Source organism: Saimiri boliviensis, chromosome X (assembly GCF_048565385.1).
Source record: "Saimiri boliviensis isolate mSaiBol1 chromosome X, mSaiBol1.pri, whole genome shotgun sequence".
Taxonomy (NCBI): Eukaryota; Metazoa; Chordata; class Mammalia; order Primates; family Cebidae; genus Saimiri; species Saimiri boliviensis.
Window position 1 is genome coordinate 93,360,827 of NC_133470.1, and position 72,089 is coordinate 93,432,915.

Sequence of the window (72,089 nt, forward strand, 5' to 3'; positions counted from 1 at the left end):
GGTTAATTACATAAAATCATTTTCACTTATTATTTTCTTTTAACTTGTTCCTGTTCTAGACCTATGGTTTTAATTAATAAACTTTATTTCTTGAACAATCATAAATTTACAGTAAATTTGAGTAGAAAGTACAGTTCTTATGTATTCCTCTCCCTGCTCTCATTTCTGTTGTTATTAACATCTTACATTATTACAATAAATTTGCTAAAATGGAGGAGCCAATACTAATACATTATTATTATGTTATTATTAGTTTACTATTACAGTGATATTGTATTAGTATTAATGTTGATACATTGTCATTATTACATTAATACTTTATTAAAAACTAAATGTCCTAGTTTGCATTAGGCTTCATTCTGTGTGTTATATATCCTATTGGTTTAGAAAAATGCAAGCCTTGCAACCAAGAGCCAAGATGGTCTGTGTCTCCCAGCAAATTTGAATATCAGTCTAGGCAATAAGGACTGTGACACTTAGGTGAGTCCTAGTGCTGAATTGGGCTCAAAGACAGTAAATTGAGAGGGATGTGACATATGAAACATCAGCAGGCATTGCCCCATCCCTAATGTCAGGCTACACAGCTCATGGCTCAAAAAGAGACCCCATTCTTCTGCTTAAGGAGAAGGTAGAGATGAGTAGAAATGATTTTACCTTGCATCTTGGATGCCAGGTCAGCCACAGCAGGATAGGGAAGAGGTCAGAGTGGTGAGACCCACATTCCAGGACCTAGCTCCAAGATGACCCCCATTTCTAGACACACTATGGAAAGAACAGAACCCACTGCCTTGAAGGGAAGAACACAGTCATGACGGTATTAATCATCTGCTAACTGAAGAGTCCCTGGTTCCTGAATAACCAGCAGCAATAACCAGGTACTATATCAAGGGCTTTGGGTCAGCCTCTGAGAATTGCTGTCATTTGCACCTGCATGGCCACAGGGAGGAAGAGCACAAAACAGGCTTTTGGGACCACTGAGTCTAGGACTTGATTCTTGAACAGCATTTCTGGGCCTGTCCTAGGCCAGAAGGGAGCCTACAGCCTTGAAGGATGAGTCCCAGGCCAGGCAGCATTCACCATATGCTAACTTAAGAGAGTCAGGGCCTTAAGCGAACAACAGTGGTATTCTAGAAGTACTCTTATAGTGGTCTGTGGTGGTGATGGCTATGGAGTGAGGCTTTTTTGCCTTCAGAAAGAGAAGAAAGAGTGAGAAGAACTGTCTCTTATGGTCTGCAGGACAGCTCAGCCACAGTACAATGAAACACCAGATAGATTGTAAGGATTATAACTCTAATACATGGCTCCTGGATGACAACCCTGAAGCCAGCACCTGAAAGACCTTTCTTCCCTGAAGGGAAGGATGCAGGCCAGGCTGGCTTTGCCAGTGGCTGATTGTAGAACCCCAGGTACTTAAGTGAACATAGGCAGTAGTCAAGGAGTGGTTATAACAGGTCTTGGATGAGACCCAATGCTGGGTTGGCTTCAGGTCTGATCCAACACAGTTATGCTGGTAGAGGCATAGGGGTGCTTGTGGCACTCCACCCTGGTTTAGTTGGCTCATAACAGAGAGACAGAGGTTGTTTGCTTGGGAGAAACTAAGAAAACAGAACATGGGTCTTTGACTTGTAATCCAGAGAATTGTGAATCTTATCCATCTAAATGGTACTTCTATAAGAATACAGAAACTATAGCATTGCTGAACATTGTGTGCTGTGATGGTTAATTCTAAATATCAACTTGATTGGATTGAAGAATGCAAAATAATGATTTTGGGTGTGTTTTTGAGGGTGTTGCCAAAAGAAATTAACATTTGAGTCACTGGACTGGGCTTAATCTGGGTGGACACAATCTATTCAGTTGCCAGGACTGCTAGAATATATATAAGCAGGCAGAAAAATATGAAGAGAGATTGGCCTAGCTTCCCCAACATCTATCTCCATTGCTGGTTGCTTCCTTCCCTTCAAATATTGGACTCCATCTTCTTCAGTTTTAGAATTCGGACTGGCTCTCCTTAATCCTCAGTCTACAGATGGCTTATTATAAAACCTTATGATCATGTGAGTTAATACTTAATTTTATATATATATATATATATATATATATATATATATATATATAATTTTTTTTCATTATTTATGTCCCTATAGAGAAGCCTAATACAGATTTTGGTACCAGGAGTGGTTCTAGAAGAACAGAGTATTATGGATGGAGTCCTTTCATTGATTTTGGGGTTTCTCGAGTTGGCTGCTTAATATGACTAGACCCCAAAATGCCAAGGACTCTACTTCTAATAGTATGGAGACCACTGATAGTCCTTGTCATGAACTGTTTAGAGAGTTACACAAAGCAAATGCATTTGGCACTCCTGATTTATCACTCATGAGGGGCAAAGAGTTTAGTGACTCGATGCATGATACCTATGACTATATGTAGAGAACCAAGGAACATAATGAAGCTGGTTGGTTGCTCCTAAATTCAGTGGACAAAGTGATGAAAGAAAATGATCAACTCAGAGATTTTATCTCCCAGCTTCAGAAGCAGACACTGAGCTCCAAATCTCCTAAGATTGCCTGACTGAGAGTCTTATCTCCTGTAAATAGACAGCTGAAATTGTGTAAAAACAGACATAGGATCTTATGTGAGTGGCTGACCTGCAACAAAAGGTGCATGCACAGTCTTACCAGGTGTCTAGTGATAAAGTGAGGGCATTGATTGGAAAAGAATGAGACCCTGCAACTTGGAATGGGGACATGAGGGAGGACTACAATAAAGCTGGGGACATTGAGTTTGTAAACTCTGATTAAGTTTTTTTGACAGAAACAACAGCTTTCTTAAGCCCAGTAGTGGCAACATCCCCTCCCATATCCATGATACCATCAGCCTTTCTACCTTTGTCTTAGGAGGTAAACACTTTGTGGCCTGAGGCAACAGTGATTTCCTCCTTTGAGGCAGTTGCCAGGCAAGATAATATTGATTCTCCTCAGGAGCCACCACACACACCCCTATTCCCTTCTAGACCTAAAACTAAAATCCCAGTGGGCCCCTATAGGTGATGTTGAGTATGCGAATCATGAAGAGGTATGCTACACTTGGAAAAAAACTGCGTGAGTTTTCTTATGTATATGAACAGAAATCTAGAGAACAGGCATGGGAATGGATACTAAGGGTGTGAGATGATGGTGGAAGAAACAGAGTTGATCAGGCTGAACTTATTAATTTGGGCCCAGTAAGTAGGGACTCTGCATTTAATGTTGCAGCCTGGGAATTAAAAAGGATTCTAATAGTTCATTTGTTTAGTTAGTTGAAATAGGATTAAAAGATAGTCCACTGTGAGAGAGCTGGAAATGCCTGATCCCCTTTGGCTTAACATAGATGAAGGGATCCAAATGCTTAGGGATAATGGGATGGTGGAGTGGATTAGTCACTTTAGATCTATTCATCCCAGATGAGAGGGTCCAGAAGATATATGCTTGACCAATGTCTTGTAAAATACATTATGGTGGGAAAGGCTAAATGAAGCCATTAGAGCTGCCTCTATGTTACAAAAATAGTAAATCAAAACAATATTGCATCTCTGGAGCAATTGCAGAAATTAGTGCCACCATCAAGGACTTGAGAGATGCAGGGATGGTGATTCCCACCACCTTCCAGTTCAACTCTCCCACTTGGCCTGGACAGAAGACAGATAGATCTTGGAAAATGACAGTGGATTATTGTAAGCTTAATGAAGTGGTGACTCTAATTGCAGCTTTAAGTGCTTGAGCAATTAACACATCTCTTTATACCTGGTATGTAGCTATTGACTTGGAAAATGACTTTTTCTCTATTCTTGTCCAAGAGGCCCACCAGAATCAATTTGCCTTCAGCTGGCAAGGCCAGCAATATACGTTTATTATCCCTCTTCCGGGGTATATCATCTCTCTGGCTTTGTGTCATAATCTTATTCGGAGAGATCCTGATTGCTGCTTGCTTCTGAAATATATGACACTGGTCCATTATGTCAGTGAAATTATGCTGATAGGTTCCAGTGAGCATGAAGTAATAAACAAATTGGACCTATTTATCAGACATTTCCATGCAAGAAAATAAAAAATAAATTCAACTAAAATTTAGAGATCATCTACTTCAGTAAAATTTCTAGGGATTCACTGGTGTGGGGCCTGCCAAGATATGCCTTCTAATATGAAGAATAAATTACTGCATGTGGCTGCTCCTACAACCAAGAAAAAGGCACAACACCAAGTGGGCTCATTTGGATTTTGGAGGTAACACATTCTTCATTTGGGTGTGTTACTCTGGCCCATTTATTGAGTGCATTTATTGAGTGATCCAAAAGGCTGCCAGTTTTGAGTGGGGTCCAGAGCAGGAGAACGTTGTACAACAAGTCCAGGCTGCTGTGCAAGCTGCTCGGCTATTTGGGTCATGTCACCCAGCAGATCCAACAGTGTTTGAGGTGTCAGTGGCAGATAGGGATGCTTTTTGGAGCCTTTGTCAGTCCCCCATAGGTGAATCACAGTGCAGGCCTCTAGGATTTTGGAACAAGTTCCTGCCAACTTCTTCAGATACCTACTCTCCTTTTGAGAGACAGCTCTTGGCCTGTTCCTGGGCTTTGGTGAGCATTTGAGTATGGGTTATCAAGTCACCATGTGACCTGAACTGCCTATCAAGAACTGGTTGCTTTCTGACCCATCTAGACATAAAATGGGTCATGCACAGCAACTTTCCGTCATCAAATGGAAGTGGTATATGTGTGACCCTGCTTGAGTAGGTATGAAGGCAAGAATAAGTTACATGAGGAAGTGGATCAAATACCCATGGTCTCCACTCCTGTCACCTTACCTTCTCTCTGCTAGCCTGCACCAATTGGCTCATGAAGAGTTCCCTATGATCGATTGACAGAGGAAGAGAAGACTAGGATCTGATTCTGCATATGCAGGCATCACCTGAAAGTGGACAGTTGCAGCATTACAGCCTCTCTCTAGGACATCCCTTAAGGACAGCAGTGAAGGGAAATCTTCTCAGTAGCAGAATTTTGAGCAGTGTACCTGGTTGTGCAGTTTGCATGGAAGGAGAAATGACCAGAAGTGCAATTACATACTGATTCATAGGCTATAACCAATGGTTTGGCTCGATGATGAAGGTCTTGGAAGAAGCATGATTGGAAAATTGGTGACATAAAAATTTAGGGAGGAGGTATGTGATCGGACATCTCTTAGTGGTCAAAAACTGTAAATATATTTGTATTTCATGTGAGTTCCCACCAAAGGGTGACCTCAGCAGAAGAGGTTTTAAATAATCAATTGGATAGGATTACCCATTTTATCGGCACCATTCAGCCTATTTTTCCAGCCACCCACATCATCACCCAATGGGCCCATGAAGAAAGTGACTGTGGTGGCAAGGATCAAGGTTATATATGGGCTCAGCAATGTGGACTTCCACTTACTAGGGCTTATCTGGCTACAGCCATCATTGAGTGCCCAATTACTAGCAGCAGAGACCAACACTGAGCTCTTAATATGGCACCATTCCTCAGGGTGATCAGCTGACCACCTAGTGGCAGGCTGATTATATTGTACTTCTTCCATCATGGAAAGGGCAGATATTTGTCGTCACTGGTATAGACACTTACTCCAGATACAAGTTTGCCTATACTGCATACAATGCTTCTTCCAAGACTACCATCCATGGACTCATGGAATGCCTTATCTACCATTATAGTATTCTACATAGCATTGCCTCTGACCAAGGCACTCAATTTACAGCTAATGCAGTGCAGCAGTGGGCTCCTGCTCATGGAATTCACTGGTCTTACCATGTTCCCCATTATCCTTAAGCAGCGGTATTGAGAGAATGGTGGAATGGCTTTTTGAAGTCACAATTACAGTGCCAACTAGGTGACAATACTTTGCAAGTCTGGGGCAGTGTTATCTAGAAGGCCATGTATGTTCTGAATTAGCATCCAATATATGCTATCATTTTTTTCATAGACAGGAGTTGTGGTCCTAGAAATCAAAGTATGGAAGTGGAAGTAGCACCACTCACCATCACCCCTAGTGATTTACCAGTAATATGTTTGCTTCCTATTCCCAAGAAATTAAGTTCTGTGGGCCTAATGGTGTTAGTTCCAGAAGGAAGAATGCTGCCACCAGGAGGCAAAACAATTCCATCAAACTGGAAGTTAAAATTGCCACCTGGACACTGTGGACTTCTCCTGCCTTTAAGTCAACAGGTTAATAGGGTGTTACAGTGTTGGTTGGGGTTGACCCAGACTTACAAGATGAAATCAGTCCACTACTCCATAACAGAGGTAAAGAAGAGTATGTGTGGAATACAGAAGATCCATTAGGGCATCTCTTAGTATTACCATGCCCTGTGATTAAGGTCAACAGGAAATTACAACAGCACAATCCAGGCAGGACTACAAATGACTCAGACTCTTTAAGAATAAAGGTTTGTGTCACTCTGCCAGGGAAAAACAAAACAAAACAAAACAAACAAACAAACAAAAAAAACAAAAAACAGGACCTGCCAAAATGCTTGCTGAAGGCCAAAGGGAATACAGAATGAAGAAGGTAGAAGAAGGGAGTCATTAATACCAGCTACAACTGCATGATGAGCTGCAGAAATGAGGACTGTAATTGTCATGAGTATTTCCTTCTTCTTTTGTTAAAACATTTTTGTGCATGTATACACTTGTGCTAAAACATCTTCATTTTATTTCCTTTCTTCTTTATCATGTGACATAAGATTTATTGACTTCACATCAGCATTTAAGTATTGTTAACTTTGTATAATTGTATTTGCACTGGGGATTGGTGTGTTTCTGGTTGTGCAAAGGATAGTTGTATTATGTTAGGCATAATTATGACATTATTTTTGTCTTTGAAGATTATTATCTCAGGAGATGTGTATGTGTTCAAGCTGACAAGGGGTGGATTTGTGATGGTTAATACTGAATGTCAAGTTCATTGGCTTGAAGGATCCAAAATATTGATACTGGGTGTGTCTGTGAAGGTGTTGCCAAAGGAGATTAACATCAGAGTCACTGAGTTATGAATGACAGACCCACACTTAATCTAGGTGGGCACAATCTAATAAGCTGCCAGCATGGCCAGAATATAAGCAGGCAGAAAAATGTGAAAAGGGAGATTGGCCTAGCCTCCCAGCCTAAATCTTTTTTCCATGCTGAATGCTTTCTTCCCTCAAACATCAGACTCCGAGTTCTTCAGCATTGAAACTCAGACTGGCTCTCCTTGCTCCTAAGCTGCCATCAGCATATTGTGAAACCCTGTGATTGTGTGAATTAATACTTCATAAACTATCATGTATATATGAAATCTTTTCATATAGAGAAACTTCTTTCCCTCTAGAGAACTGTGACTAATACAGGTGCCCCGTAAAGCACTCAAGCTTAGTGCACAACATCAAAGTTATTTCAAATATCTGGAAAGACTTCTCAAAAAGGACGGGTGTAAATGATCCCAGAAAATTATGACTACAATAACTCTTCAATGCCCAGACAATGAAGAACAACTGCTAGTATCAACATGATCCAGGAAAACATGACCTCACCAAATGTAAAAAAAAGTCACCAGTGACCAACCTTTAAGAAACAGATATTTGACCTAGTGGATAGAGAATTCAAAATAGCTATGTAGAAAATACTAGCCGGGCGTGGTGGTTCAAGCCTGTAATCCCAGCACTTTGGGAGGCCGAGGCGGGTGGATCACAAGGTCGATAGATCGAGACCAACCTGGTCAACATGGTAAAACCCCGTCTCTACTAAAAATACAAAAAATTAGCTAGGCATGGTGGCACGTGCCTGTAATCCCAGCTACTCAGGAGGCTGAGGCAGGAGAATTGCCTGAACCCAGGAGGCGGAGGTTGTGGTGAGCCGAGATCATGCCATTGCACTCCAGCCTGGGTATCAAGAGCGAAACTCCGTCTCACAAAAAAAAAAAAAAAAAAAAAAAAAAAAAAAAAGAAAATACTCAAAGAAATTTAAGATAGGACACAGAAGGAAATCGTAATTATATTAGATAAATTTATCAAAGAGATTGCAATAATTAAACAGAATGAAGAGGACACCTGTGGAAGAACACACCAACAGGCCATTGATCAGCAGAATGACATGGAGTTTGGCTGGGGCAGAGCGAGGAAAGCCTGAGTCACTGAGTAGCCTGACTCCAAAGGAAATCCACCGCCCCACTCCATCTCCTTTCTGATTCCCCCATCTACTGTGAGCTACTTCCATTCAATAAAGCCTTGCACTCATTCTCCAAGCCCATGTGTCCTCTGATTCTCCTGGTACACCAAGGCAACAAACCCCAGGATACAGAAAAAACCCTCTGTCCTTGCAATAAGGGAAAGGATCTCATTAAGCTGACTAACACAAACCACCTATGGATGGCTAAATTAAAAGATCACCCTTGTAACACACACCCACTGGGGCTTCAGGACCTATAGCCATTAACCCCTAGATGCTGCTGTGCGGTCGGAGCCACACAACCTGCTGGTCTGCATGCTTCCCCTGGAGGTTTCATCAGCAGGGCACTGAAGAAGCAAGCCATACCTCCATCACTCCTTCTTTAAAGGGGGGACAAGGGAACTTTGCCTGTTTCACTTTCATGCCCACATAAAAACATCATGTTTCCCCTTTGTCTGAAACAGGCTTGCATATACCTGAACCTGTGTTTTTCCCAGATTTAGGAAGTTAGAAATACAGTTGGAAGCTGTAAAAGTTGAGACAATCAATATGTGGTCAAACTCTTTTAGGGAGGAATTAATAGACCTTGAGATATTGCTGGAATGAGCTGGATGAGGTGTCTCAGTAAGTGCAAGGCCATGCCTACGTGTGACTCAGCTTTTCCTAACTATTTGAAGCCAATGGTTTATTACTTTCCCAGTATTTCAGTATTGAAACTCAGACTGGCTCTCCTTGCTCCTAAGCTGCCATCAGCGTATAGTGAAACCCTGTGATTGTGTGAATTAATACTTCATAAACTATCATGTATATATGGAATCTTTTCATATAGAGAAACTTCTTTCCCTCTAGAGAACTGAGAAATGATTTCTGACTTCCTCTTAGACATCAAGCCTTAGAATTTTATCATTATGGGTTAAGTTTTGTGAAAAGTATAAGGTATATATCTAGATTCATTTTTCATTTGGCATGAGTATGTGAATGTCCAATTGCACTGGCACCATTCATTGAAAAAAAAAAAACAAACAAACAATCCATTCTCCATTGAACTGTAGTTTTCTCTTTTGGTAAAAATCAGTTGACTGTTTTTAGATCAAATTTTATATTATAAGGAAATTTATTATTCATCACAAAACTGAAAGTATTGAAAAAAATTCCAAGAATCATAGAGGCAGTCTTGTATGCTAGCACTTGGCCATCATCTCAATGTTCCTTTTTATTTAAAAAAAAATGTTTAAATAACTCTCTTTACCCTATGATTCAAGATACTTTACAATATAATATTCAAGTCTATCCTTCTAGCTTTATGCTGACTATTCCCATCACATGGGCTACTCTTTTCACTCTAAATATACCCTGTATTTTCTCACATGTATAATATAGCTTATATTATTACATTTGGTAGAATTCTCTGTTATCCCAAAATTCCACTTAAAGGATTCTACACACTATTGAATCCAATTTTTTTTTTTTTTAGGTGGAGTTTTGCTCTTGTTGCCCAGGCTGGAGTGCCATAGCATGATCTTGGCTCACTGCAACCTCCGCCTCCTGGGTTTAAGTGATTCTCCTGCCTCAGTCTCCCAAGTAGCTGGGATTACAGGCATGTGCCATAATGCTCAGCTAATGTTTGCATTTTTAGTAGAGACACGGTTTTGTCATGTTGGTCAGGCTGGTCTCAAACTGCTGACCTCAGGTGATCCACCCGCCTTGGCCTCCCAAAGTGCTGGGATTACAGGTGTGAGCCATCCCGCCTATTTCTTCTGTAATATTTCTTCTATAAGTAGGATTCACCAAATACTAATTCTATAAAACAGTTCCTGACTACCATGATATGTCTGCTTTTGCCTTTGAACTTTCTGAAAGTGATGTTTTTACCTTTTCCAAATGTATAGTTACCTCATATATACATAAATGATTTCAATTTAATTTTATAATTTTTTGCTTTTAATGTCTTTCATATATCCCTTTCTTTTTTCTGTAAACTTCATGAATTATTTATTTCTTCATAGCCAAGGATCTCCAAATCTTCTATTTCAGTAGTTTGTCCTGCTTTGTCTAATAATTGAATTATTATGCCCAATTTTTATCTATAATGTTAGTTGCTCTGATTTAAATCTAACATAAGATTATCACTTCTCCTATTATGTGGCTATGTATATACTGTTAAGTGAGAGAAAACTAACCATTACAATAACCATACAATCAGAAGCAAGGGACAGGGAGGCAAATGGGTTAAGCTAAGAATTCTAATGTAGACACCACTTAAACAAATTATATAGGAAAACCAATGATCTTCCATTCTTCCAAAGAATCTAGGTGATTATATTTTGTATTCCATAATATTTTCTTTTATATCATAAGAATAATATCTTCTCTACCATCTGAGCAATTTCAAGCTCATTTTAGGTGTTTAGATGTTTAGCAAAACATTTTATTGTTATAGTAAAACAACGTTTTATAATTCTGAACATAAGTTCATGGATTTATTATCTTTAATATTGTCTATATGAACCAAATAGCCTTGGTATGTTTTGTTTGTTATTTTGATTCTAAAGTATACTTAACACTTTAGTAGCCATTAAATAAACATTTATAGAATGATTGAAAGAATCAGACCTGAAACATTAGTATTTTATTGAGTGTTAGTAAAGATTTAAAAACTGAATTCCACCTGTGTATCTGAAGTTAAACATTTGGAATTGACTTTTTTTAGATTTGATAATTGGAGCATGTATTATCATTTTTATGTTAATGAAAGTATAGATATAATCTAAAGAGAAGAAAAGTAACAGAAATATTATGTCAGGACATGACCAGAAAGCTATGTATCAATTTACAGTCTCTCAAAGGGGTATTCCTTCAAATAAATACAAACAGTGAACAAATTATTTTTAATTAGGGTTCAGGTGATACACTTAATTCTAATAATCACACTGGTCCCAAGTGCAGGTCTGATGGAGAGTGCCTCCTAAAGATTGGAGTTTGATTTCTGAATCAAAATAAGGAGAAAGAGATAGACTTCAGGGACCTTGATATACATATATGTGAATTGGGTATGTGGGTCTTTGAATTGTCATATCTTCCAGAGACACTGTTACCTGTTCGTTGTTACTGAATTTTTTTTTGGAAACTTGGGGTCAGAATGGCTACAAGCACCTGAATGTCTCTAAAGGAGCAGTTTCTATATCGTGTGTGGGAGCTAAGGACAAACTGATTTCAATGACCCCTCTAAATCTTACCTAAGCTCCTTATGGAATGAGCGCCTTTGCTAGTAATTACATAGAAAAGAGAGAAAGATTAGTATAGCAATGCTTGTGTTTTGCAGAATGAATCATGACAAACCTTATTTCGAACCTGTTAAGTAAGATTTATGGAAATAATGCAACTTCAATCCTCAACTCAGAATTATCATTAACACTATTAGTTATTTGATATGTTTCACATTATTTCAAACAAAAACTAAGGCAACTGGACCTAAATATGTAGATTGCTATAGCTTCTATAACTTTATTATTCTTTACTGTGAGATATTTGGAACAGCAGTATTCTGTAGATTTTCTTAGTTTATCTATATTCATCTAATAACAAAAGCAAGAAATGTAAACCAAACTTTAAGATAAATGATAATCAGTATCTTATCCTGTTTAAGTGAGGCCTAATCAATTCTAGATTTTTCTACCTGCTGGCCAATTAAAGAGAGAAAAGCAATTTTAATGGACTTTTCTCATAACACTTCTAAAAAAATAATCTCTCCAGCTATTGTTTACACAACCTTCTCTATTTTCTCTGCATATAAAACTTTTACGGGCTGTCACCAAAGACAAAACCATCTTATTTTATGATCCCCGAACCACAGTCACTCAGAGACCCAAAATAGAAAGCAATTTTAGTGAGCTCATCCAAGCTTTAGCCTACGCAGTTCCTTTTTTTGCACAGAATGGCTTGGCTAACATTCCAACCAAGGACCATAAACCAGCAGCTTGCATAGACATTGAGAATAAAGATATATTTAGATAGATTGCATAGATTAAAGAGGCCTAAACCATCTGTCTTTAACACAGGAGAATGTCATTTTCTTTAGTCAAGGGCCTGGGTTTTCCAGCAATATTCAGACATTTAAGGATTCAAAGAGGTGCATTAACAATTCGATGTGCATATCATTCACAGCGAAGTTGTATACATCTGTTTCTCTTATCATTACAGACTGTTATAAACTCAGAACATCTTAGTTATGGTTTCAGAAACAATTTGTTACGGGCTTTTTTTTTCTTCCATGTTTCCCCAGAAACTGTTACTGCTACTATTCTAAGCACACTGTTTTGTAAGAATTCGTTTACAGGTTTACCTCCTTCTCTGAAGAGTGAGCTTCTCCAGGATGAAGTGTGGGCTTTATTTACCCTGTGACCCCAGTGTCCAGTACTTATGAAGTGATCTATGAGTTTATGTAGATGTGTATTGAAAAAATTGCTTATTATAAAATCTATGGTGGATAGGGATTGTGTGCCTCAGCGGAGTGGTGTAAAGAACAATTCAGATGGTTTGGCAGCGTCTTATGAGCTAGGATAAAATTCTTTAACAGATGCCCCATCTCATGGCAATAGTGTTGCCATATAAAATATAGGACACCAAATTAAATTTGAATTTCAAGTAAATCACAAATATTTTAAAATAAAAGTATATGTTACATATTCTAAGTCCCCAAAATTGCATCCAAATGGTGCATATCTTATTTTTTGTTGTTTATCTGAAACTTAAGTTGTCCTGAGCATCTTGTAGATGTATTTGCCAAATCTGAACAACTCTATCAATAAGGGAAGATCAACTCTGCCCATAAGGGAAGATTGCCCAATAAAGCATGGGGTCTGAGACAATACCCTCACTCAAATGGACTGACATATTTTCCAGTGCAAATAGGACATAATTAATTCAAAGCCTTGATGCCTGTGATCTTTGTGATATTCAGTATGAATAGAATTTCTTTAAATAATTAAAAGGTGAGAAATGTTTTGAAATATCCCTAATCTGATCTAATAATTTTCTAAGAATAACTATACCCTCTGCTTAAAAAAAAAAAGATAGGGGAAAAAAAGCTATTGACTAGAGAACTCAAGATACCTATAGACCTGTAAAGGGTAGAGATATGCAAGACATTGTCAGAAAGAAAAAATACTTAGAGTCACATGATGTGAGTGACATTGAACAAAACAGATTTAGCTAACAAAATAGTCAGTTCACAGTTTTGACTTAAGGATCCTTAAAATGTATGCACTACTCTTCAGGTAAGTTTTTTTGGGGGAGGGGCAGTGGGAAGTATGAGGCAGAAACAAAGACTTTTCACAAAAAAGCATTAAGTACATAAGAAATGGTATTTTTGCCATTTGATTTTAGGGGAAGGATATACTCATTTACTAAATCCAACTGTCTCTAGTCAGAATATATCATGTGGAATACATTTGAGTTGTGTATCATATTTGGATTAACCTACAAATTTTACTTGATGTAGGCACACCACATGAGTGGGATGATAATATAGCATATTTTGCTATTTTTTGTCTGTTGTGCACATTAACTATTTGCATGGAATTGAAAATGCTCTCATGTTCAACCTCCATTTGGATCTAAAATGTTTTTATGTGTTGTAACTTTATTTTTAATACAATTTTAGTGCAAGAATACTATAAATTCCCAAATGTTTGAAAACTTGGTGAAAAAAATAGTACAGGAAAAAAATAAAATGAAGGAGAAAAGCTTTAGGCATTAAGTAAAATATGGTTGTCATGAAGAGACTTGAAAGGATGTGGAAAATAAAACAAACAAACAAAAATTACCTCTCTTCGGCATTAGCTCACCCTGTGGGGTATAAGATATTAAATGCCTGGCTGAAAGTCAGTCATCTGAGTTCTCACCACTTTCTACAGAAATATTGTCTCTCTCCTTCTCAACCAATTGTCATTCACTATCACATCTTTTCTTTTTTGCTTGGTGAGTAGAGTAAATCCTCACTGTGTTACACTTACTCTATAAAACCTTCATTTAAATTAAAATTTGTATGCATTATTTACTTGAACTTGAATTTCATTGTTCAACTTGTATTATGTGATAAATGTTGAGATATTGTTGGCTGACAGAATGCATAATTATTTTACTATTTAATAATATTTTAGAAATTCAATGGTTTCTCACATAGATCCATGGTTTCCAGGAGTATATTAAATTGATCAATAAGCTTATATGAAATCCATTAGATAAAGGAGGTAGCAAGGAAGATGATGGAAGCTGATTGAATCATGAATATATTTTAAAGGTAGAGATACCAGGTGTATTAGTTTACTAGGGCCAATGTAACAGAGTACCATAAAGTGGGAGGCTTAAAACAAAAAAAAATATTATCTCACAGTTCTGGAGGCCACCAGTCCAAAACCAAGGTGTCAGAAGCCATGGCACTTTTTAAACCATGGGGATTTCTCCTTTCATCTCTGGTTTTAGTCTCTGATAGTTTGCTGGCAAGCTTTGCCGTTTCTTTGCTTGCAGTTATATAACTTCCATATCTGTTTTCATCAACACATAGCATTATCTGTGTATATCTCTGGGTCTTCACACGACTGTTTTTTTATGAGGAAGTCAATCACTTTAGATTATGGGCCATCTCTACTTCAGTATGACCCCATCTTAACTAATAACACTTAAACAGATTCTATTTTTAAATAAGTTCCCATTCTTAGGTACTAGGAGCTATGAGTTCACCATATCATTTTGGGGCAGATATAGTTCAACCCACAGAACTGAGATTCCCTATTAATCTTACACAGAATTGGAGAAAAGTAAGCAAGTCAAATATGACTTGTAATAATACTTGTATGAATACAAGTGTTTTAGCTTATGCAGCTTGGAAAGAGAAAATTACCATAAACTTGTGTGAGGAAAAGTATGGCTAGAGCAAATGTCATGGCAAGATCAGCAACTCACTTTTAAACATCTTAAGACATTTATTACATACTTAAGTGGAGATCTTGAGGAGGATATAAAGTTCTAGACTTAAGAATATTTGGGGGAAATTTTTATATGGACAAATAAATATAAATGTACTTTATAGATCTATTATTTGGGCATGAGAGTCAGTGGAAAGCACTGTGCTAGAAAAAAAAAAGGTGAAGAGGAGGTATGGTTTTTATGATGAGTGAGAACATAGGCATATAAGTGGGCAAGAGGGTAGATTTTGAGGTGGGGTCTATGAAATTTCTCTTTTGATTAAGCAAAGTTGTCAGCTGAGAATGAAGGTAAGGAAGGATTTGTTGTACGTTTTGAGAGATAAGAAAAAGTATGAAATAGCACTCCTAGAGAATCTGAAGAGCATGGGGTTGGAAATGTACAAGAATTACTTGACAGCATTCAAGACTCACACTTGAGATTTTTGAGCATGCATCTGAAGTGATCTCAACAGACTAGATCTCTCTTCAGCTATGTTATGTGGCACTTTGTAGAAAAAGATTTGGCCTTTTGTAATGTTAAAGTCTTGCCATGAGAAAACTATGAATAGAGAGGGAGGCAAGGGAGTAAGGGTAAGTGTGAGGGAGTCATTTTGTTATTCATCATAACATTGAATAAACTAAGGTGGTTAAGCAGAACAAAAATGTCATTGAAAAAGTCGTATGAAAAGTGAATAAATGAATTAGAAGACATGTAGAGATTTAAATTTGCTGAAATCAACATACTAGAGGAAGTAATCTGGAAAGATGTGAAATAGCAGAAGAAATTGAAATTATGTAGAGATTGCAATTACTGGTTTTGATGAAGTCCAGGGTATGTACATGAGAGCAAGTGATTGAAGCTGAATGGAAGACTGCATCATTGAATAAAAGGAGATCATAGAACTTTCAGGATGTTGAAATAACCATCTAATTTTACTTTATGTTGCAATTGCCCAGATTTAAGATAGAACTGGCATATAAGAAACATTTTGCCAATTATTTCTGCTAGAGGCACTGTGATACAGAAATCCGTAATAGAAGTATATGTTAATTACATAAAGGGAGAAATGTGCTTTGTAAAGCAAAGCCTATTGGACTCATGACATAAACATATATGTTTATGTATATGAACATATGTTTATGTGCATGAACATATATGAATGTTTATATGAACATAAGCATAAAAAGTAATTTTATGTTTATATTTTTTTCTTTAAAAATCATGCAAGAAAAGTCTGGAAACACAACACATTGAGAGTAGTAAACCTTGAATAGCATGATTGCAGGTGATTCTTATAAGGAAATTTTCTGGTGTGTTGTCAGAAAATCTATTAGGGATATTCTGAAACACTACCATATTGGTATCTACATTAAAATGTACAATTATTTTCTCTCTTAGGGGCTCAAAGCCTGAATGGATTCACATTTAACAAATGGAAACTTAGAAGACAATTAGTATCTCTGTTTCTTCTCCATTTCTCTTGTTCAGACTTTTCACTGATTTTCCTGGGGACTCTTGTCAAAACTCACATTGGCATTTATAAATTCATTATTTGAACAATTAAATGTTAATTATGATTTTTAGTTTATTGAATGTAACATGGAGTAATCTGACTTATTAATCAACCCATCATTTTGATATATGTCCTTCAACCAATATCCATTGCAAGACTAATTTTTAGGGCTTATACCATTCAGAGATATTGGTGCTTAAAAAATTGGGGGCCATTTATATTAGAAAAACAAAATGTAGTCTACTCAATCCTTTGTGTGCCAGTGAAGAGGAAAACTAAGTCCTTTATCTAGGCATCTTTAAATGCTCCTATTTTAGGTATTAAATTGGGATAACATTACAATTTACTGTAATGAATTTTTTAAATACATTTCCATTTCTTGAGCATCCAATACATTTCAATTTATTTAACATCCATCCATTTTTCAGCAAATATTTACTGAGCACCTCCCATGTACCAGCAAATGTCCCAGGTCTGTGGATATATTAAGGAACAAAACAAATCTACTTCAACACATTGAGTGTGCATTCTAAAAGAGGATGAAATATACACACACAAATAGTTGCATATAATGTGTCTGAAAAGGATAAGAGCTAAAAATAAAAGTAGAGAAAGTGAATACCAAGTATTAATTTTGCAATTTTAAAAAAGTGATTTAAAGAAAAAAAATCAAAGATTGACTTATCATTTGTTTAATTTTATGTAATAAAATATATAGTTTTTAAGTGTTTGATAATACAGTTTGACAGCTGTATATGCCATTCTACAACTACCTGAAACAACATGCAGACCATTTCCATCTCACGATAACATTTTTCTGTATTAGTGAATATCTTCCCCTATTCTCCATAAATAACTACTATTCTGAGTTCTAGCACCCAGGCATAGTTTAGTGTGTTCCTTGACTTCATATTAACAAAAAAATGACAGTGTGTGCATGTGCGTGTGTGTGCGCACATGTGTGTGTGCACTCCTGTGTACATATGTGGACTACATAACTACTTTTCCTTAATATAAGGTCAATGAGACAAGTTGTGCAAGTATGAATAGTTTGTTAATTCATATGGCTGAATAGCATCCATTATGAGTTTTTAACTATTTTCATTAAAACATAATAATTGGGCACATTTATAGGGAAGATAAATATATATATATATAGTTATATTATTATTTTAGATATAGTTATTTATTTTGCTATTTCACTGTTACAATTTGTTGCAAATACAAGACAATGACAAAACATCAAATGTTTATCTAAACTTGAGTACAGAATGTGGTGAGCTCTTGGTGAATAGGCAGGCATTAGAGTTTCCATCACAAGTATCTCTTGAGAAGATATATTGGTACATTGTCTATAACTTTTGTCTTTTTTATTCAAATGAATTTCTCTTCCAGGTTTTATTAAAGGAGCATCTACTGCCCCATCACCAAGACCCAAACATTTGTGTTTCATTTTCTTTCTTATTTTTTCATTGATTTACTTAGTTACAAGTATTAACTGAATACCTTTTGTCAGGCACAATACTAGGAATAGAAGAAACAGAATTGCACTGGACAGATGAGAGGCATTTTTAATTTTTTTTTTTTTTTTTTTTTTTTTTTTTTTTGAGACAAGGTTCACTCTGTCACCCAGGCTGAAGTAGAGTGGCTTGATCATGGTTTACTGCAGCCTTGACATCCCAGGCTCAGGTGATCCTCCCACCTCAGCCTCCTGAGTAGCTGGAACTTCTACAGGAAAATTCCACCACACCTGGGTAATTTGTTTGTATTAGGGACTTGGCAACTATTTGGTTAATTAAATCCAATTAAAACTATTAACCACCACATAATTCGATATTCCCACTTAAGAAGTCATATCTCTGTTATTCAATATCTGACCCTATGTTTTCTAAATCCAGTTTTATTTACCTCTACCCTTTATAGTAGACTTTCATAGAGTTGCCTAGTCTTCTATTCCATGTATATTTTTATGCACCTCTCCATTTCCTTATATCCAAACAAGACACATCATTATAACCTAATAAAGTACTTCTTTTTTTGAAATACTGTTTTAGCTTCTCAGCTGACAGTATTTTGGTCCACATAGGACCTCCACAGTATTATATTCATGCCTCAATGGTGTCTGTAATGTATTTATTAGTGTACACAGCTGGGTCACATGTTAAACCAGATAAGCTTCCTGAGGTCAGGGCCCACATTTTATACCATATTTCCTGAAGAACCGATCACTGAAATTTGAAAAATTGTTTTATAATTGAATAAATGGCCTATTAGGATATGACACATGAATCCTTTCATAAGCTTATTTATCATAAAATTGTTTTCTCTTCTGAGTGGTTGTGGCCAATTCAGAGCTAAGTAGGCCAACTTATTAAATTCTAATCACTTGGCTAAACAACAGCTGATTTCATAAATCATAGTTTAATAGCCTGTCTATAATTTCTTCAGGGTTTTTCAGCTGCATGGTAATGCTTGTTTAGCAAGTCAGTTCTATAATTGAAATTATAGAACCAGTAGTAAAGGTAATAAATAGCCTGTTTGGTTTGGGTCATCAAGCCTTATACTAGACATTTCTGTGCTGAGATTTCTTGGATAGCTACCATATCTAATGCTATTCTCCATGTACACTACATTATTTGTTCTTTATATAAAAGAAGGGAATCCGAGCATGTGATTTTTCTAATATGCTTTCATATTTTAGACTCTCAATCAGACCTCAGATCTTTCTGTTCTGCTTCCCATAAGTTCACTGAGTTTGAAGAGTGTCTAACTCCTCTAAATATTATATCTCTATTTCTTTATCACAGACTGCATATGGAGAAAATAAAACCATAACATTTAAAATTAACTGTAGGGTTTACATTCTGACCCTAAATTTTTACTAATAAATATAAAGATAGATATTATTACACCCTCTCCCCCTCTCTCCCACTCTACATGTGTCCATTTGTGGTAAACTCTTAGTAACTTATAAGAAAAATCCCTACTCTTAAGAACCCTGCAGGACAACACACACACACACACACACACACACGCATGCACACACTCTGGAGTCAAAACTCATACTCATTCTTTGGTCATTGGGTCCCTAGAGTATTTTCTAGGGTAATTATATCATCTGCTTCTAAGATAAAACATTGGCGAATGCAACATACTGTAATCAAAAAGTTTGAATTTAGAATATAATATTATGGTTAAAATGTAAATGTCTGTTAGAAATTAGCTCTTTGTGTTTAGAAAACAGGTGAGCTATTTTGCCTATTGGGGCTCAATCCTTGGATTTCTGTCCATGAGGATATTCTTGGAAATTACAAACTGGTCATAATCAAAATAATTTGCCTGCTCTTTTTCTTTCTCCCTTTTCTATTCTCAACAAGAGGACTACATTCAACTGACTTTGTAAGAAGTTGAGACCTCAGTGGCATACTCTCTTTTTATCTTTAGGCAATAAGACAGACACAGAGCTTGTGCTGATGTTAGTACAAATATTCATATCTCCTATCAGAAATGTTGGCTCTTATTTGGCTGAATAAGAAAACATCCAATAATTTTGATAAGAAAACACATGCCCATGGAAGTAATCCTGGGAAGCCAAGGTGGGCAAATCACCTGAGGTCAGGTGTTCGAGACCAGCCAGGCCAAAATGGCAAAACCCCGTCTCTACTAAAAATACAATAATTAGCTAGACGTGGTGGCATGTGCCTGTATTCCCAGCTATATGGGAGGCTGAGGCAGGATAATAGCTTGAACTCAGGTGACAGAAGTTGCAGTGAGATCACGCCACTGCACTCCAGCCTGGGCAACAGAGCAAGACTCCATCTCAAAAGGAAAGAAAAGACATCCCAATTATCTAAAATATATATCATGTACTCTGTGGAGAGGTAGTGTACTTTGGGTTTGGGCTCTTACCCACTGGTTTTTGAAAAGATATCAGCAATAGTTCTAAAGCTTATTCTGTCTTTATACAGTGAACCTGTATCTCTGTATAAAAATCAACTACTCTAGGGAAGCAAAAAATTAAATTATTTTGCTTTCTCCTTAATTTGGAAAAACTAACCATTTTTCAACCAATAGAGTTTTTACATAAAATATTTTTATTGTTCAACACCCACCTATGAGTGAGAACATGTGGCGACAGGGAGGGGAGCACTACACACTGGGGTCTGTTGGGAAATAGGGGAGGGACACTGGGGGGTGGGGAGTTGGGGAGAGATAGCATGGGGAGAAATGCCAGATATAGGTAAAGGGGAGGAAGGCAGCAAATCACACTGCCATGTATGTACCTATGCAACAATCTTGCATGTTCTTCACATGTACCCCAAAACCTAAAATGCAATAAAAAAAAAAGAAAATACTACCCATCTTGGACCTCTGGAAAAGTCCTCTGATAGAATATCACCTTCAGCCCCCTACATGAGCAATGGATGCATAATTCTATCATTCGATTTATGTAAAGCATTCATTATATTTCACAATGAGAAAAAAAAAATCCCAGAATCATGCCTTCATCAATAAATCTGCTACATGTGAAGAATATAAATAAATACTAAAAAGGAAAAATATTTTTAGATATATATCTGAGAGTATTATTATTGGGTTACATGGTAACTCTATGTGTAACTTTTTGAGGAACTGCCAAACTGTTTTTCATGATAGCTGTGTGATTTTACATTCACACCACCACTGTATGAGGGTTCTGGTTTCTTCACACCCTCATCAATATTTTAATTTTAAGATCTACTTTTAATTATAGACATTCTAGTAGTGTGGTCTTGATTTTCTCTCTTTAATGGCTGATAATGTGAAGCATGTTTTCATATACATATTGACATTTTTTTGACAGAAATTTCTACTCAAACACTTGCCTCATTTTTTAATTTGTTATTTTTTGTGTATTTAACATTGAGTTATATGAGATTTTAGTAGATGTATCTTTGCAAGCATATTCTCTCATTTTATGGGTTATCTTTTCATTTCCTTGATAGTGTTTTCTGAAACAAATATATTTTTACTGTTTGTAATGTCCAATACAGGTATGGTTTAGCTTGTGCTTTTCTGATCATACCTAATAAGTCTTTGCCTGATTTAGGGTCATGAAGATTTACATCTATGTTTATTTCTAAGAATTTCTTAGTTTTAGTTCTTTTGGTTTCTTATCCATTTTGAGTTATTTTTTATATGGTTTGAGGTAAAGGTCTAAATTCATTCTTTTGAATGTAGATATTCAGTTGTTACAGTACCATTCATTGAAGAGAACATTTTTCCCATTGAATTATCTTGGCATTATTAAAAAATCAATTTACTATAAATTTGAGCGTTTTTTTCTGACTCTAAATTCTACTCAACTATGCATTTATACCGATATCTAGACATATACCTGTATTGAACCTTCCTATGGCAGTACTGTAATATCTTGATTATTGTAGTTTATTGTTTTTGAAATGGGAAAGTGTGAGTTCTCTATATTTATTTCTCTTTTGAAGATTTTTTTTTGGCTTTTCTGAGTTGCTTACATTTTTATATGATTTTTAAAAGCAGCTTATTTTCTGCAAAAAAAAAAAAAAAAAAAAAAAAAAAAAAAAAAAAAAAAATTCCAGCTCGGGTTTTGATAGGGATTGTGTTAAATGTATAGAACCATTGGAAGAATATTGCCATATGATTAACATTAAATCTTCTGGCCCATGAACCTGGGATATTTTTCTATTCGAATTTATTATCTTTAACTGATTTTAATGATGTTTTACAGTTTTCAGTGTACAGGCCTTACACTTCTCTTGTTAAATTTAAGTATTCGATTATAAACAAAATTATTTCTTAATTTCTTTTTTGATATTTTTACTGGTATGGAGAAATATTGATTTTTCTATATTAATCTTGTTTTCTGCAACATGATTGAATTAGTTTATTAGCTTGAACTGCTTCCTTTTGGATTGCTAAGGATTTTGTGTATCCAGTTCATATCATATGTAAATAAAAAGATATTTGCAGTTACTGCTTTCCGATATAGATACCTTTTATATGTAAAATTTTCCTGGCTATTATTTCCAGTACAATTTTGAGTAGAAGTGGTGAACACAAACATCTTCATTTTTTCATTGCTTATTTAGGTGAAAAGAACTTTCATTCTTTCATCATTAGGTATAATGTTATATTTGAATTTTTTGTAGATGCCCTTTGTCAGGTTGAGGAAGTTTCTTTCTATTCCAAATTTGTTTAGTATTTTTTAAATTAAACAATGGATATCATTAAATACATTTTTTTACATCTATTGAGATGATATGATTCTTGTTCTTTATTCTTTTAATATGCTGTATTACACTATTTGAATTGTGGATTTAAAAGAACCTTGAATTTCTGGGCTAAATCTTACTTGCTTACTATATAGAATTATTTTTATTTATTGCTCAATGTAGTTTGCTACTATGTAATTTAGGATTTGTTATAATATTCAAAAGCGAAATTCATCTCAAGTTTTCTTTTCTTTGGTTGTCTTCATGTGGCTTTGGTATCAACACAACATTGGCCTCATGGAGTGAGAAGTGTTTCATGTTCTTCTATTGTTTGGAAAAGTTTTTGAAGAATTGGTATTAGTTTATGTTTAAGTGTTTGGAATAATTCACTAATTTCTGGTCTTTGTTGACATTTACCTGATTTTAATTTACATATAATTTTTAAGCTATCTAATAACAATATTTCTTCTGGTATCTACTGCTATCCCTTTTACTGCCTTGAAACTTGTATGGGCATAAATTCTTGTCTCAATTTACTACTGTTATAAATGCTAAGACCAGATTATATTTAACAATATCTATAGCAGAACTGAGTACATCACAAATAAGTTACTCTTCATAAACTGTCCTAAAACCGTATGTTACCCATATCTGCTCATAGACTCCAGCCAAATATCTTGTGTTCCTCTTCTCATCTTATGCTATGGCCTGCCAACATTTTTTCCTGTAGGTCTTATTCTGGTTCACCTACTCTACTAACCTTGTTCGAAATTCTGGACATTAGATATAATAAATTTACTTTTACTACCTGCATAGATTTTACCCTGCTATTTCTGTATTATCCAGACACTTCGGCATTCCATTTTAAAATCAGATCTAATTTTAATTTTGCAAAACTAAAAGGATCATTGAGTTTTTTCTCTTGCCCCAGAACAAAGATATATCCTCCCCTCATGGGTGAATCCACATCACCATCTCTAGAGAAAAAGGAAACAACAAAGAAATAAAAGCATAGTGCTAGTCTAGTCATTTAGATTTTTTAAAACCCTGATCCTGTCATTCTAAGGCACATTGGGCCCTTTTCATTTAAGTCATATCATCGTGGAATGTTTAAAAGGAGAAATCTTAGCAGCATTTGGATAACTGGCCAGGTGTGGTGGCTCACATATGTAGGCCCGGCACTTTGGGAGATTGAGACAGGTGGATCACTTGAGGTCAGGAGTTCAAGACCAGTATGGTCGATGTAGGGAAACTCTGTCTCTACTAGAAATACACACACACACACACACACACACACACACACACACACACAAGCTAAAAGTGGTGACACGTCTGTAATCCCAACTAGTTGCAAGACTGAGGCATATGAACTGCTTGAAACTGGGAGGTGGAGGCTGCAGTGAGCTGAGATCACACCATTGCACTTCAGCCTGTGCAAGAGAGTGAGACTCTGCCTCCAAAAACAACAAAAAAAAGTAATACTTAGATAACTGATAATAATTAGGTCAATTACATTGTTAAATAAATTGATATTAATAGAGGTTAAGAAATAAAATGACTGGCCTAAAATATTGTAGATAGCAGCAGGTATTTACTACAACTCAAGATATAAACAAATATCCTCACACACAGTCACACAGACTCCCCATTCAACATGTTAGAGCTATTTATCCTACCTGAATTAAAAATAATATTTGATTAATGGTGAAAGAAATGGTGCAAATAATAGAAGCCTTTTCCTGTTTCCTTGTGGTTAACTTGAGCTTTTTTATTCATCTTTACCTACACACTCTTGCATTTTAAATTTAATATCTGCTTATCAGAGAAGTATTACATTACCCTTTCCAAAGCTAAATAAATAAAGTCAGCAATATTTGCAAGTTTTATGCTAAATATAAAAATGGTAGCTATAATTTTCAATATATAAGCTTTACAACAACACTTTGAGGTAAGAAATATTTCTTAATTAACTTTTTATATTTATACATTCCTATTGTACATATTTATGAGGTACATGGATATTTTGATGCAGTCACACAATATGTAATGATCAAATCAGGGCTACTGAGAGATGTATCACTTTAAACATATATCACTTATTTGTGTCAGATACATTCCAATCCCATTTTTCTATTTATTTTTAAATGTATAATAAATGATTGTTAACCATAGTTACCCTATTGTGCTACCAAACATTATATCTTGTTCCTTTTATCTAATTGTATCTTTGTACCCATTAAACAACCACACTTTATCCACTACTACCTACCACTCTTCCCAACTCTGTTAACCATTATTCCATCCTCTATCTTCATGAGATCATTTTTTAAAAATCTCCCATGCATAACTGAGAACATGCAATATTTGTCTTTCTGTGTCAGCCTTATTTCACTTAACATAATGACTGCCAGTACTGTCCATGTATTTGAAAATGACAGGATTATATTATTTTTATTATCATATTGTTATGTTTTATTTTATGGCTGAATGATGTGTGTGTGTGTGTGTGTGTGTGTGTGTGTGTGTGTGTGTGTGTGTATAGCATTTTCTTCATTCACTGGTGAATGTTTAGTTTGCTTTCATTATCTTAGCTATTCTGAACAGTGCTGCAACAAACATGGGAGTGCACATACCTTTTCAGTATATTGATTTCCTCTGGGCATATACCCAGCAGTAGGATTGCTGGATCATATGGTTTTATTAGTTTTTTTTTTTGCGAAACTTGTGTAATGTTCTCCATAGTGGCTGTACCAATTTACATTCCTGCTAACGGTGTTTGAGGATTCACTTTTCTCCATATCCTCTCCAGTATTTGTTACTGCCTGAATTTTTAAAGGTGAACCTATCTATTTTACCCCTAAGATCTTTTTCACACCATAAGCTGTAGCAACAGTCAATAGCTTTGGATGATTATGAGAATATAGTTTTAAATTTTCTATTTTTTGTAAATTTATTATTTATAGTTTGTGTGGGTATGCAGTACGTGTATATATTTATGGGGTACATAAGATGTATTGATATAGCCATGCAGTGCATTATAATCACATCATGGAAGATTGGTTATTCACACCCTCAAGCATTTTTCCTTTGTGTTACAAACAATCTAATTACATACTTTTAGTTAATTTAAAATGTACAATTAAGCTATTAATGACTGTAGTTACCCTTTTGTGCTATCAAATAGTAGATCTTTTTCATCCTATTTAAGTATTTTTTGTACCAGTTAACTATTTCCACCCCTCCCAGCCTCTACTACTCTTCCCAGCCTCTGGTAACCATCGTTCTACTCTCTATCTCTATGAGTTCAGTTGTTTTTCTTTTTAGACCTTATAAATAAGTGAGAACAAGCAACATTTGTCTTTCTGTGTCTGGCTTATTTAACTTAACATAATGATATCCAGTGCCATCCATGTTGTTGTAAATAACTGGATCTCATTCTTTTTATGGCTGAATAATACTCCATTGTGTATATGTACCACATTTTCTTTATCCATTCATCTGTTGATGGAGACTTAGGTTGCTTTCAAAGCTTGGTTATTTTGAACAGTGCAGCAACTAACATAGGAGTGCAGATATCTTTTCAATATACTGATTTCCTTTCTTTTGGGTATACACACAGCAGTGGAATTTCCGGATCATATAATAGCTCTATTTTTAGTATTTTGAGGAACCTCCAAATTGTTATCCTTAGTGGTTGTGCTAAATTTGCATTACCACCAACAGTGTACAAGTGTTCCCTTTCCTCCTGGTCCTCACCAACATCTGTTATTGTCTATCTTTGGGACAAAAGCCATTTTAACTAGAGTGAGATGATATCTCACTGTAGCACTTCTCTGATGATTAGTGATCTTGAACATTTTTATATACCTTTTGACCATTTCTGTGTTCTTTTTTGAAAAATACTTCTTCAGATGTTTTACCTATTTTGAATCAGATTTGTTTTTTTCTTTCTTTCTTTTTTCTTTTTTTTTTTTTTTCTTTTTTTTTTTTTTTTTTTTTTTTTTTTGTAAGGAGTTGTTTGAGTTCCTTATGTATTCTGGTAATTAATTCTTTATCAGATGTGTTGTTTGCAAATATTTTCACCCATTCTGTGTGTTTTCCCTTCGTTTTGTTCTTTGTTTCCTTGCCTTTGCAGATACTTTTTAACTTGTTGTGATCCCATTCATCCAGTTTTTCTTTAATTTCCTGTACTTTTGAGGTCTTAAAAAGTATTTGTCCAGTGCAGACCAATAGTCTCCAGAAATTTTCGTACTACAAATCCTCACCACCGTATTCTACCACCTGAAACAGATAGATTAGGCTTCTGAAGATGATGATATACTCTAGATGAATGGTACTCCATTGTTTATATGTACCACATTTACTTTATCCATTTATCTTTTGATGGCAAATTAGTTGGCTTTCAAATCTTGTCAATTGTGATCAGTTCCACGACTAACATGGGAGTGCAGATAGCTCTTCATTATACTGATTTCCTGCATTTTTGTTTCTTCTTTTTAGTTCTCAGAATTTTATCTCCATTTAGTTGTCTTAAAGTGTAACAGCTAAACTTTTTTTTATGGCACATCAAAAGTATCCTTAAAAGTCAAAGCCACATCTATGGACTGTAATTTTGTATCACTCTTTCACATGCTGTTGTGAAAGTTACTGCTTCATTGTTCATTATATCATATGTAACATTTCTACTGTGAGCTCTTGGTTTTCTCTTTTAACTGTCTCTTGATGTGATATGTTTGCAATAACAAACTCTACTGGGCTTGGTTATGGTCTCAAACTTTTGTTTAATCATTCTGTTAGTTTCATCATACCTAGATGCATCATCTGACTCTGGCTCATGAGGTAGGTCAGTTAACACTCATTGATTACAGCAAAGCCTAGGGCACATACTCTTGTTTATTTGCTAATTCGTTAACGCACTTGTGAATTTCTGCATATTCAGTTTCATTCTACAAATATTTTGCAAATCATTTAATGATTATCTTCTTTACACTGTAAAGCTAATGATGAGAAGACCCAAGTATGATCTTGAATTAAACCCCAGAAATTTCCTCTCCAACAAGATCCTTCCCCCAGCTTGGCTATTACAACTAATTGCAATACTATTCTTCTAATAATTCAGTTCAAAATCCTGGGAGGCATTCATATTTAATTTCATTCTTTCTTTAGGATCTCACATCTAATCCATCAGTTAATTATATTGCCTCTGGCTTCAAATCATGTACATAATATGGCCACTTATCATCTGTCCACTGTTACCAGCCTAGACCAAGACACTATCCTCTCTTTCTTGGATTATTGTAATAGCATCTCTAATGTCACCTTGCTTTTGTACTTAACTCTCTCCAGTGTCTATTCTCAGCACATTAGTTAGGTGATCTTTTACAAATATGCATATGTTCATGTCATTCTTCTGCTCAGGTTTCCCTTCTAGCTACCCAACTCAATAAAATAACCACCATTTTTATAATTGCCTTTAAAGCTCTTAGAATTTTGCCATAAATTTTTCATTGTCCATATCCCTTACAGCTTTCCACTTTATCCCCACTCGGCATAAGACACAATGGCCTTCTTGCTATTTATCGAAAAGACCAGTCAAACAAACCTTTGTCTAGAGACAACATTTGCTGTTTCCTCTGTTAAAAACATTCTTCCTCCCCTAGATATTATTCAGATTGCTAAGTCTCTCACATTCTCCAGGTCATTGACCAAATATTTTCTACTCACGGATGCCTTACCCGAATAACGTTAAAACACAGCCACTCCGGCAAGCAAAGTCACAATGTAAACTGTTAAACCCTCATCACTGCTAATAAGTTCATTGGAAAATGTGAGGCCAGACATCAGTCATTGTTTCTTGAGCCAGAATATTGATGCAAAAGAACCAGAAGAGAAGGTGCCTTCTACTGTGGCAAAGGCTGCAACACGTTCTCTGTGGGTAGCATCTTTGTTCACAATCCAACACAAGGCCCAATCTGCCTCCTTCTTGACACAAGGCATCCTTTCGATGGCGTTGAAGAGAAATTCCCTTTCTTTGTTGTCTTTAACATGTGTCAGTAAAGAGATTATCCATGTCAGAATATATGTTTTCCATAGCAATTTGGAAGCCATAGAAGCAGGTTTCTGTAGCTTGAACTTCTTGGACACATTGCTCCACCAAGTTTTTATCAACTATGCCACGGCATGCTGCAAAGAAAGTCAGAATATGGGATATAAAATATCTTTTCTCAGGCTCCAGGGCTTCCCAGTGCTGAATGTCTTTGGACAGGCCCACCTCCTGGGCCATCCAGAAGGAAATCTCTACTTACTTATAATTTTCCAAATATCATGACAAACCATCAGAGCAGTTAATAAAATAAGTACTTATCAAGGCTGCTAGGATAGAACAGGAGTTCCTCACTGAGGACTTGCCAGTGAGACTCGTTAGGATGAACTGCATGTTAATGAAGTAATACATTGAGTTTGTGGCAGACTTATGCTGGATCTGGGTTTTAAGACTTCATGGAGAATATTTCACTGGAAGGAAAGATTAAGTTCTTTGAGAAGAGAGTAGGTGAGTATCAAAAGATGGCAGTGATGCCAAGTAAAATAGATAATTCTTTTACTTTGGATGCCGACTTCTAAATAAGCTTAAGATATACTGTTATTTTGCTGATTAGCTGTTTTCTGTTTGATTAGAAGGAAAAATACAGTATATCAACTAGCTACACCATTAACTGTCCATAGTGTTCATTAAGAGCATCTTTAAAACTGTGTAGCTACCTCACAATCAATATTGTTTATTTATAATGCTTGTGGTATCACCTAGAAATAAAGAGAATTTAAGACAAAAGCTATTAAAATTCTTATAAAAGAGCTTGTCCATGTTTCACTCTTTTGGCTGTGATTCTCCATAGCAGTGACAGTGGTAGTCTTGGCTTTAAAGCGAGTGGCAACCCTCTAGTGAGCTTGGGCCAGCAGGATTAAACATTCACATCCTACCACAGGCAGTTCAAAGATGCAGCCCCACTGCTACATACAAATTTTAAGGTTTACTTAACTAATTTGTATATAAAAATTTTTCTTTACAACCACCAACATTGTTGGTACTTCAAGGGTACTAGCCTAATTTATTTGGTTTCTACACCAAATAGAAAGTATTCTATTGATCACCAACAGGAATTAATTTGAAATGCACTAGGTAAATAAGGCAATTAAACTTGTGTTGACTAAGCATATAATTTCTAAATTTTATTTCCTTTAATTGAAATACTGTTTATTCAACTTTAAAATCAATTCTGTGCATACCTAGGTATTAATCAATTGGTACCACATAAAGGACGGGTTGTGTTTTTTATCCTGTGGTCTAGGTAGAGTGTCATGAGATCCCCTGCCCCACCTGAGGTAGAGTGCTATCCCTCACCTAGCCCCCCACCCCCTGAAAGGCCCTGCTGTGTTATGTTCCCCTCCCTGTATCCATGTGCAACACCTGCTTATGAGTGAGAACATGCAGTGTTTGGTTTTCTGTTCTTGTGTCAGTTTGCTGAGAATGATGGTTTCCAGTTTTAGCCATGACCCTGCAAAGGACAGGAACTCATCCTTTTTTATGGCTGTGTAGTATTCCATGGTGTATATGTGTCACATTTACTTTATCCAGTCTATCATTGATGGACATTTGGGATTGGAATGCCAATCTCTTTTCCCTCTGCCTAGTCGGAATATTAACTTCCAATTCCATTTTCACCAACAAGTAAGACTATGTCTATTTTTTTTTTTTTAGTGACTTTGAATACAGGTATGATTTCACATCATTTAGCTCTTTTATTTAGATTTGTATTCAAAGGTGGTTTCTAAGCAGTAGATGAACAAGGACTAAGTCTTAGGATTATGTACATACCCATGACACAAACCATAATTCTGGATGTATTGTAGCTGCCCTGCAAATATTTTATTTATGCGCAGTTCTTTAGAGTGTCAATGACCAATCTGTATTAACCTGCAAATTCTAGGCTATATGAGAATATAAATCTCCTTTTGCTTGCAGTTGTGTCCTCAGTGTTAAATATAGTGCCTGGTAAATAACATATGATCAGTAAAATATTTGGTGAATTAATAAATGGAGGTAGAATGAACAGCATGGGCCAATACTCTAATCAAAGTCACATTTTAAAAGCCAGAATTCATCTCAACATCCATGCAATCATTTATCAAGCATTTATGGAGTGTCTATGTGCCAGGTATTCTTTTTGCCCTTCAAACAGCTTACTTTCTAGTGGATAGAGATACAATTATGAACCAAGAATCAAATTATTCAGATAAAGACGTGTCCATGAAGAATATGGAAACGGTGATTATCTTGATGTGACAAAAGTTGACATGGGGATTACTCAACAACTAATTTTCTTTCCAAGCAAGGATATTTATAAAATGATAGCAAGGGTCTTAGAGCCCACTCCTAGAATTTCCAAGAAACAAATGCTATATGAATTCCTGAAGGCCTTCTCTCCTCTATCTGAGCTGTCAACAGTGGTTTGATTAGTGTTTCCCCAAAATTTGTTCATCTGGATTAGGGTGGGCCCTAATCAACTGACTGGTGTCTATTAGAAGAGGAAAGTGGGGACACAGACACACACAGAGGAAAATGGCATATGAAAACACAGAGACACACAGGTAGAAGATATAATAACTAAGGCAAAGACTAGAATGATACCGCTGCAGGTCAAGGAATGTTAAGGAATACCAGCAATCACAAGAGCTAAAGAATAATCTTTCCCTAGGGCCTTTCACAGGAAAGAGGACCCAATCCATTCCTTGGTTTCAGATTTCTAGCCTTCAAAACTATAAGAGAGTAGATTTCTGTTATTTCATCCACCCAGTTTGTAATACTTCGTTATGACAGCCCTAGTAAGCGATTATGTTGCCACAGCTCTGGAAGTGTTTTCCTTTGAAGTATATACTTCCTACTAATAGCTAGGCAGGATTTTGGCTTAGAAAACTAGGGAGAATGGGTGTTGTTTACATTTTTAAGGGTTTCTGCCATAGATAGTACTCTTTGATAAAATTTGTATGTGCCTGATACTTCATTAATGCAATTGAAGGACCTCCCACAGATAAAAGTTAAGGAGTTAAAACAAACCTAGGTCAAATCTTAGAGCATAAAGCATTAAAGGACCTAAGAACATTATTTTGCAACTAATGATTTATACCTTTAAAATCAAGAAGGGCTAGGAATTGTAGCATACATTAATAAAATTGTATAAAGCCCCACTCAAAGTCATCCAAAATGCACAAATATAAGGAGGAAGCAGTATAATACCTTGGCTTTGGAAATGAACAATCCAGGCTTGAATCTTGAGTCTTATTTCCTTTACATTCTCACATTCTGATCTTGGTCAATGCACTTAATAGCTCTGAGCCTCTATTTTCCTAGCTATAAAATAGGAGTAACCACACTTTTTCTTCAGGAATTTTATGAAAAATAGAATGTAAAAATGTTTGTGTTAAACTGCCTGACAAATATTATGCCCTCCATTAACAGTAGCTATTATTAAACTAGTTTAAATGAAAAGTGAAAACTATATGAATACCTGTTTCAGAGATATAAACTAAATTTGGAAAATTATTAGAGTTATAAATTGCAAAGGAAAAATTATGATCCATCTTAATTTAATACCATCCACAAAATTAAACTTTCAGAGTCCTTTTTTTTCCTTCTGGTCTCCAAATTTCTTATACTATTAATTGATTGAATTTTTCTGATTAGCTCTGCTGAATGTTTAATGTGCATTTGATCCAGTTTTATTTTAATTCTAATATATTCATGATGTCTCTTATAACATTTTATTGCACATTGTCAATTCCCTAGCTTTTTTTGTGTGTATTTGAAATTTTTATTTTAGGCTGCAAAACAAAAACAAACAACAAATACCTTGAAAATAGGCTGGTCAAATGATGTAAATTCATCCTTTCCAGGGAAGCAGAAAGTAGACCAGTGCAGGTTATCCTCAAGGCCACATACGTCCTGCTTCACTGCTGCTTACACTCTGCTGGGTTTTGATCCTTCTTCAGGTCATAGTCAGGATCATTTTCCTCATCTCCTTCTTCTTCCCCTTCCTCATCTGCTTCTTTACCTTATTCATAATCATCATCATCATTATCATCTTCAATAACTTCTCCAGTAAAGTATAACACTGATCTTGGGATTATACGTTCATGTAAAAAGTGACCAATTTCGAAGTCTGCAGTGGTTCAGGAACATGGTGAACCTATTCTGAAGCACTTGAAAGATACTAAAGTGAAGTTCCCAGATGCTGGCTAGCCTATGAGTTTTGTCTTAGAATTTCACTTTGAACCCAATGAATATATTACAGATGAAGTGCTGACAGAGACATATAGGTTGAGGTCAGAACCAGATGATTCTGATCCCTTTTCTTTTGATGGACGAGAAACTCTGGGTTGTACAGGGCGCCAGGTAGATTGGAAAAAAGGAAAGAATGTCATTCCAAAATCCATTAAGAAGAAGCAGAAACACAAGGGACGTGGGACAGTGTACTCTGACTAAAAGTTTCCAATTCCCTAGCTTAGTTATTAGCCATAGTTAAAGAGAATATTCCTCAATTTAGTGGTGAGCATTTGTAGAACAGTTTGAGATTAAATGTCCTGCAAAGCTAAAGGTGGTGATTGATTCAGATCTATAGTCTATTTCAAATGTCAGAGTTTCTCTTTAACTTTATCCAGTGGTAGGGTACAAGAGCAGATTAGGCAAAAGGTAAAAGAAAAGACAGATGGGTTAAGGTGTTCTGACATCATTGCCAACCGCAGCATTCCAGTTTTTTGTTGGTTTGTTTAATTGTGCTTTAGGTTCTGGGGTACATGTACCGATCATGCAGGATTGCTGCATAGGTACACACATGGCAATGTGGTTTGCTGCCTCCATCACCCTGTGACCTACATCTGGCATTTCTCCCCATGTTATCCCTCTCCAACCTCCCCACCCCCCACTGTCCCTCCCTTGCCTCCCCCAACAGACCCCAGTGTGTGATGCTCCCCTCCCTGCATCCATGTGTTCTCATTGTTCAAAACCCGCCTATGAGTGAGAAAATGCGGTGTTTGATTCTGTGTTCCCATGTCAGTTTGCTGCAAATGATTTTACCCTTCCCAATGACACTATGTCCCAGTGCATAAGTATATTTGCATTTTGCAAAAACATTCCAAGTCAAAGTTTCTTTAGTTGCCATATTCATCTTACTATCTCCTTCTTGCAGATGCTCTTCTCACACAGTGTTCCCTTTGAAGTAAGGTAGCCAGAAATCTTCAGCAGGGTGGGAGCAAGCAAATTGCAAGAGTTCAAACAGTTTGTTTTGCTTACTATGTGATCATTTGGGTGATTTTAGATCTGTCAGGCTATAAAAGAAGTTCTGCATTCAAATACTTCACCAGAGACTTGGGGAGTAACTTAGCAATAATTGTCTTGAAGCTAAAGAAAAAATATTCTCACAATTAATATTATGTCAGCTTCAAACATTAATGTCAGGAGACATTATAGTATAGGGTTCCTGTTTTCAAAGTGTGATCTAGAGATGACTGATGGTCCTTCAGATCTTTCTAGAGGATCCACAAAATCAAAATTTTCCATAACACTGAAATAGTTCATGCCATTTTTTTTCCTTTTTCTTTAACAAGTACAAAGTGTTTTAAATGCTCCATGACATGATATTGTAATAGACTGAATGTGGAAGCAGATATAAAGGTCCAACCATCTATTAAGCAAGGCCTTAAAGAGATTTGTGATAATATGAAGTCATAGCACTTTTCTCAATAATTTATTTTTGGAAAATATAATTTTTCCATAAAAATGTTCTATATGTGTGAAATGTAATGGTTTTATTATAGCTATTTTAATTAAGACTTTTGGATGATTTATTGTAGACACATATAATGAGTTGAAAGAAATAAGACAGGAAGATCATGCACATGCTTTATCTCATTTCCCTTGATGGTAACATCTGGCAAAAGTGTAGGACCATATCACAGCCAGGTTATTGACATTGATTCAATCAAGATGTAGAATATACAGAATCAAAATGATGGAGACCTTTCATAGCCACACCATTTTCCTTCCTCTACCAGAGCTCCTAGCAACCGGAATCTGTTCTCAATTTCTGTATTTTTGTTAACTAAATGAATTAATAATTACACATAGCTCCTGGCAACCTGAATCTGTTCTCTATTTCTCCGAATTAATATATAAGCATTTTTATTTCATTTTCATTTTTTGGATGCAAATGACTGGTGGGCATAACTCATAACAATAAAAGGTCTTTGGGACATTCAGATATGTTTATCAGTGAACCGAGATGCTGAGACCAAAGAGTGTGAGAAATGCCAGAGGTGCAGTTAAGAGGAGCACAGACTGTCAAGACAGGCTATATGGACTTGACTCCCAGCTCCCACACTTTCTAGTTGTCGATTGGGCATGTTCTTAGTCTCTATATCTATCAGTTTAATGATTAGATTAGATCATTGGGATGCAATGAGTTTGCCATGTAAATTACCTAGATAATGTCTGACAGGTAATTACTATATAAGTGTTATAAGTTATTTTTTTATTAGATGCCCAAGGTCTAGCCTTGGTCATGCATAGGTTGGCCAACTAAAAGGTATCAGTGTGCCCCTACACAACCCCACACACTTGGAATAATTTCCTCTCTTGTCTGTTAGCATTCAAATCCTATCAATTTTAAATGATAGAGCAAATTCTACCTCTTTCACTCATTGTTTCTTGAAACTTTTTGCACTCTATGAAAACCCAGGTCATTCATTGTGGTTCTTACCCAAGATTGTATTTAATTACATACTATAGGTTAGTCTTGAACTATTTCACATGTCAGTGTATTATGACAGCAAAACTAGATTGTAAGAGTCTCAGAGGTTTTCCTCTATTCTCCATATTGCCCTATATGCAATCGATGCTTAGGATATGCCTTTTGAATGAATGAGTCATGTCAAAAAATGATAACTATATTAATTTTGAACCTAAATTTTCTACTTGATGAAGAATTCCAAAATCTAGGAATATACTAAATTCCGTACTTTATAAAATAACCTATGAAAATATTTACCAAGAAAGGTCTGAGTTAATTATTGAATTGTGCTGTGAATAATTATTTAATTGCATATCACAAAGAAATTGTGGTTTTGCAAAAGGTAAAAAGAATGAAAAAGTGTAAAGAAAAATTACAAGGTTAAACTGATGTCATCTCATTTCTCGATATCTATTAGAAATAAGAATATTCTCTTTGTATATATGTGTATATATATATATATATTTCACTACCAAAACAAAAGTGTGTTACTAAGCTAACACATTAAAAAATATGTGGGCGGTTTCAGTTCATTAAATGTATAAATGTAGCCATTAAGACTACAGGTTCACAAATGATAAAAGAAAAACATCAATCTAAGTCATATCCTGATTCTTGGGTAAACTTCACAGAAAGTAACAACATCCTTACATGATACATATCCTTTATTCCTGTATCTGAGAATGTTTTACATAAGAAAAATAGAAAAGTAAAACAACATTGTAGAATACAAGCTCAACAAAAGCCAAGAATAACCCAAAATGTCTGATGTAGCAACAATCCTAAATTGTAAGAGAAATACTTATGAAAAGACCCTGGGTAGTAGAACGCTTTTGGGCCTGGTACCAGGGTTAAAAACCATATTATGGGTGATCATACAGCTTGGTGGCTCATTTTAGTCAGTCTTTAATACCACAGACCTCCCAACTCCAATGTTTCCAATGTTAAATGATATTCACACCACAATGGCCTAGGAATGTCAATTATATTTAGAAAATAAAATCACATGACTGTGTTTTTGCTATCCTGCGAGCTAAACCACAAGAACAGTATCCTTGGAAACTGACTAAAATTTGATACTTGTGTTCAATGTTGATAGAATAATATTCTCTTTCTATTTTCCCCCTTTTCTACTCATTCATTAATACTTGACTATTGTCTTATTAGTACTCTCTCACATAGCACCAGCCGTAAATCTTTATTATAGCATGTGTCACATTAGTACACTTATTAGTTTCTGTGTGTCCTTCCCCTAAGACTGATTTCTTAGCCCTATTTGATGTCACGGAAACCTTTAAAAATCCAATTAAGATTCTGGATTCAAGCCACAGGTAGTGTAGGAGTAGTATACAGCAATAGTTTCAGCATGTAGACTCTAAAGACATACTGCCTGGATTTGGAACCTAGCTCCGCCGGGACACTGTGTCCTTGGAAGAGTTGTTTCATCTCTCTGTGATTCAGTTACCTCATTTGCAATAGAACCATGATAAAAAATGGTACAAACTTAACAGAGTTTTTGTGAAGATGAAATGAGTTAATGTATATTAAGCATTTAGAATAAGGTAGAGCATATATTTAAAATAAATCACACACATGCCATTTTGCATAGCATTTTAGAGTATTTGTAGACTCTATGGTCATATATGGATCCATAAGACTTGGAAGGCCACAGAAATAAATATGAGAAAGAAATATGCTTGTATTTTATTTAAACCACTCTTTTGGTTTTGTTTTTTTTGAAATAGGCAATAAGATGCCTAATTTTACAGATGGGAAAACCAAAATTTATTGAGATCAAATGACTTATCTAAGATCACATAAAACTAGTAGGTAACCAACCTGATGTTTAAAGACAGAAATGTCTTACTGGAAACCCTGTTACCTTTATATTATACCACACTGTCTCACATTACCACTTGATTTGAGGCTCCATCCCTGACCTACTGAGTGAGACTAAGGGTTGGATATGACCATCTACTCATATGCTTAAGAACCTCACCAATCATTTTGATGGGCAATCAAAATAATTTTTATTTTAAAAAATTGTTAAGTACCTTTAAAAATAATTTAACAATTAAAAACTAGGTGATTTTCTTTTGCTTTATATACTTGCTAGTAAATTATCCATTTTTGGTTATTACAGATTACTGATACTTCAAACCTGTATTTCCTTCTGCATTACCTTCTGTGTAGCTCACTACAGCATTTGTTATTGGTGTTGTGTGTTGGCGAATGTCATAGATATACAGCTATTGTCTTTTTGGCTATTGCTCTCTCTGATGAACTGGCAGATTATGGTTAAGACCAAGGTGGAAACTACAAGGGGTGATAGCTTGAGTTTAGAAGCCAAAGGAGTCAAAAGCTAGCCCAACTGAAGAAAGTTCCCTGAGGCAGAAGGGAGTGAAAGCAAACATTGTGAAAGCAGGATTCAAGACAGAATCAAACAGAACAGATAGATTTGAAATAAAATCTTTAATAATATCCTGCCAATTCCCCTGAGAGATTTCACCTTTAAAAAAAAAGTCTGGTATTGCTTGTTGCTCAGGAATTCTCTAGTCGACTCTATGTGAAGGCCATGACAGTGCTGGCCCTGATCTCTAGCAAAGGAGGCTGACACATACCATATCTAAAACCCTTGGGGACTCTGATCATAGTCTCATGCCTTCCATCTGGGTCCCAGATGGGATTTTTTTGGAACATTGATGAACTTGGCAGAATTTGAAACTCTTCCCCATTAGAGCTAACACAGGGGTCTTGGCAACAGAGAATTTGATCACTGTTCTTTCCACTGAGACTGGTGTAAGAAAGATCCTCATAAAAGTGTCAGGTTTTAAGACATATTTTTTAATGTAAAAAAATTGTGGCATTAATTTCTACATATTGTTGTCTTTACCAAAATAAATACATTTGTGTCAGATATTTGAGTAAAAGCAAATTTAACTGCAAACTGGATTCAGGTTTAAGGACTTGGGACTTTCATGTTGAGAGTGAAAGTCTAGAGCAGGCATCCCCAAACTATGGCCCACGAGCCGCATGAGGCCTTCTGAGGCCATTTATCCGGCCCCCTGCTGCACTTCAGGAAGGGGCACCTCTTTCATGGTGGTCAGTGAGAGGAGCACAGTATGTGGCGGCCCTCCAACGGTCTGAGGGACAGTGAACTGGCCCCCTGTGTAAAAAGTTTGAGGATGCCTGGTCTAGAGAGAGGATATTTCAGAAATCAGGTGGACAGGCAAAACAACAAAGTCAAGTGAGGAGTCAAAAAATTAGGCAATCAGAAATGTTAACATTTATAGAAACAGGAGAGACAGAGAAATGTAGATATTTAATAATCTAGTCAAATATTTGGGAATGGGCAGAAAATGTCTGCATACTATATACATAATTTTGCATATATTTAAGTCAACATTTATTGAGGCCTTCTGGGCTAGATTCCATTCTAGTTCATGAGGAAATATACACACATAAGTTATAGTCCTTCTTCTTTATAATTCACTGTCTTTTATGGAGAAAAAATGTCTGTCATCAACAGTTGGACTACAATATTTTATGAAAAATGACGTGATGATGTATTGGTGGTTGTGGGAGACCAGAGAAAGGTAGAGAGATCAGAGAAGACTTCATGGAAGAGGTATAACCTGGGCTGAGGTTTAGTCAGTTGAAGAAGTGGATAGAGGCAAAATATCATATAGGCTAAGGGGAAAATAAAAAGGCATGGAAATTTGAAAGGTGTGGGTATTTTGAGGATTGATTTATTAAGAATTTACTGAGTACTGAAATTGTGCTAAGAACAGATGTAGGTATTAAGAATATAGTTAAAGTTGCAACAGACAAGATATTTAACTCATGAATCTTGCAGTCTATTAAGACAGACAGACCACTAAATGGAATTTAATAAAGAGTGATAAGGACTCTGGAATGGAAAAAACAGAGTACCAAAAGAGCACAGAAGGATGATATTTTCTGCAGAATGGGGGAGAAGGAAGGAGACAAAATGTCTAGGAAAGCAGTCATTAGAATGCAATTGAGTCTTGAAGGATGAGTATGAATTAACCTAGCAAAAAATTTGGAGGAGTACCAACGGGAAATAACAAACACAGAGAAAATAAGGTAAAGGAAACACTAGAATCTTCAGGCAAATGTGAGTATTTCTGGGATCTTGAAAATATTAGTAGGAGAGTTGTTTGAGTGATTGACCATGAAGTCTAGGTTGGAAAGAGAAAGTCTATAAATGAAAATGAAGGGCAGAAAGCTTTTCTATATGAGTAAATAACATATGAGTAAAGAAACTAGAAATATGGTTGGAATTATTGTGTGGAGAATATGATTCTATTTTTATCAGAGGGTAAAAGGTAGAGATGTTCTGGTTGACGAAAATAATTTGACTGTGACAAGAGAGTGTAGAGGATGTGAAAGTTACTACAGATGAGTAAGAAACATAGAGGTGTATGCATTGGATATATTTTACACATAGATGTGGAATCCCGTAGCTAGTGACAGTGTATGGAATAAGGAAAAGGCCAGGTACCCAGGTCTTTAGCCCACAGAATCCATAGAAAAGAGCAACACAGAAGAATAGAACAATACAGAAGAATAGAATGTGGTGTATGTAGAAAACATGAGATTTTTACAAGATGATGGAAGTAACATTGGAAATTGAAATAAATACAGATTTCACATGCTATCCTGGCAGCACATCATGCTGTAGGACATGCAGATGGACTCAATAGACAGCTGATTTTCAGTTAAGACAGAGATAAAGAAAATGCATAATTAAGGAGTTAAACTTGCAAAGCAGTTCAACTATCAAGAGCACAAAGAATTTCTGGGAGAAGGAAGCAAAATTTAGTCAGGGGAGATGGAGGGCCACAGCAGGATGGGGAGAATGTGATGTAATAGGTTGAAAGAATACCTGCATATGGAGCAGTATACAGCTTAGCAAAGATAAGAAGTCTGCTGAGTTTAATAAGATTTAGTATTCAAAAGGGGAGGCTGAGTGTGTCTGGATCAGATACAGTGGGAGACATCATCCCAGCAGCAATATGCATCGCCGGAATACTGGCCAACTGCAACATTGTGTCATTCCTGTTTCCTCTTCTGTTAGTTTCCCTTTCCTGCCTGACAAGCTCAGGCCACCTTAACACAACCTTGACTTTTCTAATGGACCTCATTACTTCTGTAAGGGATCTTTACTGACATTCACTAGGCTGCTTCTCACAACACCTGCTGCAAACCCTTTTGAGTGTAGATTCTAAGCAAACCCACAAGAATAAAACCCAGTGCTCTCACTGCCTCACAACGGCTCAGTCCTTCTTGAGAGGTTGAGGCCAGAGTGACAAAAAACTTATTTATGCCTTCTCCAAGTTTATGTATCTCAGAGGGATCAATGTCTTATACACAACATATAGCTGCTTTGCATGGAAACACTTCACAAGCCCAAGAATCCAAAATTGTGAGTGAATCCTACATTCTCAAGTTGCTATTTCTTCCTACTTGATTGTGTACATTCATATTTCTTATTTATCTTTCATCATAAAACTTAGATGCCTTTATATTATATACTATTGATTCCTAATTTTCAGCTTGGATTTGCTAAACAATGCCCAAGATATATGCTAATATGCATTCATTTTTAATGTTTCAATTTGTAGTCATCCTAATAAGACTTTACATTTACAGAGCATTTTTTTTCTCCTAAACACTTAAGGCACTTAACAAGAAACTATTTACCAACCTCATAACATCCTTGGAGATAGACATAAGATACCTAACTGCTGCAACCTCAAAAGTGAATTTTCACTTAGAGTAGCCTTTATTGAAAACAATATCTGAGCAACTATCAGCTGAATTTTCTGGATTTATGTACAGTAATTTAGCCTATCTCCAAATCATCAGTGTCCCTTCCATGTCCACAATGAAATTATTTATGAATTTGAAGCTTGGTTTACACCATGTTTTTAAATTAAATAATCTTATCCTTTTCATAACCAATGTTGCTAACAGAACTAGAGAACATGTCCAAAACACAGAGATGACATAACAGGGAGACTTTAGAGTTTGTTATTTTAGAAGATAGTGTGCAAAAGAGCACACTAGTATGATAGAACATGGACCCATGCACCAAAAAGTTTGACCAATTTAATTTAATAAATATGTATTTGTTATCTGTATCCGTGGGGATTAGTTTAATTTCAATTAACAGGAAAATCCCAAAGGAACAGTAATATACATGCTGTAGACGAGGCGTCCCCAAACTATGGTCCACGGGCCGCATGCGGCCCCCTGAGGCCATTTATCTGCCCTTCCGCCACACTTCAGGAAGGGGCACCTCTTTAATTGGTGGTCAGTGAGAGGAGCACAGTATGTGGTGGCCCTCCAACGGTCTGAGGGACAGTGAACTGACCCCCTGTGTAAAAAGTTTGGGGATGCCTGCTGTAGACCTTTTATTCCATATAAAAGTCCAAGGGGAAGGCAGTCCTGGCTTGACCTGTCAGCTGTGTCCCATTAAGTCCACAGGAACTCAGTTTTATTTCAGTTCAATACTCTGCCTTTCTGTGCCTTCATAGGTCAAGATGATAGCAGTTGTATTTCAGGCAACAGGAAGAAGGACGAATTATAAGAACAAGGGCAAAGTGGGTGTTTTAGCCATTTCTTACAGGAAGTTCTTAGGAACAGCCACAAGATACGACATTTTTATATACTCTGTTGTTCAGAACCTCTTCACATTATCATACCTGTTAGGGAGTTTGGAAAATTTAGTCTCAATCAGAATGGCCATGCACTAAGACAAAAATTCTATTACTATAGAAAAAGAAAGAACAGATGTTAGAAGCAAACTAACAGCCCACTGCAATAATGGTTATCTGAAATCTCTACAGTGAGAGTATTCCCTTTTTCACTAAGCTGCTCTTTGACCATGGGCAAGCCAATTTTATTTTTGGACCATAATTTTCATCTGCCATATAATAGAATTGTACTGAATGGTCTTCAAACACTTTTCTGTTTCTAATAGTCTTTGGATAAATATATGAATGCCCGATGAATGAATAAATGATACCAAAGTAGCTTAGGAATCTTTAGAAAGAGTCCAAAAGGCTCAACAAGGACACCAGATCCATTCTCTGGAACTCTGACTTAATTGCTATGTATTTAAGCAGGTCTCAGGACAATGAATTACTCTTTTTAATCAATAAGTAATTCCTTAGTTATACAATATGATATGAATTTAGAAATGTATAAAACACATGGTTATGCTTTAACAAATAGCTATTTTAAAAATCTCATGTAGTCTTATCTCAAGCCAAAAAATATACAGAATTGCCAGCACCTCAGTAGTCTCTCATGTGTCCCTGCTGGATCACAAACCTCTCCTTTCCTGAAAGGTTCTAAAGCTTAGAGATAATTTTATCATAATTATTTTGATTGGCTTCCTTATTTTCTTTACAGTTCTACTATCTAACTATGTATCTCTAATTATTATAATTTTGTTATTTTGAAACAGAAGACCAAAATAATTTTGTGTATCTTGTGATATAGATCTGAATTTCAAATTATGTTTGTGAGATCCATACACATTGCTGTGTATAGCTTTATTCTGCTCACTTTGATTGCTAATTAGTTGTATTAGTCCATTCTCACACAGCTATAAAGAACTATATGAGACTGTATAATTTATGAAGAAAAAGGCCACAGTTCTGCAAGTTTGAAAGGAATTATGACTGGGAGGCCTCAGGAAACTTACAATAATGGCAGAAGGTAAAAGAGAAGCAAGCATGTCTTGCCATGGCAGATAAAGAGATAGAAAGAGCAAAGGGGGAAGTTCCACACACTTTCAAACAACCAGAACTAATGAGAACTCACTCATCATATGAGAACAGAAAAGAGGAAGTCCGTCCCCATGATTAAATCACCTCCTACCAGGCCTCTGCCCCAACCCATGGGGATTACAGTTCAAGATGGGATTTGGGTAGGGACATAGAGCCAACCATATTATTCTGCCCGGGCTTCTCCCAAATGTCATGTTTCTTTTTTGTTCACATTTGAAAGCCAATCATGCCTTCCCAACAGTCCTCCAAAGTCTGAACTCATTCCAGCATTAGCTCAAAAGTCCAACAGGCCCCATGCAATTCCAAAATCCAGCAGGGCTGTCATTAAATCTTAAAGCCCCAAAATAGTCTCCTTTGATTGTATGTCTCACATCCAGGACATGCTGCTGCAAGAGGTGGGCTCAACAGCCTTGGGAAACTCTGCCCTTATGGCTCTGCATAGTATGAATCCTGCAGCTGCTTTTATAAGCTGGCATTACATTCCTGTGTCCTTTCCAGGTGCATGGCACAAGCTGCTGGTGTATCTGTCATTCTGGGGTCTGGAGGATGGTGACCCTCTTTTCACAACTCCACTAGGCAGTGCTCCAGTGAGGAATCGTTGTGGGAGTTCCTACTCCACATTTCCCCTATGCACTGCCGTAGTAGAGGTTCTCAATGAGAACTCCAACCCTGCATCAGACTTCTTCCTGGACTTCCAGGTATTTCCATACATCTTCTGAAATCTAGTCTGAGGTTCCCAAACTTTGCTTTCTGTGCATCTGCAGGCCCAATGCCATGTGGAAGCCACCAAGTCTTGGGGTTTGCACCCTCTGAAGCAAGATCCTGAGCTCTAGCTTGGCCCCTTTTAGCCAGAGTTGAAACTGGAGCAGCTGAGATGCAGGGCACCGTGTCCGGAGGCTGCACAGAGCAGTGGGGCCCTGAGCCTGGCCCAGGAAGCCATTTTTCCCTCCTAGGCTTCTGGGTCTGGGACGGAAGGGGCTTCCACAAAGGTCTCTGACATGCCCTGGAGACATTTTCCCAAATGCCTTGACTATTAACAATAGACTCATTTTCACTTATGCAAATTTATGCAGCCAGCTTGAATTTCTCCCTAGAAAATTGGTGTTTCTTTTCTATTGTTTGGTCAGGCTATACATTTTCCAAACTTTCATGTTCTGCTTTCTTTTTCAAATATGTTTCAATTTCAGGGCAGGGGCAAAATGCCACCTGTCTCTTTACATAGTAAGAGTGACTTTTACTTCAGTTCCCAACACGTTCCTTATCTCCATTTGAGACCACCTCAGCCTGAACTTCATTTTCCATATCACTACCAGCATTTTGGTCAGAACCATTCAACAAGTCTCTAGGAAGTTCCAATCTGCTTCTCATCTTCCTTTCTTCTTCTGAGCCCTCCAAACTTTTCCAGCCTGACTGTTATCCAGTTCCAGAGTGTCTTCTGCATTTTCAGGTAATTTATAGCAATGCCCGTTTCCTGGTGCTAATTTTCTTTGTTAGTTGATTGTCACAATGCTGTAAAGAACTACCTAGGACTGAGTAATTTATGAACAAAAAGGGTTTAGTTGACTCACAGTTTCAAAGGCTTAATGAGAAACATGACTGGGATGCTTCAGGAAACTTACAATCCTGGTGGAAAGTGAAAGGGAAGCAAGCAAATCTTACCATGGCTGAGTAGGGGAGAGAGAGAGAGAGAAAGAGAGAGTGGCTGAGTGTGTGTGTGTGTGTGTGTGAAGAAGCATGCATATGGACGAACACATTCATATGAATTAACAGTGTTGCTTTTAATATATCTATGCATGTTTTGTGGTGTGCTTATGTTATGTACACATTTCTCTAGAATAGAAATTCTTAACCAGGAGTCACTGGACACTCAATGAGTTACTTGGTCATAGGATTAGAACTTTACAATTTTCATAGTAGATTTAGCAATTTACATTCCCTTCAGCAATATTTGAGATTTCTTATTGCTCATCATTCTGTCTAACCCTTGATATTGACAGACTTATTAATATAGTCTGCCTATAAATGTCAGCCTTATCAACTAGAACTGGTCTGATTTTAGGAAAGACATTAGCAATATATATGTAGTCTTAATAGAGGAGCAAAAAGTAGAAAAAAAGGGTAGCATTTCTACAATAAGGATACTTAAACTTTAGTGTGCACAATATGATGCCATTGGTATATGCATTGATTCATGCCATCAAAAATATTAAGTACCTACTAAGTGGCAGGTATTATGCCTGACGTCATAAAGCTTAGAACCTTGATGGAAAGAGAGACAACCAAATAATCACATGAATTGACAATAAATGCTTGAAGTAATATGCTTCTACAAGAGCACATAAGAAAAGTATAAACTAGGGGAAGAGTAATATGTCGGAAGAATAGTCTTGACCAATCATCCCTTCCACAAGAACACCAGATTTTAACAAATATCTAGAAACATAAAACCCACCAAGATTGAACCATGGGGAAATCCAAAACCTGAATAAACCAATAGTGAGTAACAAGATTGAAGCCATAAGAAAAAGTCTTCCAGTAAAAAAAAAAAAAAAAAAAAAAAAAAAAAAAAAAAAAGCCAGGGACATAATGGCTTCACTGTTGAATTCTACCAAACATTAAAAATAGAATTTATATCAATCCTACCCAAACTATCCTCAAAAATAGAGGAGCAGGTAAAAATTTCAAACAAACAAAAAACTATAGGCCAGTTTCTCTGATGAATATTGACATCAAAATTCTCAATAGAATACTAGCAAATTAAATTCAACAATATAATAAAAACATCCTTCATTATGACCAAATAGGATTTATTTCTGGGATGCATGTGTGGTTCAACATACACAAGTCAATCAGTGTGACATATCATATTAACAGAATGAAGGACAAAAACTATATGATGATCTCAATGCTGAAAAATAATTTGATATATTTCAACATCTCTTAATGATAAAACCACTTAAAATGGATATAGAAGGAACATACTCAACATAATAAAAGCTGTATATGACAGACTCACAGTTAATATCATATTGAATGGGGAAAAATAACAGCATTTCCTCTAAGATCTGACATATGACAAGGATGCCCACTTTTACCACTGTTATGAAACATGTTAATGGAAATCTTAGCTAGAGCAATCACACAACTGAAATAAATAAAAGGCATTCAAATTTGAAAAGAAGTCAAATTGTCTTTGTTTGCACTTGATATGGTCTTATATTTGGAAATACCTAAAAACTCCACAAAACAGTTATCAATAGAACTGATAAATGAATTGAGTAAAGTTGGTGGATACAAAATCTATATACAAAAATCAGTACCATTACTCTATACCAACAGTGTACAATCTGAAAAAAATTCAAGAAGTAATCTCATTACAATAGCCACAAATAAAATTAAGTAACTAGAAATTAACCTTTAAGAAGGTAAAGATCTCTACAATGAAAAGTATAAAACACTGATGCAAGAAGTTAAGACAAAATGGAAAAATATTTCATACTCAGGAATTGAAATAATCAATATTCTTTATATATCCATACTACCCAATGCAATGTATAGATTCAATGCAATTTTTATTAAAATACTAATGACATTCTTCAAGTAATTAGAAAAAACAATTTTAAAGCTTATATGAACAAAAATATGAAAACTGGCAAGAATCACATTACCTGACTTCAAATTATACTATAGATCCATAGTAGAGTATGGTACAGGAACAAAAATAGACATATAAAGCAATAGAACAGAACAGAGATCCCAGAATCAAATCTACACACCTGCAGTTAACTCATATTCAACAAACTTGTCAAGAACATTGACTAGGGAAATCACAATCTATTCAATAAATGGTCCAGAGAAAACTGTATATCCATATGCAGAACAATGAAACTTGACCCCTATTTCTCAGCATATGCAAAAATAAAATCAAAATGAATGAAAGACTTAAATCTAAGATCTCAAAATATGAAACTACTACCAGAAAACTTTAAGAAAAATCTCCAGAATATTGAACTTGGCAAAAATTTCTTGTACAGACAACGGAAGCAAAAATAAGCAAATGAAATGACGTCAAGTTTAAAATCTTCTGCACAGCAAAAGAAACAATAAGAAAGTGAAGACACAACCCACAGAATGGGAGAATATTTGCAAACCACCCACCTGACAAGGGATTAATAATCAGCATATATAAGGAGCTCAAACAACTCTTTAGGAAAAAATCTAATAATTTCGTTTTAAAATGGGCAAAAAATCAGAATAGACTTTTCTCAAAAGAAGACATACAAATTGCAAACAGGCATAGGAAAAGGTGTTCAATGTCACTGATATTAAGAGTAATGCAAATCAAAGCCAAAATGAGATACCACCTCACCCCAATTTAAATGACTTTTATTCAACAGGCAGGCAATAACAAATGCTGGTGAGGATGTAGAGGAAAAGGAATCCGCATACACTGTTGGAATATAAATTAGTACAACAGCTATGGAGAATAGTCTGGAGGCCTCAGACAACCAAAAATGGAACTACCATATGATCCAGCAGTAAATACAAAGTGCACAGAGGAGAGCTGGTACTTGTTATGTACTCAAAACATATTAGCTGTTTTTATTTCTGTTTACTATTATTATCTAAGAGGAGATATAAACTAAGTAGTTGCAGATAGCAAGGTTCAGCCAAGGAAAGCATTGTAAGCTGGATATTTATTCTATTTTATATTATGAAAATTTCTATTATTTACAAAAGTGGACAGTAAACTATAATAAGCAACATGTATGCACCCTGCATCTTCAACAAAGATCAATTCCTAATCAGTTTTATCTCTATGCCCACGTACTATATCCAGAATCATTCTGAAGTGAATTCCAGATAACATATCATCTAATCTATGAAGGTACCACAATATATAGTGATATACTTTTGAGTGTCAGTTGCATATAGAAAGGCAACTGAAATCCAGGGAGTGGATGTGATTGCCAGAAGGGAAAGTATAGGCTGAGAAGATGAGAAAGCCTTGAGACATTCCAACACTGGATGGCTGAACAGAAGAGAGTGGGAGAACAAGGAAGCAGAGAAACTGTTTCTAAATACATATTTTTAAAATTTTATTTTTTTATTGTTCTTTAGGTTCTAGGGTACATGTGGAGATCATGCAGGATTGTTACATAGATACATACCTGGCAATGTGGTTTGCTGCCTTCATCCCTCTGTCACCTCTATCGGGCATCTCTCCCATTTAATCCCTCCCCAACCTCCCCAACCTTTGCTGTCCTTCCCCTACCCCCAACAACAGAACCCAGTGTGTGATGCTCCCCTCCCTGTGTTCATGTTTATAAATATTTTATTGGCTGCCTATTTCCACAGACTGTTATACTGATTACCCATGTTTGTACCCATATATGGTTGTACCACATACACTCCCATCCAGAGGCATACTACAGGTTAGGCATCATTCTAGCTGATTAGCTCTACATCATACCTTTTTTGCTTATTAAAGAAAAATCATACTATCCTTCCCTTGTCAATTCAGTCTTCCCTTCTTCTGTACTTCATACATGTTTCTCTCTCCTCATGGCTCCAAAACTTCCTCCTCCAATTTCATGTTCAGATGGTGACTTTTCTTCATACCTCACTGGAAAACTAAGTCAATCATAAGAAAACTTTCCTAGATGTGATCCACCATATCCAACTAACTGCTTATTGTCTATGAAGAATGTGGTCCTAGATATTAGGTTGGTGCAAAAGTAATTGCCGTTTTGCCACTAAAAGTAATGGCAAAAACAGCAATTATTTTGTATCAACCTAGTGTCTCACCATTTCACTACTAGATGCCACAGGTTTCATTTCAGTGCACCATCAATATTCACTTCTCTACAGAATTATTTACATCAGCACAGGAACATTTTTTTTTCAGTCTTTTTCATCTCAAACCACAAACAAAAAAATAAAATGCTTTTCCTGATCCTCTTGCAGTTACTGTCACATGTCCTTTTTCATTCTTTGCAGGAAAACCTCTTGTAAGAAATATCTATATTCACTGTCTCTAATTCTTCACCTCCTGTTGTTTCTTAAACCCACTTCAATCAGGCCTTTGTCCCTAACATTCCACTAAAACTGCTCTGACCAAAATCACCAATGACCTCAGTATTTCTAGAATCACTAATAATTTCCCTACTTCACCTTATTTGATCCATCAGTAACATCTGACTCATTTCGTCCTTTTTTTAGTATGCTGTCTTCACTTGGTCTCCAAGATGCTACATACTCTTTATTTTCATTTCATATCACTGGATGCTCTTTCTTGATCTTTTTTTGGGAAGTTTTGCTTGTCTTCAACCTTTTCATGTAACATTGCCTCAGGGCTCAGTCATTGGTCTTTGATACTCAATTACTTGATGATCTCATCCAGTCTCATGTATAAATCAGACATTTCATAGACAGCTTGAATCTAACAAGCTTTAGAAAAAAAAATTCTTGGTTTCTACTCCCTAAACCTACTACTCTCATTGTCTTTTACATCTCAAAAAAAAAAAAAAAAAAAAAAAATGGCAGGTCCATTTTTCTAGCAGCTCAGGCCATCTACATGGGGTTTATTTTGACTCCTCTCTTCCTCCCATGCTGCACAACCAATCCAGTAGTAAATTCTGCAGGCTTTACCTTCAATTATATCCAGAATTTTACCACTTCTCTCCATCTGAACTATTACTGCCCTGCTCTGATAAACCATTACCTTTCAGTTAATTCACTGGATTAGTTTTTAACCGCTTGCAGCAATATGTTAGAGTTGGGGAGGGGCATACCTCTTCTAACCTAACATGGGGAGTTTCCATGTTAGGATTAGTCAGTCTCTGATGGACTTGCATTTGAGTAGGAATCATATATAGGGAACACTGAGATCAAGGTTGCAATTGAGCACTCAGGGTAGGGATTGCTACTAAATCAGTAGCAAGAGGCAAACATGAAATCCTTGATTGATTCAGACAGAGAATTCCAACTGAAGGCATAAAGAGGATGAGTGAGAGCTTTATAGTAAGTGGCAAGAATGGGGCCTAAGTGAAGGTGCCCTATTTGGGAGTAAGGAACATGTATGCTTAGGGAGACTCCACCCAAAGGAATTCTTATCCAAAAAAGAGTAAAAGATCTGGGTTTGCATTTGTGGTGACTTATGAATAAGACAAGGCAGAAGTAAATAATATCCTGTGTATAATTGGAGGAGTAATAGAAATACTTTAATGAGGCAAGAGCAGACTCATTTAGGATGAGCAGAGCAGGGAGGGGATTCCATTGAGATTTCATACATTTTTGCAACTGACCATTCAGGTCACGCTTAGAGACCTGTCATCTGAAATCCTAATAGCATATGTAAATACATCCCAAGAAAGCACAATGACTGAAGGAAAAAAGCTCAATGTATTAGAGAGTAATTTATTTTCTTTCTTTATACTACTGTCTCTTTATATAATTACTAATGTAGCACTTTTTCCACCAAAATTTGAGGATATGAGAATTCTGATACCAAATTTTGCACTTCAGGTCTTAATGACTCCGCGGGGCAAAGATAATGGATCTAGATTCCAAGAGATGGTTTCGCAGAGATTAGTAGCTACCATTGGATGCTGCACTGATTTTTTTTTTTTTCAAGCAGAGTTTATCATGACAACTTTCTCCATTAAACTATGTCTGGAGGCACTGAACAATGCCTGCTGTGCTGGAATGTTCCAAGAGAGCCCACTGAGAGCACTAGCAATGAAAAAGCAATAGTATTTGGGCCAATTCTGTTGCACTCTGTAGAAAATTACAGGGACAAAGTTGTCTTGTTGGCATTTTGAATGAGTGTAGGCAGTGATTAAAAGCATTTTCCTAAAATTAATATTCACAAAAATATGTTAACAATTTAACTATCTTCCTTAATAGCCAAACTAATGAAACCTGAGCCTTTTCCTTCATTTGATGAATTAGTCATTCAAGGTAACATAATAATGATCTTGATGGAATTTACGGATAATTGTATCACCAGTGGGAAGAAGAAAAACTCAATATCAGTTCTTCAAAATGTGATAGAAGTAAACAACCTTTAGTCACAAATGTTAGTATTCATATTTTTCATATTTCTAAAAATATTTCTCAAATTACATGGAATTTTCAGAGAATGTAATTTACTCTCCAGCAAGTATATTTTACTTATACATTATACATATTTTTCTTTTAGAGTTTACTAAAATATGTTTGTTGCTATACTAGTTTAATAAAACATATAAATTATTATGAATAAGGAAAGAGAGAAAAGAAATATGAAGCATGCACCAGTTAATAAAGCCTTATAGGCAATATGTTCCTTCTTGTGAAATTGGTTTTGTTGTAATATGATTTCTCATAATTAAATTGTTAATTGTATTTGTAATAACCTTTTTGAGATAGTCATTAAACTCTTTTTATAACTAGGAGAATTGAGTTATGAAAAATTTGATAGTTTCAAAATGTCACAACAAAGCTAAATTTACAGCCTCAGGAATATAACCTCAATATATTGATGTCTTGCTTCCATATAGCAACACACGGTGGTACGTGTTTGTGTGCATTTGTGTTTGTGGCTTGGGGGTCATTTCCTAATATTGTAACTTTAACTAATTTTACCCTTTAGGAAATAGAAAAATAATGTCTTACCTCAGTTTATATTCTGGGACCTAGTATGTGACTATAGGTATGATAAGAGAAGATGTTTTCATAACAAGTTGGCAGAAGATCCTGGGATAGTTGTTTCAAGAGTTTTTCCAAGGACAGGATCCAGCACTTTCTCAAGGGAGCAGTGTGTCCTGATAAATCTCATTGTAGTGATTATCTTAAGTTTTAGGTCCAGGGCCAATGTCCTTCCTGTGTCAATAACTTACCCTATAACTTTAAGTAACTCACTGAATCTCTATGGTTCCTTTTAGCACAAAAATCAGAGAATACTTAGATTCTATGCAATGGAAAGTGACATTACACAATGCTGGCTTGAGGGTATAGTGACAATCTGAATAATTAGTTATATGTTAATTGTTCTGGGAACTTAAACCAATATACTTTCTTCCTCTGCCTTGCTGCTTCTCCTCACGTAATTTATTTAGATTACCTTCAGGGTTCATGACCCACACAATCCTGATTTAGAAATACTCCTAATTTTTTTAGGTGCAGCATTTACCTTTCTAGACACTTTGCAATTAGTGGTGCTCCCTCTTGTGGTTGATAATGTTATTACCACATATAGTAGCATCGAGAAAAAATTGGAAGGGAGCCCAGTGATTTAGTCCACTTGAATCCATTATCAAGGGTTTTTAGGGGTTATATAACCCAGTTCCTCCTAGTTATAGTCTCCTGTTACAAATTAACCATCTGGCTTGGTAGAAGCTGCCTTTTAACTGTTTTTCATTTAGCCTTCATGCCAAATGTTGATTCCCATGGAAATGATTTAAAACATGCACTAAAATCTGGGAATGGCTGTGTTTTCTTCATCTAAGGGCTTCCATTGTCTTTATAATATCAAAGTTTTTTCTTTTATTGATAGTTACATATTTGTCACCTGTTGAAGTCACTACCAGAATAGGCAGGGATGTAGGGGCATGAATCCACTATCATAATTTCTATCTTCCAGGATTATAAATGTATAATTATGGAGAAAACATATAGAACAAAATAGCTTGTCTGTTATAATGAATGAGTAGAAGATTCACAAACTGTTCATAGAAACACAATATTTTATAAACAAATATTTTAAGGGAAATTCTGAAGGACTAAAATCCCCCATACTCTTAGAAAAATTACTTGAGGAGAGTTATCTAAGGTAAAATAAATTATTTTTCATTGACAAAACATCTCTTTTTCAAACTGTCATGACCCTTAGCTTTCACACTACTAGGTTTTAGTACCCTAGTGCCCTTACCCTTTTCAGCAAGTAGCTTTTCTGGAATAAACAAGTATATGTGCCACCCTAATTAAGGTATCAGAATATTTTCTATACTTGACATTTGAATATATTTTCAAACTCAACTGGTGGGAATCCTCTGGTAAGCTAGAGCAGCAGATCAGTTCCACTATTATACCAGTATCCACTTTGAGGAAAGTTACTGGAAATAAAATGCAAACATTTAATAACTAATAGAGGTTTAAATATAATTCATTTTCTATGCAGTCAAATGATCTGCAAATTAAGAACAAAAAGAAAAAAGTGCACAGGGGGAAAATAGTTTATTGTGGAACATAGATCTGTTTTAGTCAATATATACATGTGAGAGAGAGCACCTTATTTATCAAGAGTTTGAGGGATATGAACTAGTTTATAAACATATTTTTCATAAAAAATAAAATCCGTAATTTAATAATGATATTGATATTCACATTTTACACTTTTACTGTGTTTGAGTTACTGTGGCAAGCACTGATCATACATTGATAAATAATTCTAATAACATACTTATGAGGTAGGTAATATCACTAGCTCAATTGTGCAGATGAAGAAACAGGCGATGAGAGTTTTGGTCTGTTGTCAAATATCCCTATGTGGTAGCAGTGATAAACCTGGAGTCTAGAATTTCTCTAATTACACTGTGTCTCATAGAGCTAGCATCCCCATGTGTAGCCGTTTTGAGCAGAATTGGAATATGCTTCCTATCCTTCCTTAAGAGCATACACGAAACATTGCTTAACTTTTCCTTGATGGCTGAGAAATGGCTTCTTCTGAGAGACCATCCAGACTAATTCAATCATTCTGTCTAATGCTTGTTTACCTTACTCATCACCAGGTGCCTAAATTCCCCAGACATTTATTCCACGTGGCTTTGTACATAATTTAATCTTACCCAATGTCCATCTTTCTCTGATCTTCCAAAATGTTCCATTGTGCAACTGTAACTCACAGTCCTCGTGAAAATTTTCACTATAATTAATCTCTTTCTGTATTTTCTTCATCTTCTTGCTCTAAATGAAAGCTGGCTTTCTACTGGCATTGCAGACTCCCTGCATCCCTTCTCAACTGGTGAGTGATTTTTGCTTTCTTCTTGTCATTTCCTTTCATACTCCATACGTTTTAACAGTTGATGTTATGAACTGAATATTTGTGTCATCCAAAAATTCATTTGTTGAAGCCTTACTCCCTAATGTGATGATATTTGGAGGTGAGTCATTTGGAAATAAATGCTCATTTTGATGAGAGTGGAGCCCCCATGATGGGCTTAGTGTCCATTAGGATCCAAGAGGAAGAGGCTGGCATGGTGCTGTTTATCTGTATTCTCAGCTTCTGGGGAGTCTGAGATAGGAGGATTGCTTGAGACCAGGACTTTGAGACTGTAGTGTACCATAATCACACCTGTAAATAGTCACTGCACTGAAGTCTGGGCAGCATAGTGAGGCCGCTTCTATAAGAAAAATAAAATTAAAGGAATACATACCAGATTTCTGTTTCTTTCCCCATCATGTGAGGATACAGCAAAAAGGCAGTGGCTGTCTGAAAGTCAGGAAGAAGGTTCTCAAGGAAAATTTGAATCAGACAATACTGTGATTTTGAACTTCTCAGTCACCAAACTTTGAGAAATAAATGTCTGTTGCTTAAGCCATCCAGGCTATGGTATTTGGTTATGACAGTCTGCCTTAGTCCATTTGGGCTACAATAACAATCCACCCCATACTAGGTAACATATCAATACTATAAATTTATTTTCCAAGTTCTGGAGGCTGGAAGTTCAAAGTTAAGGTACTGACAGGTTCAGTGTCTAGTAAGGGTTTGATCTCTGCTTCCAGGGTGGCATCTTGAATGTTGTGGCTGATATAACAGAGGACAAAAAGAGGCCTAGCTAATTCTCTCCAGCCCTCTCATAAGATTGTTAATCCAATCCCATTCACATAGTCTCTGTCCTCATGGCTTAATCATCTTCTAAAGGTCCCACCTTTTATTATCACATTGTCATTTAATTTCCAACATAAAAATTTTGGAAGAAGACATACATTCAAACCATAAATCAAGCTTAGCTTAAATTAAGACATCTGGATTTCTGATTTTTCTATGTCTACCATACCTTCTGTCAACAATTCACTATAGATACGTATGGAGTATGAAAGGAAATGACAAGAAGAAAGCAAAAGTCACTCACCAGTTGAGAAGGGATGCAGGGAGTCTGCAAATGCCAGTAGAAAGCCAGCTTTCATTTAGAGCAAGAAGATGAAGAAAATACAGAAAGAGATTAATTATAGTGAAAATTTTCATGAGGACTGTGAGTTACAGTTGCACAATGGAACATTTTGGAAGATCAGAGAAAGATAGGCATTGGGTGAGATTAAATTATGTACAAAGCCACGTGGAATAAATGTCTGGGGAATTTAGGCACCTGGTGATGAGTAAGGTAAACAAGCATTAGACAGAATGATTGAATTAGTCTGGATGGTCTCTCAGAAAAAGTCATTTCTCAGCCATCAAGGAAAAGTTAAGCAATGTTTCGTGTATGCTCTTAAGGAAGGATAGGAAGCATATTCCAATTCTGTTCAAAACGGCTACACATGGGGATGCTAGCTCTATGAGACACAGTGTAATTAGAGAAATTCTAGACTCCAGGTTTATCACTGCTACCACATAGGGATATTTGACAACAGACCAAAACTCTCATCGCCTGTTTCTTCATCTGCACAATTGAGCTAGTGATATTATCTACCTCATAAGTATGTTATTAGAATTACATTTGTCAATGTATGATCAGTGCTTGCCACAGTAACTCAAACACAGTAAAAGTTTAAAATGTGAGTATCTTTGATATATAGAGTATACCCACTGGTATTTTATTCCACCTCACTCCAACTACCCAATACCATAAAAGCACTCCAGGTCTTGTCATTAGAGATAACAGCCTCAAAGCCCAAAGCTCTATTTCAAGCACCCTTTTTCTGAACAATGTTACCATCTTTTTAGCTCGCTTGTAGTACCTCCAACACCAATTATTTTAAACCAACATGACTTTTAATTGACTGACTATATCACATTTTGTTTCATTGATCATTCTCAATCTCATGCCACAATTTCCCTTCTTACCCAGTTTATGTAATATGCTAAATCATTAAAATCATTCTCTTACATATGCCCTTTACTCCCTTAAACCTCTGTACTATGTCTTTCTTGCCACTTTCCCACAAACCATAAACCTGCCTCTGAGCAGTTCAGTGTTGCTAGAGGAAAACCCACACTTGGGCACTCAACACTGCCTGGTAATCCTGATGCCTTTCCCAATTAATTTATTCCCTTGCTCTTCAAGAACATTTTAAACTTTTCTGTTCTTATTATAGCTCTCTTATCTTCTTCCACTTCTAACTTTCACCTAAAGGTCTCCCTTTTTATTTCACCAAGAAAGTAGAAACAAATGATAAATGCTCTCATATTCTCACCACCAAGGTTATCAACCTAACAACACCTGTCTCCATATATACCATTAAACCATTATACCAGACAAATTAAACCATTATACCAGACAAATTATCCCTACTGACATATTTCTACTTGGGCCATGAATCCCCATCTTCTCTGCCATACTCAATGACTTTGTTCCTACATTTCTTCCATCTTTCTCTACATTATGATAAATTTCTCCATTCTTATTGGATAATTCCCATCAATACCATTTCCTATTATAATTAACACCTGCCTTTTAAAAAAAATAAAAAGACAAATCCTTCTGTTAGAAGCCACATCTTTTTTTATCCCTAGATGCAATGTAGGTACAACTCTTCCTCTCGATTAATCTGTTTTCCTTCATAAGCAAAACTCCCATGTCTTATCACCCATAACTTCCAGATATTCTTCTCCACCACTCTCCTGAAACCATGTCTCTCAAGATCAGTAGTGACCATCATAATTCCCAATTGTTTCCACTTACATTACTCAGTTTTTCAGAAGCAGTTTACAAAATTTACCACTCGCTTATTCTTAAAATTTTTTCCTGTATTTTGGAGATCCCCACAATTGCCTTGTTTGCCTTTGAACTCACATGTTGTTTCACTTCCTTCTTTCTTGTTGTCTTTCCTCCTCTTTCTAATCTCTAAATAACAGAATGTATTTCATAAATCATCCTGTCTTTCTTATTCCATGTATAAATACTTTTACTCATCCAATACCATGGTCACACATACACTGTATGAATGGATTCATTTTATGAATAGATCTCAAGTCCAGTGACCATTGACATCAAGACTTACAAATCTAACTGCATATACACTATCTCCACATAGAAGTCTAAGAGACATTTGATTTTTGATATGGTTTGGCTCTATGTCCCCACCCAAATCTTATTTTGAATTGTAATCCCTACGTGTTGAGGAAGGGACCTGGTAGGAGACAATAGGATCATGGGGACAATTTCTCCCATGTTGTTCTCATGCAAGTGAGTGAGTTTTCATGAGATCTGATGGTTTTACAAGTGGCAGTCTCCCCTGCACTCTCTCTCACCTGCCACCGTGTAGATGTGCCTTGCTTCCCTTTCACCTTCTGCAGTGACTGTAAGTTTCCCCGAGGCCTCCCACCCATGTGAAACTATGACTTTATTAAATATTCTTTCTTTATAAATTATCCAGTCTTGGGTAATATCTTTGTAGCAGTGTGAAAACAGGCTAATACAGCCTTTGACATGTCTAAAAGAAACCTATATCTACATTCCAGTTCCAATCTCCCATCCCAATATTTTCCATTTTGTCTTTTTACCTTTATATATGGACGTGATTTAAAAAAAAAAAAAAACTTTTTTAGGTTCAGGGGTGCATGTGCAGGTTTTTAAATAGGTAAGCTCATGTAATAGAGGTTTGTTGTACAGATTATTTCATCACCCAGGTACTAAGCCTAGTACCTAATAATTACTTTTCTGCTTCTGTCCCTCTTCCCACCCTCCCACTAAGAACACAGCTGATCATGGAAGTAAAAAAAAAAAATCTCTACAGTGAGAATTACAAAACATATAAAACCAAAAAAAAAAAAAAAAAAAAAAAAAACCAAAAAAACACACACAAATAGCCGAGGCAATCCTAATCAAAAAAGTACACGCAGGAGTCATAACACTGTCTGTCTTCAAGCTATACCATAGGGCTATAGTTTTTTTCTAGTTCTGTGAAGAATGTCATTGGTAGTTTCATAAGAATACCATTGAATCTGTAAATTGCTTTGGGCAGTAGTGTCATTTTAATGATATTGACTCTTCCTATCCATGAACATGGAATATTATTCTATTTGTTTGTGTAATTTCTGCTTTCTTTGTACAGTGTTTTGTAATTCTCATTGTAGAGATTTTTCATCTTTCTGGTTACCTTTGTTCTTAGGTATTTCATTCTTTTTTGTGAAAATTGTACCCTGAAACAATGCTTAAGTTGTTTATCAACTAAAGGGGCTTTTGGGTTGAGATACAAAGATATCTGGACATAGAATCATATTATCTGTAAGCAGGAATAATATGACTTGCTCTCTTATTTGGATGCCCTTTATTTCTTTATCTTGCCTGATTGCTCTAGCCAGGAGTGTCAACACTGTGTTGAGTAGGAATGGTGAGAGAGGGCAGTTTTGTATTATGTTGGTTTTCAAGGAGAATACTTCCAGTTCTTCCCCACTTAATATGATGTTGGCTGTGGGTTTGTCATAGATGATTCTTATTAGTTGAGGTATCTTCCTTCAATATGTAGTTTCTTGAGTTTTTAATTTGAAAGGATGTAAAATTTTATTGAAAGCATTTTCTGCAACTATTGAGATGATATTGTAGTTTTAGTCTTTAGTTCTGTTTATGTAATGAATCAGGCTTCTTGATTTGTGTATGTTGAACCAAACTTGAATCTCAGAGATGAAGCATACTTGTTTGTGTGGATTAGATTTTTGATGTGCTGCTGGATTTGGTTTGCTAGTATTTGTTGAGGATTTTTATATTGATGTTTATCAAGGATATTCCACTGACATTTTCTTTTGTGTTGTGTCTATGCCAGGTTTTGGAATCAGCATGATGCGTGTCTTATAGAATGAAATGGGTTGGAGTCCATCCTCATCAATATTTCGGAATAGTTTTGGTTAAATTTTTAAGAGCTCTTCTTCATGCATCTGGTAGAATTCAGCTGTGAATCTATCTAATCCTGTGCTTTTCATTTTTTTATTGTTTGGTTGGTAGGCTATTTATTACTGATTAAATTTCAGAGTTTGTTATTGGTCTGTCAAGTAATTCAAATTCTTCCTGGTTTAGTCTTAGACAGATGTATTTGTCAAGGGATTTATCCACCTCTTCTAAATTTTCTAGTCTGTGTGCATACAGGTGTTCATAATAGTCTCTGATGGTTATTTGTATTTATTAAATGTTAGTGGTTATATCCCCAGTCTCATTTAAAATAATGATTATTTGGGTCTTCTCTGCTTTTTTCTTTATTAGTCTAGCTAGTCGTCTATCTAATTTTTTTTTCTTTCTTTTTTTTTCTTTTTTTTAATCTTTTTTTTTTATTGCATTTTAGGTTTTGGGGTACATGTGAAGAACATGCAAGATTGTTGCATAGGTACACACATGGCAGTGTGGTTTGCTGCCTTCCGTCCCCTCATCTGTATCTGTCATTTCTCCCCATGCTATCTCTTCCCAACTCCCCACCCCCCGTCCCTCCCCCATTTCCCCCCAACAGACCCCAGTGTATAGTGCTCCCCTCCCTGTGTCCATGTGTTCTCATTGTTCAACACCCGCCTATGAGTGAGAATATACGGTGTTTGGTTTTCTGCTCTTGTGTCAGTTTGCTGAGAATGATGGTTTCCAGGTTCATCCATGTCCCTACAAAGGACGTGAACTCATCGTTTTTGATGGCTGCATAATATTCCATGGTGTATATGTACCACATTTTCCCTATCCAGTCTATCATCGTTGGGCATTTGGGTTGGTTCCAGGTCTTTTTGCTATTGTAAACAGTGCTGCAATGAACATTCATGTGCACGTGTCCTTGTAGTAGAATGATTTATAATCCTTTGGATATATACCCAGTAATGGGATTGCTGGGTCAAATGGGATTTCTATTTTTAGGTCCTTGAGGAATTGCCACACTGTCTTCCACAATGGTTGAATTAATTTACATTCCCACCAACAGTGTAAAAGTGTTCTTATTTCTCCACATCCTCTCCAGCATCTGTTGTTTCCAGATTTTTTAATGATCGCCATTCTAACTGGTGTGAGATGGTATCTCAATGTGGTTTTGATTTGCATTTCTCTGATGACCAGTGATGATGAGCATTTTTTCATATGTTTGTTGGCCTCCTGTATGTCTTCTTTTGTAAAGTATCTGTTCATATCCTTCGCCCATTTTTGAATGGGCTTGTTTGTTTTTTTCTTGTAGATCTGCTTTAGTTCTTTGTAAATTCTGGTGAATCGGCAACCAACAGAATGGGAAAAAAATTTTGCAGTCTACCCATCTGACAAGGGGCTGATATCCAGAATTTATATCTAATTTTTTTAAGGAAAATTACCTCCTGGCTTTATTGATCTTTTGAATGGTTTTTCTTGTCTCATTCTTCATTAGTTCAGCTCTGATTTTGCTTATTTCTTGTCTTCTGCTAGCTTGGGTGTTGGTTTGCTCTCAGTTCTCTGGTTCTTATGGTTGTAATGTTAGATTTTTAATTTGAGATCTTTAACTTCTTGATGTGGGCATTTAATGCTATAAATTTCTCTGTTAACACTGCCTTAGCTGTGTCCCAGAGATCCTGGTACATTGTATCTTTGTTCTCATTTGTTTCAAATAAGTTCTTGATTTCTGCCTTAACTGCATTATTTACCCAAAAGTCATTCAGGAGCAGGTTGTTTAGTTTCCATGTAATTGTATGATTTTGAGTGGTTTTCTTAATCTTGAATTCTATTTATATTGGGCTGTTGTCTGAGAGAGTGGTTGGTATGATTTCAGTTCTTGTGCATTTGCTGAGGATTGTTTATGTTTGATTGTGAGGTTGATTTTAGAGTTTATGCCATGTGCAGAAGAGAACAATGTGTATTCTGTTTAGGGGTGGAGGGTTCTGTAGATGTCTATAAGGTCCATTTGGTCCAGTTTTCAGTTCAGGTCCTGAACACTTTTGTTAATTATCTGCCTCAATAATCTGACTCGTACTTTCAGTGGTGTGTAGAAGTCTCTCACTATTATTTTATGGGAGTGTAAGTCTCTCTGAAGGTCACTAAGAACTTCTTTATAAGTCTGTGTGCTCCTGTGTTGGGTCCATATATATTAAGATGGTTAAGTCTTCTTGAATTAAACCCTTTATCATTATGTAACACTGTTCTTTGCCCTTTTTTGTTGTTTAATGTCTGTTTTATCTAAAATTAGGATTTCAACCCCTGCTTTTTTTTGTTTGTTTTGTTTTGTTTTGTTTTGTTTTGCTTTTTATTTGCTTGGTAGATTTTTTCTTCAACCCTTTATTTTAAGCCTATTAGTGTCTTTGAATGTGAGATAGGTCTGTTGTGACATCATACCATTGGGTCTTGCTTCTTTATCCACCTTGCCACCCTGTGCCTTTTAATTGGTGCTTTTAGCCCATTTACATTTAGGTTAATATTAATATCTGTTGATTTTATCCTATCATAGTTTCCTAAAGTACTTTTTATACAGATTTATTTATGTGGTTTCTTTATAAGTGTCTCGGGTCTGTGTACTTAAGTGTGTTTTTATAGTGGCTGATACTGGTCTTCCATTTCCATATTTAGTGCTCTTTTCAGAAACTCTTGTAGGAAAGGTTTGGTGGTAACAAACTCAATTAACATTTGCTTTTCTGAAAAGGATCTTATTTCTCTTTTGCTTATGAAGCTCAGTTTGGCTGGAAATAAAATTCTGTGTTGGAATTTCTTTTCTTTAAGAATGTTGAAAATAGGCTCCCAATCTCTTCTGGCTTGCAGAGTTTCTGCTGAGAGGTCCACTGTTAGTCTAATGGGCTTCCCTTTGTAGGTGACCTGTCCTTTCTCTTAGCTGCCTTAATATTTTTTCTTTTACTTTGACCTTGGATAATCTGATGATTATGTGTCTTGGAGATGTACTTCTTGTGAAGTATTTTTTAGGGGTTCTTTGCATTTCCTGAATTTGAATGTCAGCCTGTCTTGCTAGGTTGGGGAAGTTCTCATGGATGGTATCCTGAAATATGTTTTCCAAGTTAGCTCCATTTTTCTCCATCTCTTCCAGGCATATCAATGAGTCATAGATTAGGTCTCTTTATATAATCCCATAATTTTTGAAGGTTTTGTTTGTTACTTTATTTTTATTCTTGTTTGACACTCTTATTTCAGAAACCCAGTCTTCCAATTCTGAGATTATTTTCTTAGCTTGGTTTATTCTGCTGTTCATGCTTGCAATTGCATTAGGAAATTCTTGTAGTGTGTTTTCTCACCTCTATTAAGTCAGATATATATATATATATATATATATATATATATATATATATATATACACATACATACATATACACATACATACATATACATATATACTGGCTTTTTTGCTGGTCAGCTCCTGAATTATTTTATTTTGATTTTAAATTGCTTAGATTTGTTTTACAATGTTCCTCTGAATCTCAGTGATCTTTGTTCCTATCAACAGTCTGAGTTCTATTTCTGTCATTTCAGCCATCTAATTCTGGTTAAGGCCCATGGCTGGGGAATGAGTGTGGTCATTGTGAGGTAAAAAGACATTCTATCTTTTTTAGTTGTCAGAGTTCTTAGACTGGTTCTTTCTTATTTGTGTGGGCTAACATTCCTTCAGTCCTTGAAATCACTGTCCTTCAGATATTCATTTTTTTTTCTTTTACCTGCTTGACAAACTTGAATGTTTGATGGTGGTATAAAGTGAGTTCAGTTGATGATTTTGTTTCTGGTAGATTTTAGGGGGCCACTCAGGACTCCTGGACTGTATGCTGTAACTCTGGCGGACTGGTATTTGGCCTCAGCTTTGTTATCTGGCTCCTCAAGGTGAGAAACTCTGCACTTCGGGGCCGAGGTGGTCACAGACTGCTTGTCACAACAATCCAATAATTGGTGTCAGCCAAATCACTTCATAGGGTGGTATGAGTTGGATTTGTCCTCATTTGCTTGTGCCAGCAGTGTGGCAGGGTACATGCTCTTCAGCTGTGACAGGGCCCTAGTAAATACTGAGGTTCCAGCCTCTGTGTGGGCGCTTGGTGTGGTGGCAGTGGCAGCATGGCTTGGGGTAACAGAGAACCCCCACTTGCAACTGTTCATTTGTTTATGTTGGCAGTGGTATTAGCATGGCTCCAGGACATTGGACTGTATGCACCCTCTGTGTACATTCACTCTTGCAGCATTGGCTGTTCAGGGCAGGGGTGGACTTGCTGTTCTTCCTGCAGCAGTGTCAAGACAGGAGTGGAGTGCTCATGGGGTCAGGGCTGGCAGTCTCTGTACTCACCAAAGTGCCAATGACAATCACAGTGTAACAAGAGGAGGATGGGTACGGTTCAGTCACACCAGAAGCAGTGGAATAGAAGGATGTATGTACACACCTGTGATGGCAGGGAAATGAAGGCAAGGTCTACCCACACATGCACATGCCAGTGATATGATGTAGGGGATGGCTATGCGTGAGAGTGTGCAGACAAAGTGGCACTGGGTAGGCTGCAGTGGGGGGAGGGCCCAGGAATGCTTGTGCATGTCCATGTGGGCTGCTTTTCTGGAGCACTCTGCCAGTCAGGTGGGGTCTGCCAGCATTGGAGCTGTATTGGAGGCCTCCAGCAGGTACCTGGGGCTGCATTGCAGGTAGGCATGGCCAGGCTTTAGCCCCAGGAGAGGCCAGCAGACTGAGGGATTCCCTGGTTGAATTGGCCCCATATCATGGGCAAGACTAGCCTGCAAAATTCAGGTCTAAGATCTAACAGTCCCCCTAGGGCTAAAGTCTCCTAAGAGAGCAAGTTGAGCCTAGGGATATGGGTATCCTTTCCCATGCAATGTTACAAATGCTTTTGCATCAAACCCTTTGGGCTTTTCACTAACTTGAGCTCCACCCCTACCACTTCTCTAAGCAGCTCTTCCTGCCAATTCAAGTTCTGTGGTGGTTAAGGGGTCTCTACTTAAAGGGATTCCAGAGGCCTGTGGCAAGAGCAGGTTGTTCCTTTCCTGTTCAACTCTCCTCTTCTGCAGGAGTCACTGGGGGCCAGAAAGGAGTCCTTGTTCATGATAGTTCCAGTCCATGTTCCTCTCTCTGTGTGTCTTCCCTCCATCTGTTCTCAATTCCTTCTGAAGATCTGATAGGAGGGTGCCGGTCTTTCTGATGTCCCAGTCCCTTAGTGGGAAGTGTTCCTCCTGGCTGTGTCTAGCTGGCTATCTTGGGGAAACCAGAAATTTATTTTGGTCTGTCTCACAGGGTTCATATGGTAAAAATTCTGTTGACTGTGCCTTCAATATTTCTTCCAAGTTTGGCATCCTCATAAAGTCTCTACAACCTAACAGCCAAAAAGATCATGTTAAAAGTTGAAGTAGATCTTAATAAAAACCAAATTCCAAGTAAGAGCCTATAATTTTGTATATATTCTGGCCTCATGTTTTATCTGCTGAACAGCTCTCCTATCACTCTCTTGGCTTGTTATATTGGCCACCCTGGTATTTCTCAGAAAACTGAACAGATTTCCACCTCAGAGCGTTTGCACTTACTGTTTCCTCTACTAGGAGTGCTCTTCTTTCAAATATGTTTACAAATCATTTCCTTATCTTTTTCAAGTCTCCGGTCAAATATTACATTCTCAGAGAAGAGTCCTCCCACTATAACTACTAGAAAAACACTTCTTATCTCTAGTTAATGCCTTATCCACCTCCCCCCGTTTTAAAACTTACCTGTATATGAAATTGTATTTTACAAATTTATGTTTATTCTTTTTTTGTTGTTTCTTACACTACAATGTAAGCCCAAATAAGACAAATAATTTATCTGTTTTGTCTATTCTTGTACATCCAATAACTCAAACAGTGTTTTGCACATAGAAGTTGTTCAATAAATATTAGTTGAATGAAGTGTTATCTTGTTCTTGTGTTCCACTCAGACACAGCTTGCCTGAGGCGAACTGAATGGCAATGTGACAATGCAATCATCCTTGAAAGTTTATCACAGAGCTTGCCATTGATCAGGCACTCCTAAAAGATTAAATGACCCTTTTAGACCTATGGGAATACTTTAGAAGAAGGAAAGTATCCCAGATATCTCAAATATGCCCACTATTTCTTCATGGCTTGAAAACTTTTATAGTGAAAAACAAAGATATTTATTTAAATTCAACTAATTCAGTGAAAATTTTAGGCACTTTTATGTACCTAACCTGATTTGAAAATTAAATTAACACTATCCATAAGGTAGTGTGGAACTCTGTGATGTCACAACTTGATTAAATTTCATCTCTTAAGTGATATGGCCAGAACTTAAATTTACATCCTGCATACTTTCATACTTTCAACTATGTCAGGGTAATATTATTTATTTCTTATATTGTGTTTCTTTTGTTTACCTTTATGTATTGGAAATAAGCAAAAACTAGAAGAGTTAATACATTGGTCTAAATGAGTTTCAAAATAGTTGATACCAGAATTGATTACTGCTAGGGTATGAAGGAGTTTAATAACAGGAAGGCACAAAGAACAAACAGTCACAGAAGAGTGAAAAAGGAGACAGAAGAGTGAAAAGCAAAATGTGCTCACTTCTTAAATACAATTAAGTGTGTGTCTGTGTGTGTGTGTATGCCTGTATGTTTAGTATGGACTAGCATACTATAACTTTATGCAAAGATAAAGCTGAACATAAAGTTAATTTAGGAAATTATGATGATTACAAGTATCAATATAATCATACCCTCATGATGTTTGAATTTTGCTGAGCTATTTGGTCATATGTTAAGGAGCCTCAAATAAACTTTTCCAGTTATTGAATTTAATTTTTAAAATTGCTTTTGTGAGAATCTTTCTTTTTGTTTGCTTTCTTCTATTTTGTTTTTATTTTTATTTATTTTATTGCATTTTAGGTTTTGGGATACATGTGCAGAACATGCAAGATTGTTGCATAGGTAAACACATGGCAGTGTGGTTTGCTGCCTTCCTTCCCCTCACCTGTATCTGTCATTTCTCCCCATGCTATCTCTTCCCACCTCCCCACCTCCCTGTCCCTCCCCCATTTCCCCCCAATGGACCCCAGCATGTAGTGCTTCCCTCCCTGTGTCCATGTGTTCTCATTGTTCAACACCCGCCTATGAGTGAGAACATTTGGTGTTTGATTTTCTGCTCTTGTGTCAGTTTGCTGAGAATGATGGTTTCCAGGTTCATCAATGTCCCTACAAAGGACGCAAACTCATCATTTTTGATGGTTGCGTAATATTCCATGGTGTATATGTACCACATTTTCCCTATCTAGTCTATCATCAATGGGCATTTGGGTTGTTACTCCTCTCTTTCTATCTCATTTATTTTAAAGTTTGTTACAAGTTTCATTATACTTAGATACAAATGCATGCATATGTACATTCATGGTATACATAAGGGACATGTACACCATGGGACAAATGAGACATGCTGTATATATTAGTTTGCAACTTACCTGTTTCCCTTAATATATCACAGTTATAGTTCTATGCTAAGTACATATAGTTATAACTTGGGTTTCTTTGTCTTAGACATTATATGGTTATGATGTGGCTGTATAATATTTTATCTTTTTACCAACATTAAGTTATTTTTCTTTGTATTTTTACTTTATTTTATTTTCCTATTGGAAACAACGCTATAGTGAATATTATAATAGTATTTTAAGTAGTCACATTTTTATACATGTAGGATAAATTCCTAGAATTTGAAATGTGGGCTCATAATACATGTATACTTTATTTTTATTGAAACATAGTATTTTCATGTATTGATGGGTTGCATGTGGTATTTCGTTATATGAACAGTGTAATGATCACACAAGGGTATTTGGAATGTCCATTTCCTCGAGTGTCTATCATTTCAATGTGTTGAAAACATTTCCAATCTTCTCTTTATATATTTTGAAATATGCAATACATTGTTGTTAACTAGTCATTCTTCTCTGCTATCAAATATTAGAACATATTCTTTCTATCTAACTGTATATTTCTACTGTTTAACCAACTTTTCTTCACCTACTTCACCCCTTTCTGCTTAGGTGTCAATCATTCTATTCTTTACCTCCATGAGACCAAAATTTTTAGCTCTGTCATTATTGAGACCATGCAATATTTGTTGTTTTGTGCCTGGCATATTTCACCTAATATCATGACTTCCAGTTTTATCCATGTTGCTTTACATGACAGATTTTTTTTTCTATAACTAAATACTATTTCATTGTGTGTATATACCATGTGTTTTATGCATTTATCTGTTGATAAACACTTAAATTGATTTAATATCTTTGTTATTTTGGAGAGTGCTGCAATAAATATTGGAGTAGAGATATCACTTTGATATATTGATTTATTTTCCTTTGAATAAATACCCAGTAGTGGGATTGTTAGATCATATGGTAATTCTTCTTTTAAACTGTTTTTGGAGAAATCTACAAGCTGCCTTCCATAGTGTATATACTAATTTATATTCCCACTGACACTGTGTAAAAGCTCCCTTTTCTTCCCATCCTCACAAGAATCTGTTAATTTTTTGTCTATTTAGTAATAGCTGCTCTAATTGGGGTAAGATAAGATCTCACTGCAGTCTTGATTTCCATTATCCCCATTATTAGTGGTGTTGAGTGTTTTGTTATATGCTTTTGACTGTATATCTTCTTTTGAGAAATGCCCATTCAAGCATTTTGCCTTTTTTTTTTTTTTTTTTTTTTTTTTTTTTTGAGACAGAGTCTTGCATTGTTTCCCAGATTGGATTGCTGTGGCATGATCTCAGCTCACTGCAACCTCTGCTACTGGGTGTAAGTGATTCTTGTGCCTCAGACCCCCAAGTAGCTGGGATTACAAGCAAGTGTCACCACACCCAGCTATTTTTTTTTTTTTTTTTTTTTTGTATTTTTAGTAGTGACAGAGTTTTGCCATGTTAGCCAGGTTGGTCTCAAACTCCTGGCCTCAAGGTTCTGCCGATCTCAGCCTCCTAATGTGCTGGCATTACAGATGCGAGCCACCATGCCTGGCCTATGCCCACTTCTTAATGAGATTATTTTGTGTGTGTGGTTGGTTGGTTTACTGTTGAGTTCTTTGAGTTTCTTATATATTCTAGGTACTTGTGCCTTGTCAGATGAATAGTTTGCAAATATTTTATTTTATTTAACACCTTGTCTCTTAACTCTGATTTTTTCTTTGTTATGTAGCTTTTTAGTTTAATATAGTCTCATTTGATTCTTTATGTTTTTGTTGTCAGTTGTTCTGAAGTTTTAGCCACAAAATCGTCATCTGTATGAATGTCCTGAGCGTTTCCCCAATGTTTACTTCTAGTAGTTTTAGAGTTTCAGGTCTTATGGTCTTTCGTCCATCTCGAGTTGATTACTTTATATGGTGAGAAATAGGGACCCCGTTTTATTCCTCTACCCATGTGAATATCTAATTACCACAGCATCATTCACTAAAAAGTGTATCCTTTCCATAGTGTACATTCCTGATGCCTTTGTCAAAAATCAGTTGGCTGTAAACTTGTGGATTTATTTCTGGATTTTCTACTCTATTCTCTTTGGCTCTGTGTATTTTTTGTCCCAGGACGATGGTGTTTTGTATGCAACAGCCTTGTATGATATTTTGAAGTCAGGTTGTGTTATGCCTCTAGCTTTGTTCTTTTTGCTCAAGATTGCTATGGCTATTCAGGGCATTTTTTTTGTATCATACAAATTGTAGTATTTTTTTTTCTATTAATGTGAAAAATGGCATTGGTATTTTCATAAGAATCTCATTGAATCTGTAAACTACTTTGGGCATTATAAGTTTTTTCAACAATTTTAAATCTTCCCATGTACACGAGATATTGTTTTCATTACTTTGTGTCCTCTTCAATTTATTTCATCAGTGTGTGTAGTTTTCTTTGTAGATGTAGTTCACCTTCTTTGTAAGATTATTACCAGTGTTTTGGTTTGTTTCTTTGTAGCTACTATAAATCACATTTCCTCCTACAGTAACTAAACAACATGAAACTGAGTACAAAAACAGAGATACAGACCAATGGAACAAAATAGAGAACCAAGAAATAAAGCCACGCACTTACAATCATTTGATCTTTGACAAAGTCAACAATAATAAGCAATGGGAAAAAGACTTCATTTTCAATAAATGGTGCTTAGATAACTGGCTAGCCAGAGGAAAATACTGGACTCCTGCCTTTCACCACACAGAAAAAATTCATTCAAGATGAACTAAAGACATAAATGTAGGACCTCAAACTAAAAAAAAAAATCTTATTAGAAAATCTAGGAAATGCCCCTTTCAAAGAATAATTATTTTGGCTAAGTTGCAAAGAAAACAAAATCAGTTGCAACAAAAACAAAAATTGAAAAGTGGGATGTAATTAAACTAAAGAGCAGCAGCACAGCAAAAGAAATTATCAACAGAGTAAACAGACAACTTACAGAAAGAGAGAACATTTTCATAAACTATGCATCTGACCAAGTTATAATATCCAGAATCTATGAGAAATTTAGACTAATCAAAAACAATCCCTCTTAAAATGGACAAAAAACATGAAGAGAAATGTATTAAAAGAAGACATACACACAGCCAACAAACATGTGAAAAACATGCTCAACATCACTAATCACCAGAGAAATGCAAATCAAAACCACAATGAGATACCGTCTCACACCAGGCAGAATAGCTATTATTAAAAAGTCAAAAATAACAAGTGCTGGCAAGGCTACAGTGGAAAGGGAACACATAAATTTTTGGCAGGAATACAAATTAGTTGAGCCACTGTTGAAAGCCATTTTGAGATTTCTCAGAGAACTTAGAACAGAGCTACCATTCAATCCAGCAATCCCTTTACTGAGTATATATTCAAAAGAAAATAAGTCATTCTACTACACACACATTTGTATGTTCATTACTGGGCTTATAACTGGTTCTGCTGTATCCTATAGGTTTTGGCATATTGAGTTTTAATTTTCATTTGTTTCAAGACATCTGTTGATTTTTCTCCTTAATTTTTTTGTTTACCTAGTGGCCATTCAGAAACATGTTGTTTAATTTTTATTTAGTAGTATTTCACAGGTTTCTGTTTCTGACTTTTAGATTTAATCTGCTTTTAATCTGAGAGTATACATGTATCAGATGACTTAAATTTATAAAAATTTGTTTCATTTTGTGTCTTAACACATGAAATATGTGAAGACTATTCCTTGTCCTGATAAGAAAATTTTTATTTTATAGTTGTTAGGTGAAATGTTCTGTGAATGTCTGTTAAGATCCGTTTGGTCTGATGTGCAGCTTAAATCCAAAGTTTCATTTTTTCAATTATTAGTCTAGAAGATGGGTCTAATCCTGGAAGCAGAGTGTTTAATTCTCACACTATTATTTTATTAGAGTTTATCTCTCCATTTAGACATGATAACATTTATTTTATGTATTCTGTATACCTATTGCTCTGGTGTTGGGTGCATATTTGCTTAATTTTTTATATTATCTTGCTGAATTGTATTATTATATCGGAACCTTGTTGATCTCTTTTAGTGACTTTTAAAGTCTGTTTTACCTGCAATAAGTATAGCTACTCTATTCATTTTGGGTTTCCATTTGCATGAAATATTTTTTTGCACTGTTTATTTTCTGTCTGGATGTGTCTTTATGTGTGAGATCAGTTTCTTGTAGGAAATATATATTTGGGCCATTTTTATCATTTATTCAGCCAGTTTATCTTTTAAAGTGGAAGGCTTCATTCATTTACATCCAAATTTTGTTAATATGAGAGCTTATTCTTATGTTATTAATTGATTTCTGGTCATTTTGCATATCCTTCCTTCCATTCTTTCTCTTTTGCTTAACATTGTTGTTTGGTGGTTTTCTGTAGCGGTAAAATTTGAGTCGTTTCACTCTCTCATTTGTATGTTTGCTCTACCAGCGGGCTTTATACTTTGTGTTTTTAATGATGATACTATTATTTCATTTCCAGTGTAGGAGTCTCTTAAGCATTATTTCTGGAGTCCATCTAGTGGTGGTGAATGCCCTAAGCTTTGTCTTATCTGGAAAGACTTTATTTCTCCTTCACTTATAAAGGAAAATGTTACTGGGATAGTATTTTCCTGGCAGTCTGTGTTATTTTCCAGCACTTTGAATATATCATTCATTCTCTTTTTGCCTGTAATATTTCAGTGGAGAAAGCTGCTGTTAGTTTGATGGGGCTCTCTTCTAAGTGATTAGATATTTTTCTTTTGATGTTTCTAGAATTCTCTGTTTCAGACTTGTGACAGTTTGATTCCAATGTGCTATTGGGAAGACATTCTTGAAATGTATCTATTTGTGGTTCTCAGAAATTTCTGTATCTGGATATCTAAATCTCTTGCTAGACTTCAGAAGCTTTCAGCTATTATTTTGTGAAATAGATTTACTAGCCT

General features: G+C 36.0%; 1 pseudogene; it reads right to left on the reverse strand.

Moving 5' to 3' along the window:
- Nucleotides 1-28,649: 28,649 nt before the first annotated feature.
- Nucleotides 28,650-29,254, reverse strand: LOC101036590 (ribonucleoside-diphosphate reductase subunit M2-like; annotated as a pseudogene).
- Nucleotides 29,255-72,089: the final 42,835 nt, after the last annotated feature.